The sequence below is a fragment of the Musca vetustissima genome, unplaced genomic scaffold (assembly GCF_032173495.1).
Source record: "Musca vetustissima isolate MV318-11 ecotype Yass unplaced genomic scaffold, APGP_CSIRO_Mvet_v1 utg15884, whole genome shotgun sequence".
Classification (NCBI taxonomy): domain Eukaryota; kingdom Metazoa; phylum Arthropoda; class Insecta; order Diptera; family Muscidae; genus Musca; species Musca vetustissima.
Genome location: NW_026887347.1, coordinates 64,102 through 116,998, shown reverse-complemented (window position 1 = coordinate 116,998; position 52,897 = coordinate 64,102). Strand labels below are relative to the sequence as shown.

Below are 52,897 nucleotides of genomic sequence, written 5' to 3'. Positions count from 1 at the left end.
GCAAAATTCTTCTTTAATAGCTTGCAGGTCTTTGCAAAATTCTTCTTTAAAAAATCCACGCCTAATAGCTTGCAGGTCTTTGCAAAATTCTTCTTTAAAAAATCCACGCCTAATAGCTTGCAGGTCTTTGCAAAATTCTTCTTTAAAAAATCCACGCCTAATAGCTTGCAGGTCTTGCAAAATTCTTCTTTAAAAAATCCACGCCTAATAGCTTGCAGGTCTTTGCAAAATTCTTCTTTAAAAAATCAACGCCTAATAGCTTGCAGGTCTTTGCAAAATTCTTCTTTAAAAAATCCAGGTCTTTGCAAAATTCTTCTTTAAAAAATCCACGCCTAATAGCTTGCAGGTCTTTGCAAAATTCTTCTTTAAAAAATCCACGCCTAATAGCTTGCAGGTCTTTGCAAAATTCTTCTTTAAAAAATCCACGCCTAATAGCTTGCAGGTCTTTGCAAAATTCTTCTTTAAAAAATCCACGCCTAATAGCTTGCAGGTCTTTGCAAAATTCTTCTTTAAAAAATCCACGCCTAATAGCTTGCAGGTCTTTGCAAAATTCTTCTTTAAAAAATCCACGCCTAATAGCTTGCAGGTCTTTGCAAAATTCTTCTTTAAAAAATCCACGCCTAATAGCTTGCTTGAAAAAGTTCTTCTTTAAAAAATCCACGCCTAATAGCCAGGTCTTTGCAAAATTCTTCTTTAAAAAATCCACGCCTAATAGCTTGCAGGTCTTTGCAAAATTCTTCTTTAAAAAATCCACGCCTAATAGCTTGCAGGTCTTTGCAAAATTCTTCTTTAAAAAACGCCTAATAGCTTGCACTTTGCAAAATTCTAATAGCTTGCAGGTCTTTGCAAAATGTTTCTTTAAAAAATCCACGCCTATTTGGTTGGTGCTTTGAAAAAATGTTTCTTTAAAAAATCCACGCCTAATAGCTTGCAGGTCTTTGCAAAATTCTTCTTTAAAAAATCCACGCCTAATAGCTTGCAGGTCTTTGCAAAATTCTTCTTTAAAAAATCCACGCCTAATAGCTTGCAGGTCTTTGCAAAATTCTTCTTTAAAAAATCCACGCCTAATAGCTTGCAGGTCTTTGCAAAATTCTTCTTTAAAAAATCCACGCCTAATAGCTTGCAGGTCTTTGCAAAATTCTTCTTTAAAAAATCCACGCCTAATAGCTTGCAGGTCTTTGCAAAATTCTTCTTTAAAAAATCCACGCCTAATAGCTTTCAGGTCTTTGCAAAATTCTTCTTTAAAAAATCCACGCCTAATAGCTTGCAGGTCTTAGCAAAATCCACGCCCATTGTTCAGGTTTTCTGGCTGTAAAAAATCCCCGTCATAATATTATGCTTATGGTTAAAAAATATAGAATTTCCGAATATAATCCGCCAACATTCTTTGATATTTTTTCTCAATTCACTTCCAAAAATAATAATTTCCACTATTTTTTATAATTGTCAATATCAAAATGATTTATTGTACATCATCACCAATGTGACACTTCAATTAATATGAGAAAAAAGAATGCGCTGTAAACGATTTTGCCACTTTAACAGCTGCCAACCTCCTGCAAAGCTGTAACAAAAACGACAACAATAAATTAACACTCTGTTCACAAACCGATTTCCAACTCCAAAACTTACTCGATTGATTCTCGCGATATTTCATACAATTGAAGACATTGAAGAGACAACGATTATCATATTTTGTACACGCTCCACTCTGAGGATCTCTAGCGTAAACGGGAGGTCCACCACCGGACGAACACAGAATGGCAACATTACTGTCACAATTTGGCGGCGGTTGGGCATACGCCAAGCCGGCAACCAAAACGATCAGCAAAATAGTTGTGAAACTGAATAATTGCATTTTCGAACTGCTATTGGAAACTGCATTGTGATGAGGTGTTATTTATCTATTCGATTTCTCACTCAGTCACTTTGACTTCCCCACAATTCTATTCGTTTTGTTTTGTTTTTGGGGGGAAATGATTGATGAACACCATCGTTGAGTGATTTCATAATAATAATTTACTTATCTAAAAATATGAATAATATTTTTGTTCTCTGAATAGAAAATATATTCAAGTGGGATTTTCTGAAGTGCTGGGTAGAGTTGTGCAATTAAACTGTTATTAAATCATGTATTTCAAACATTTTGGGAAAGTAATGGAAAATGGCGCCCAAGTAGGCAGAAATAAGCCTTACAATATTTGTGATATAAAATGCAATTAACATTTTGAGAATTATTTCAAAATAATTTTTTTTCAAGGATTTTTTGTACAAGTACAAAAATGGTGCTAATTTTGGTACTATTTGCATTTAGTTGAGTGTAGATGGAATTCTGAATATCAGAATTAGGACTACTATTGGAGTACAGGATTGATTTAGCTTTAAAAAATCGTACTTATGTGAAAGAAAAGTACTAAATGGTACCAAATTTGGTGTAAGTTGGATTTAGGTGAACAGATAAAGCTGGAGTCTTCATATTGTGAAAATTCGTTGTTATTGGTACGAAAAGTACTATATGGTACTAAATTTAGTGCAATTTGGATATTGCTTGAACGAATAGAGCTGAAAACCTGAAATTTGGAATTAAGATTACTGTTGAAGATTGAGCTGTAGAGACATTTTTGAAAATTCGTATTTATGTGTACAAAAATTGCTAAACGGCACTAGATTTGGTACAATTTGGATTTGGGTGATGGAGAGAGCTGGATACCTAAAATTTGGAATAATAGTTGCTGTTGGAATATAGAATTGAGATATGGAAGCATAGTACTTATGTGTACTAAATGGTACTATATTTGGTACAACTTCATTATGTATGAACGGATAGAGCTGGACTCCAGAATTTTGGATTTAAAATTACTGTTGGAGTGTAGGATTGACGTAGTTTAGGAACTTCTTAATTATAATTATAGAAACAGAAAGTACTAAATGGTAGCAAATAGTCAAAATTTTTTTCTTTTGAGTGAACGGATAGGGTTGAGATCTTGATATTTTAAATTTATATTAAGTTGGAGTGCAGGATTGAGATGTGTTGGTAGTTTTGAAAATTCGTCATTATGTGTACTAAATGGTTCACATAGAATTGAGTAAGCGGATAGAGATGGAAAACTTAAATTTGGAATGAAAATTACAGAATTTAGGTAGTATTGGAATTTTGTACTTATGGAAATGGTACTAAATATGGTATAATTCGTTTTGTGTGACCGGGAATCTTAAAATTTGGAATTAAAATTAAGGTTTATAATGTAGGATTGAGAAATGGAGGTAGTTTTGAAAATTCGTAATTATGTGCACTAAATGGTACTAAGTTTAGTACAATTTAGATTTGAGTGAATGGATAGAGATGGAAAACTTATATTTCAAAATATAATTACTGTTAGAGTACAGGATTCAGATCGTGTTGGAAATTTAAACTCATAAGTACGAAAAGTACTAAATGGTACTAAATATGGTACAATTTGGATCTATGTGAACGGATAAGGCTGGGATTCTGAAATTTATGATTAAAATTACTGTTGCAGTGTGGAATTGAGGAAGTTTGGAAACTTGTTCTTACGTCTCCAAAAATTTGGTACGATTTGTTTGTTAGTGAACGGATAGAACTGGAATTCTTATATTTGGACTTAAGGTTATTATTGGATTGCATGACTGAGGTAGTATTGGAAATTCGTACTTATGGGTACGAAAAACACAATTTGGTTTTTAGTGAAGACACAGAGCTGGAACTCTTAAATTTGGACTTAAGATTACTATTTGAAAGCAGGTTTGGTATATTAAGATAGGTTTGGAATATGGGTACGAAAATTACAGAATGTTACCAAACCTGGTACAACTTGGTTTTTAATGAACAGACACAGCTAGAATTTTAAAATTTTGACGATTGCCATTTGAAAGCAGGATTGAGGTAAATTTGGAAATTCGTACTTATGAGTACGAAAAGTACTAAATTTGGTACAATTTGGACTTTTGAAATTAGAGTGTAGGATTGGTGTAGTTTTAGGAATTCTTACCTATGAGTATGAAAATTACTAAATGGTAATGAAAATGTGTACTTAAAGTGCTAAACTGAAATAAACGTGAAACCTGTTAAAATATATAATTGGATTTCTGATATATTTTTAATCTGTGTAATAGAGAAAGAGATTTCGGAAATTTTTTTTTTTTTTTTGAATATTTTCCAATTTTCTTCATGATGTATAAAAACAATATTTACCCAACTGTAGGGCATTTAAGTGTCGGGTAATAGAATTATTAAAATAATAATAATTTTTTTTTTGCAGACAAATCAAAATCATTTAAACTAATGTCTTTTTTCATTGAGTCATTTTTCACAGGTATTCCATATCATGACTTGCATTGCAAAATATTATTACAGAATGTTAAATATTCGTTAAAAGTAGAATTTTCAAATTCACGCCATGACAACTCTGGCAAAAGTAAAATTTGCCAACGAGAAAAAAGTCCCTAATGATTTGGTTAAACACGCCAAACAAATTAACGTTTACCGATGCAAATTGTTAGAAGAAACAAATACTAATTGTTAAATCGCCGGCATTTTCGTATTTACAATAATTAATAGTTTTTTTTATTTTGTTACAAAAATATGAGATATTCTAAAAATTTATTTTTTAAAGGAATTATCAGAGAGGAATTAGAAAGAGTAAGGAAAGTAGTAAAGTCGGATGGGGTTGACTATATGATACACTTCACTCCTTTGGGCATATTCAACAGATGAATCCTAACAGACATCGCATTTTTGAAGGATCATTAAAATGAAATTCGACGCATAAACATGTAATTCTGCAACCTATACTAAATTTTTCATTTGGTCAGATATCGAGTTGCTTCTTGCAATGGGACAAAAATATCTAAATCAATTTACAGAAAATATCAATCGGACACTCGTTGATTATTTGGATAATTATCTGATAAACATGAAATCTAAACCGATTTCATCGAAACTTGTCATAGGTTAGGTTATTCTAATTTCAGTATGTTTTGTGTATATCGGCCACATTTTGAGTTCTTGGTGCATCATTTACATAAAATCGGGAGAAAATATATATGGTAGCTCTATTCAAATTTGGACCGATTTCAACAAAACTTTTCACATGCCAGGTTATATTACCTTCAGTAGGTTGTGCAAAATTGTGTGCCAATGGGCCTAACTTTTGGTCTATGGTGCAAAATTTACTTAAAATCGTACGAAACTATATATGGGAGCTATATCTAAATCGGAACCGATTCCTACAAAACTTGGCCAACGTTAGACAATACTAATTTCAGTACGTTGTGTGAAATTTGGTAGCAAACGGCGTAACTTTGGGACTTTTGTGCACCTTTTACTTAAAATCGGACGAAACTATATATAGGAGCTATATCTAAATCTGAACCGATTTCAACAAAACTTACCGCACGTTATGTTATAGTATCATCAGTACATTTTGCAAAATTTTGTGCCGATCGGAGGAGAATTTATATATAACTTCTAGGTTTTACTAACTTCAGTACGTTGTGCAAAATTTTATGTCAATTTTTTGTAAAGTAGAACGAAAATATATATGTAGAAGATATATCTAAATCTGAACAGATTTCAACGAGACTTGCAAGATATTAATTTATATTAACTACAGTTCATTGTACACGATTGTCTGGCAATCGGACAAGCATTGTGTCTTTAGTGCACAATTTACATAATCTCGGAAGAAAATATATATAGGAGCTATGTCTAAATCTGAACCGAAACTTAGCACACATCATTTTAGACTTAATTCAGTACGATATGTCAAATTTTGTACAAATCGAAAGCTATATGTCGACTTTGGTTCATCATTTAACTTAAATCGGACGAAAATATATGGGAGTTATATCTAAATCTGAACCGATTTTCAGGAAACATAACACACATCATTCTAGACGTACTTTAGTACGCTATGAAAAATTTCTTGCAAATCGAAAGATATATAGGCATATTGGTACACCATTTACGTCAAATAAGACGAAAATATATACGAGAGCTATACCTAAATCTGAACCGATTTTCACGAAACTTAATACGCATCATTCAAAATGTATTTCAGTACGCCATGCAAACTTTCATGCAAATCGAAAGATATATAGGGACTTTGGTACACCACTTACCTTAAATCGGGCTAAAATATATATGAGAACTATATCTAAATCTGAACCGAGCCAAATTTCATCCAATTCGAATCAAAAATGCGACCTGTACTTTGTTTACAATTTAACATGGATAGACAGACGGACGGACAGGCATAAATCGACTCAGAAAGTGATTCTATGCACATTCTCAAAAGGAACCATGGGTCTATCTCGTTTCCTTTTGCCTGTTACAAACATTTGCACAAAGACATAATACCCTGTACCACAGTGTTGTGAAGGGTATAAAAAATATATATTTTATATATATTTTATTCTTACCAAAAAATATCAACAAGGATCCACGTCAGTCATCTGTTAATTATAGCCCCCCCTGCCTCTTCAGCCTCTTTATAGATATTTTGATGCTCATAGGCGCATTTTCCAACCGAAGTGACTGTAATTTGGCATTCCGAGACTTTTGATTTCTTCACAGAACCTTTTATATTTTCAACTATTAAAAGAAGAAATAGCGCCATCTGGTAGTAATGTGTGTAAGCTTAACATAAGAGGTATGTGTCATTACTTTATGCAGTTATTAAAAAATTGCCTATAGATGGCTACACATTGTTTGGTTTATGAATTTTATATTATGTTCACATTACCCTGATTTAAGACCTCATAAAGTCAGATTTTACATTACTCGTAAAAATAAAAATAAAATTTAAATTTTAATTTTTTTTTATTTTAATTTTTGGAGTAGTAGATGTATAGTGGTTTTTGTGGTCATGGTCTTGTGGCTTGGCCATTCATGAAAAATATATAAATTGAAAATTCCGAAACAGTTAAGATTTGACATTTTTCAAAACATTATTCAAATTTAAATTTAGAAGAAAGGGCACACAGCATATTCCTTTTTTAAGAAATCACTGCCTTATAATACTTCTACAATTTCTGGTTTGGGTTCGGCAAGCTCCATTTGTATAAGTCCAAGCTAAGGAAAATATTTTTAATTTTTTATTTAAATTGATGACAAAAAATATTAAAACAAAAATACTCACGCTGACGACTCAAACATCTGTTCACTTCGTAGGTGCACAAATTTCCAAAGGTACAACGGGCAACAACAGTACCACCACGACCACGCAGAGTACCACATACGGGCTTATATTCACGTGTACAGACCCTATTACAAAGTTGAGCTTCAACATTGCCTAGAGCAATAAATAGGCCCATCATGGCTATCAGAATTGATGTTACCAATTTCATTATTATTATTTTTGTCTTAAGTCAACTTTCCGAGTTATACTGAAGTTGTAATGAGATTTTGTAAATTATTTATATAAAGCTACAACAATGGAGTGTCATCACAGAAATATCGAAATGAGGTTGTCATATTTTCCATAAAATCAGAAGAAAAGAACACTTGTGTAAATATTTTTATTTTCATATGCAGTTATTGATGTTTTTAAATGGCTAATAATGAGATTTAAATAATTATATAATTCTTTGTATTTGCAACAATATCAAGTATGTTAAGAAAACAAAGGATTTTGTTGAATTACTTGAATTGTTGTTAATTTCCTATGACTCAGGATGTTTTCAATATTATACCAAAAGTGCGTTTAGAATTACAAAATCACTTGATCTCAAATGTCAATTCCATAGCGTAAACGCTCTAAATAAATAAAGTAAATAAATTAAAACCCTTCAAAACTAATTTAAATCAGTGAGGAAAGTAGTAAAGTCGGACTGGGCCGGGACTGGGATAATACCCTTCATCACTTTGGGTATCTTCAACATATGTCTCCTAACAGACTCCGCCTTTTCGAAAGAACATTGGCAAAAAATTGAACGTACTTGAATGTAAGATCTGTATGCCATTCTGGGACCCATGATATATTTCATTTCATTGAACCAATTTTCACGGACGAAATATATATGAGAGCAATATCTAAATCTGGAACGATTTTCACGAAGCGTATCGCACATCATTCTACGCTATGCCAAATTTCGTGCAAATCGACTTCGTTGCACCATTTACATAAAATCGGACGAAAATATATATGGGAGCTATATCTAAATCTGAATCGATTTTCACGAAACTTTGCACACATCATTGTAGACTCAATGCAGTACACTATGTCAAATTTCGTGGATTTTGGTGTAGCATTTACATAAAATCGGTTGAAAATATATATGGGAGCTATATCTAAATCAGAACCGATTTCCACAAAACTTAGAACACATCATTTTAGATCTAATTGTGTACGCTGTGCCAAATTTCGTGCAAATCGAAAGATATATAGGGACATTTGTGCACCATTAACTTTAAATATATATGAGTGCTATATCTGAACCGATTTTGAATAAACTTTGCACACATCATTCTATACTGAATTCAGTACGCTTTGCCAAATTTCGCGCAAATCGAATGATATATAGGGACATTGGTGCACTATTTACATAAAATCGGACGAAAATACATATGGGAGCTATATCTAAATCTGAACCGATTTTCATTAAACTTTGCATACATCATTCTAGGCTCAATTCAGTACGCTCTGCCAAATTTCGTTCAAATCGAATTATATATAGGGACAATGGTGCACCATTTACATAAAATCGGACGAAAATATATATGGGAGCTATATCTAAATATGGACCGATTTTCACGGAACTTAGCACACATCATTCTAGACGTAATTCAGTACGCTGTGCCAAATTTCGTCAAATCGAAAGATATATAGGACCCTTGGTGCACAATTTACCTTAAATCGGACGAAACTATATATGGGAGCTATATCTAATTCTGAACCGATTTTTCCCAATTTCAATAGGGTTCGTCCTTGGGCCAAATAAGTTAAATATGCCAAATTTCATCCAATTCGGATCATAAATGCGACCTGTACTTTGTTTACAATTTAACATTGACAGACAGACGGACGGACATGCATAAATCGACTTAGAAAGTGATTCTATGCATATTCTCAAAAGGAAGCATGTGTCTATCTCGTTTCCTTTTGCCTGTTACAAACATATGCACAAAGACACAATACCCTGTACCACAGTGTGGTGAAGGGTATAAAAATATGGCCTTGTTTCTAAACTGCTATCCTAAACTCTATCCTTCTCCGAATTTTGAAATTGATGTCAGTAGTTTTATTTATGACGGTACCAAGGTATATAAAATATTTTACTGCCTCGAAGCTGTAGTTCTCAAGCTCCGCAGTTGGTCCGAGTCTACTGGACGTCTTGCACGTTGATACCATCAGCTTGGTCTTCTCGTCATTTACTGTAAGACCCACTTTTGCTGACTCCTTCTCAATTTGTTCAAAAAAAAACTGGTCACACGACAAACTGTCACCTTGTCGGAATCCTCATTCGGTATTGAAGGAGGTCCTTTCCGACTTTAACTGCTGACTTTGTGTCACTCAAAGTTATTCTGCGTAGCCTCAATAATTTTGCAGGGATGTCTAATGCAGGCATGGCTTTAAACACCTCTAAACGGATTGGGTTGTCAAATGGGGGTTTATAGTCGACGAATAGGTGAAATGTGTCGATGTGTTTTTCGTGGATCTTTTCCAGGATTTGGCACAGTGTGAAAATCTGGTATATGGTGAATATGCCAGGTCTGAAGCCGCATCGGTATTGTCCAATAATGTCACTGACCATTGGCTTTAGTCGTTCACACAGTACGCCGAATAGCACTTTATATGCGATGGGAAGGAGACTAATTCCTCTATAGTTGACACATATCGTGTTGTCTCCTTTTTTGAGGTTCCAATCATTGGGCATACATTCCTCTAGTCAAGTTGTACTGATCAGTTGATACATGCTCCTGATCAGCGTCTGAAATTTTTTATACAGACCTATATAATTGTGAAACATTTATCATTTTTGGAGAATCATATACCGTTTAAGGTTTGAATCATTCCAACATTTATTTGTGATTTTTTATTTCAATATAAATTCAACTCAGTTACATTGCTCTATTTTTTTTTTAAATCCCTAACCACCAAAGATATTTTTAATTGAAAATTTACTTGACGATTTAGCTGGGATGATTGGTTTAAAATTAACACAATCTGGGTTATCACGATCACAGCGACCAGGTCTACTCAGCCATTCTATAATAAAACCAAACACACAATAAATATTTATAAACAAAATATAAAACCCCCCTTTTTCCAATTACTCACTTTCATTGGCGGTGCATTCGCGGGCATTCAGCTGACACAGATTATCAAAAGTGCAAATAATAAATCCTTTACGACCGCCACGATGAAAATGGGCACACACCGGACTTATTGTTGCGGGACAATTTAGTTTACACGATTTAGCATCTACAATGGAGCTATAGATACTTGCTCCAATTAGAAAAGTGACAACGAGTGTTGTTGTTGACAAATGCATTTCACTGAGATGACTAAACAAACGTATCTCAATGTGATGGGCTTTTATGAAAAAAAGTAAATGCTATTTACGAGGGGAATTTTTGCAATAATATCTGTTAGGTTGCAATACATGTGAATAATGTCACGAAGAAAATAAAATCAACTATTGACTAATTCATTAGTCGTGCTGTTAATTGTATCAGTGCCTTAAAACAAATCCAAGTGACAAATTTGTTACCATTTTTAATATATTTCTAATTTTGAATTGTGGATCTAAATAAATATAGTATGGGAAAATCACAAGAAAAAACTTTTGAAATAAGTTTTGTATTTTGCCAAATGTTTAGAAGGCGTTGGAATTTGTTAATGAGACCTCGTTTTTTTTAATGAATCATAATTAAAAAATGCATGGGTAAGATAAGTGGCATCAAGATAAAGATGAAGATTGTTTTTATCTTGATAGTTGAATTATAGCAAAAAAAAGTCTGCAAGACCGTATGTGAAACCGTATGTGGGCATCTTCAAGGGAATGACCTGAAGAAGATGGTCTTTATAGGCAAGCTAGAGAACGGAGTATTTGCAGGCGATTATAGATTATAGACAAGATGAAGAAAGGAGTCTTTATAGATGATCTGAAGAAGGGAGACTTTATAGAAGAGCTGAAGAAGGGAGTCTAAGTTTTTGTAATCGAGCTGAAGAAGGGATTTTTTATAGACGAGCTGAAGATGGGAGTCTTTGTAGATAAACTGAAGAAGGGAGTCTTTATAGATGAAGATGAAGATTGGGAGTCTGTATAGACGAGCAGAAGAAGGGAGTCTTTATAGGCAAGCTGAAGAAGGGAGTCTGTTAGACGAGCTGAAGAAGGAAGATTGGGAGTCTGTCTGAAGATTGGGAGTCTGTATAGACGAGCAGAAGAAGGGAGTCTTTATAGGCAAGCTGAAGAAGGGAGTCTGTTAGACGAGCTGAAGAAGGAAGTCTTTATAGACGAGATGAAGAATGGAGTCTTTGTATGGGAGATGAAGAAGGTTGTTTAAATAGACGAGCTGAAGAAGGAAGTCTTTATTGACGAGCTGAAGAAGGGAATCTTTATACGCGAGCTGAAGCAGGCAGCCTTTATACGCGAGCTGAAGAAGGAAGTCTTTTTAGGCGAGCGGAAAAAGAGTCTATATAGATGAGTTGAAAAATGGATTCTTTGTTAAAAATATAAAGTAGGCAGTCTTTATATTTTTTTTAAAAAATCATCCTTCAAAAAAATTAATAAAAAATTTACACATCAGACGATTACGCACTGTATTATAGCTGTCATGAAACGAGACATGCATTTGGCTGCGGATTTATAAAAGACCTCGTCTCCAGATTCATTTTAGTAGATGAGCGAATTGCTATAATCCGTATAAAAGCGAAGTTCTTCACATCAGTCTTATTTGCGCCCATTCTCCGACGGAAGACAATGAGCAGACCAAAGACATATTTTACGAGCGTCTAGAAACAACATATGACTGTCCATGTCCATGGCATTAAAATTCTGCTAGAAGATGTTAATGAAAAAATTGAAAGCTAAAATATTTTTGGTCCCATCGTCGGAAAATTTAGCCTCCATGAAAAAACATCCGACAGCGGTATGAGGTAATTAGAAGATACAAGCATCTCGATATACACAAAGCCACATGGATACCTCCCGACCAAGCAGCGAGAAACCATCAAGCAACGAGAAACCAAATCGATCATGTTGTGATAGACGGAAGGTATTCGTCCAGTGTTTTAGACGTTCGATTGATCCGAGGTGCTAATATCGATTCGGACCACTACCTTGTAGCAGCCAAGGATTGCACTCGTCTTAATGTAGCAGCAAAGTGCGATCTAACTTAACACGGAAACTCGAAAAACTGAAAACATAACAGGTAGCAGAGCCCTACTCCGCTCATCTTACCCAACTGCTTGACGAAAGCACTTCTTATTCCGATATGAATGTAGAAGCAGAATGGTAATAATTGCCAATTGGGTACCACAAAGACCACTATCAAGAAACCCGTTGTACGATCTGGAGTGTCGTAATGCAAAGTATAGGGCAATCCTGCAGACAGTGGTAACTCGTAATGCGAGAGACAATAATCGGGGGAACAGGAGAGAGGAGAAACGTATTTTCAGAAAAGTGAAGAAAGAACAATAAAAACGTGAGCGGAGCAAATCGAGATGTTCAGGAGTCAGAATGAAGTCCGGAAATTTTACCAACGAGTAAAACACCAAACCGAAGGCATTGGTGCAGGCACACCAAGAAGAGATGAAGAAGGAAACCTGGTAACAGATACAGACAGCGTGTTGAGGATCTCCTTCCCTTTGCATATAAAGTGCTATCCAGGGTGCTGCATGAACGACTGAAGCCAATGTTCAATGACATTATTGGACCATACCAATACGTATTCAGGCCTGGCAGATCCACCATTATCCAGACTTTCAGACTGGCAGTAAATGGCGAGAAAACCGAGCTGATGGTATCAACGCCCAAGACGTCCAGTAGGCTCTGACCAACTTCGAGGTAGTCAACGATTTTATAGATTTTATACCGCCATAAATAAAACTCAGTTTTGAAATTCGGTGGGGTATAGTGTTCTCCAACAGATGCTACTTAGACCATAAGTAAGCAATTTTGAAACAAGACCAACTCCCGCCAGACCAAACTCACACTTTACAAAACGCTGATACTACCCGTGCTGTTGTATGAATCTAAAGCATGGGTATTTGCGCAAGCAGATGAGGCAGTTCTTAGAGTGTTTGAGAAAAAAAAATTATCCGAAAGATCTATGGTCTGATCCGTTGACGGTGAATATCACCGTCAAATGAACCATGACTTGCAACATCTTGGACATAGGCATTGTCAGATGTATCTAGATGCAGCGACTACGTTGGCCGTGAGAAGGTATTGGGATACCCCAGCACAGAGGACATATAAAAGAAAGCCAAATCATGGTTCACGCAAAAGGGCTCAGAACAAGTTTTTTTAAAGATCCAAAAAAAGGCGAGATCCAAAACAAGAATTTTTGTAAAAATATTTTTAAGAATCCAAAACAAGACTCGGATTTAAAAAAAATATTTTTAAGGATCCAAAATAAGTTATTAATCATTTAAGAATTTATTAATTATTTAAGAACATCCAAATTCATTTAACATAAAATGTTGACTTAATCTCTTTCTACATTACAACGGTCACAGATTACAGTATAAAAACAAACAAACAATACAACCCGCAGCATATTTCGGGGCATAATTATAGACGTAAGCGGCATTTGTGAACAACTGATGATGACGTCCAGCATCAACATCATTCGATGGTACAGGGATCCCAAACAAAAAAAAACAATTTGTTGTGTTTTCTTTTAAATTGTCCACTTATCCTGACATTTGCCGGGACATGCGCACACACGTTTGACGACAAACGACAACAATCTGACGGGGTATACGACGAGAAGTTTTTGCTCCGCACTTCTCACAATAAAATAGTCGATGAAAAAAGGAACAGATTTTCAGATTGTCGTAGTCCACAACACGTAATATTCATAATTTTTTGTTAAGAAAAATAAATCAATTTACAAATAATAATTTCATAAAATAAAAAAAAGAGATTTTCATAACGGTAATATTAAAGAGTAATAGAAAAAATATTCAAAAAGTTCGTAAAGAAAGTGCAAATAATAAAAGAAAAAATATTCAAGATTTTTAGTATACCCTGCTGCATTAGAGTGTGTGTGTTGGTGTGTGTCTCAGTATATTGTCTGTCCCTTTGCAGTTATCCTGAAAGCAACATTGATTACAAAACCAACAAAAAATATATATCTGAAGGAACATCAGCAAATTACGAGTGTTTCAATGTGTTCCAATTCCATTTAAAAAAAGTGAAGATGTAAGTTTAATGTTTATGTGTGTAATTATTAAAAAAATTGATTTCTTATTTTATTTCCAAAAAACAATATTTTTCGCAAATGCCTTTACAACATAAATTATGTATAACATTTTACACTACTTTTTTCCAATTTCCCTACACAACCTGTCTCCCTCCTCTTCACTCTCTCTCTCTCTCTCTCACGTCGTGTATACATAAAGTTGTCACAGCAGGCCAACTGACAAGGTAGTCATTGTCTACGAGAGCAAACCCCAACATAGAGAGGAGAAGAAGCATGATGATAGTTGTGTGTCTTCGGAAAAAAGTGTGGCAGGATTAAACGTCATTTGACTATTTATCGTATCGTTGTTTTATGTGTAGGTATTTTTTCGAAAAGTTTACACCAAAACGCACATACGTGCGCTCTCTCTCTCTCTCTTTCTCTCTATCAGTGAAAAGTGAAAGTGGAAAAAAGGGATATATGAAAACAAACTATTAAAACAAATGCTAATTTTGACATTTCATTACACACGCATTTCCGGTCCAACGTAATATTTTGTTGACTAGGTTAATATTTTGTGTGGTTTGGTGGTTTGACTAATAGTGTTGTCTGTGATAATATGAATCATTAAGTGTGTGACTTATTCGGAGACTTTAGGGTGGGAAGAAAAAATAGTTGAAAAACGTGCAAAATATCCTGATTTTAGTCAAAAATTAATTGTAAATTGACGTCCAAATCCATACTTGAAACGATGCACAATGAGAAATGAACAATTACAATGTTGGATCCGATACAGCAATTAAATTGTATTGATACATGTTTGGACGTCCTGAATTTTTTATGCAAGAAAAATATACAATGGCAAAAAATGCCTTTAATGATCAAATCTTTCTTATACATATATTTATTCTTTTACAAATCTAAAGCAATATGAGTATAATTGTTCTAAAGTAATACATATTAATTACTACCAATCCAGAACTATTATATACATACTATAATTAATGAAATCATAAACTGAGCCTCTGCGTAATGGCACTCACGAATCGTCGCAGCCAACTTCCTATAGATCCTTCAATAGAAGGATAGAATATCACCCAGCTTACGACGTTTTTCTTAGGCAGTATATTCCGTTCTCCAGGATCTTCAATCTGCGGCTTACTTTTCCAGTGAGGAAAATGTTCATTTGCTCCAGCGTTGCCAGTTTTTTCTAACTCAAATCCCCAAATGGAGATATTACGATAACCGTAGATTCTTAAAGTTCTGGAACGGACCAATTGTTAGCGAAAAAATCATGCTCAAATCCATATCCCAAGTTCGTTGATTGATCCCAAACTAAAATCTTATCCCCATTTCCAAATAAAAATCCCCAATTTTGTGTAAATCCTCTAAACTGGCAACACTGATTTGCTCGGACTTTGATAGATGAAATATTCCTTAATTCACTCCTCCATAGTACTTAGCTGTCTTGCCACATTTGTTCCATAATACGACCTTTAAAAAATGTGCTGTCTTCCAATTTGAAAGACCCTGTTTCGAAATGTTGTCTTCCAATTGATCTTTACATTAAATTCTTGGCCTATTCCTTCTGCGTGAACCATCAATTGACTCGCTTTTATATGCCTATTGAGCTATGGCATGTGTCGATGTGTTGGTACCCAAATGTTGCTTTTGCTGCTGTTTGTACGTCTGACTATGTCGATGACGAGTTATCCTGCATAGCCATATTAATTTTGCAGGAATGCCGAACGCAAATATGGCTTTAAACATCTGTAAATGGATAGGGTTGTCGAATGTGTCTTTATAGTCGACGAATAGGTGGAATGTGTCGATGTGTTGTTCATGGGTCTTTTCCAGGATTTGGCGCAGTGTAAAAATCTGTTCAATTGTAGATTTACCAGATCTGAAGCCGCATTGGTATGGTCCAATAATGCCATTGTAACCCATTGGCTTCTGCTGCTTTATTGTTCTACAGCCGATTAATTGCTATTCTGACCTCATATTGGCTACAGTCATCTATTATTGGTTCTGAGGTATCCTCTTCAACGCTACTATTTGATACCAGAAGTTTTTCAAAATGCTCCTTCCAGATCTTCAGCACGCTGTCTGTATCTGGCACCAGGTTTCCTTCTTCATCTCTACAGGAAAATGTGCCTGCACCAAAGCCTTCGGTTTGGTGTTTTACTCGTTGGTAAAATGTCCGGACTTCATTCTGATTCCTGTACATCTCGATTTGCTCACGCTCACGTTTTTCTTGTTCTTTCTTCTTTTTTCTGAAAATACGTTTTTCCTCTCTCCTTTTCTCCCGATCATTTTCCATCGTGTTGCTGCCGTCTGCAGTATTGCCCTATACGCTACGTTTTTCACATCAGTAGCATTACGACACTCCTGATCGTACCATGGGTTTCTTGATGGTGGTTATTGGTACCCAAATGTTGCTTTTGCTGCTGTTTGTAGGGAGTAGGCCTTGTGTATATCGAGATGCTCTTATAATCTTATACTGGTTACAAAAATGAATTGCCGGAATAGCAAAAATTCCCCAAGCCTATCGATTATGTCTTCAATCGTACAGGAATCTAATGTCGGGTATATTATAGCAATAACGACTAAACACATCTTCAAAAACTACTTAGAACACCGATATGTACGATATCCCAGATATAGGGATTTCACTTTAGTTGGGAAGAAGCCTACGAGAAATTGGTTATATAGGAACACCAATTCTGTCTCGTATGTCTTGGGATCATATACACTCGAACATTTCCCCCGACAATCTTTCCCACATCCGCTGATTGTCCGCTACTGCATATAAAATTCTCCAAGAATTCTTACTGGGCTTTCCAAAATTGGATGCAGGTGAAACATGATCTAATGTCGGTCATGACATAGCCTCCTTACCATCACAAGAGCCTGATAAATTTTTCGAATACAGAAGGTATTCTATCAGAAAATAATAGAAAACTGAAGAACGAGATATCGCCTATAATCTACTTTACTTGGAAAGTAAACTAAGAGAAATAGGCCACCTAAGGTGTTTGGTGCAGTATTTATATCTAACTTCTAGGTTATACTAATTTCAGTACGTTGTGCAAAATTTTCGGACGAAAATATATATTTAGAAGCTAAATCTGAACCAATTTCAACGAGACTTGCCGGAAATCAATTCATTGTACAAAATTGTGTGGCAATCGGACAAACTTAGGGTCTTTTGTGCACAATTTATACAAAATTGGAAGAAAATATATATAGGAGCTATATCTTAATCTGGACTGATTATCAGGAGACTTAACACACATCATGCAGATCGAAAGATATATAGGGACTTTGGTGCACCATTTACGTTAAATCGGACGAAAATATGTATGGGAGCTATATCTAAATCTGAACCGATTTTCACGAAATTTGATACACATCATTCTAGACCTAATTTATTACGCTATACCAAATTTCGTGCAAATCGAAAGATATATAGGGACTTTGGTGCACCATTTACCCTAAATCGGACGAAAATATATATGGAAGCTATATCTAAATCTGAGCCGATTTTCACGAAATTTAACACACATTATTATAGACTTAATTCAGTACGCTATGGCAAATTTCGTGCAAATCGAAGGATATATAGGGACTTTGGTGCACCATTTACATAAAATCGGACGAAATATATATGGGAGATATATCTAAATCTGAACCGATTTTTCCCAATTTCAAAAGGGGTTCTTCCTTGGGCCAAATAAGTGACCTGTGCCAATTTCCATCCAATTCGGATCATAAATGCGACCTGTACTTTAGAAAGTGATTCTATGCATATTCTAAAAAGGAACTATGTGTCAATCTCGTTTCATTTTGCCTGTTACAAACATATGCACAAAGACATAATACCATGACCACAGTGTGGTGAAGGGTATAAAAATGGGCCGATACCAAATATTTTTCGTAAGCTGTTTTCCTAACCAATCAGAACTCAAAATACTGAATTGCAACAAATTCGATTGAAAACGTCCCAAAATATCGAATAATTTGGGTGCTATACCTAACATGAGTAATAACAATTCATGGCACAATGAATAGGTAGTCTATTTAGCGCAGCTTATGTCTCGATTAAATGTCAAAGTGGGTAATTTCTACTTGAATTCGGTGTGCAGTGTTGCCAACCATTTGATATATTATAAGGAAAATTTTGACAGATAATCGAGACAAAAACAACGGGTTTTGTCTTGATACATCACTTTATTATTGCATCATGTAACAATTTATATGCAACATGTTAAAGCTATATATTCAATATTGCAAGCTATATCGTGATTTCAACAGACGGACTTCCATAAATCGACATATAATTTTATTATGATCAAGAATATATATACTTTGTAGGTTGTTTGGTGTATATTTCGAGGTGCTGCAAACGGAATGGCAACCTCCAACATCTTATGGTGGAGGTTGCAGCCGCCTGACGCTATAGCTCTATTCTGTTCAATAATAAACAAAACAAAGACTGCAAAGTAAACACAACACTGACACCTCAAAACATATGATTTGCGCGCTCTCGCTCTCTCTTCACCTATCTCAGCGACACGCAAAAACAAAGAGAAACAAGAAGTAACCGACAACTGATGTTGTTTTGTGCTAGTGTCGCTGCTGCGTTTAATCGGTACTCAGTGTATGGGCGATTTTTTTTTTGCCAGAGACGAATAATCAATATAACAACAAAGTTCAGTGGAGAAGAAATAAAAATAGTGCAAAAAATGTAATGTGATATCAAAACGAAGAAATATAAAATAAAACTAAATGTTTAATGAAAATATTTAAAGAAAATGTTAATACGTTATATAAATTTAAATTAATAAAGAGTAATTATTAAAAAATATACAAGAACCAAATGTTTTAGTGTGTGTCTGGTGCAAAAGAATGAAACAAACAACACCAACAAAACAAATACTATAACATCATAAAAAATATAATAATAATGGATATGGATTTATCGGTGGATACAACAGCAGCACTCTGTGAGTGAGAAAGGAATTTCGTATGGTTGTTTTTTTCGGCCACAAAAACAAGAAATGTAAGAACGAATTTGTTCGCTCTGTCCGGAAAGTGATGATTAATGTACACAACATGATAAACTTAATGCTTTTAAAATAAACATTTTATTCGTCATAATTGAATGGAGGAATGAATATATTTATCTACGACGGGTAATAAGAGTGTGCTGTGCTGCTATGTGCTGTGTTTTTTGCCTGCCTGCTCGCCTGCCCACCCCATAAACCACCTATCGACTACCTCTTTTTGTATCACCCACCATGCCCCGCATCGTAACTGACATAATTTATTGTATAGAAGAATTCTTTGGTATTTTTTGTTATCTTTTGTTGCTGTTGTTGTTTTTGTCATCGTTTGCGTTTTGCAGGTTCTTTTGATTTGTTGTTGTGTATGAAAAAAACTGTATGCGCTTTTCCAAAACCACCCATTCAACACCACCAACCCACAACCAAACCTCCCCCTCCCGAAACGCTTGTTCTCTTTCGCTGAGCCGTTCAACATTCTTTAACATAGCTAGCCAACCGACCGACCAAACAGCTGCCTTATGGCAGAAAATAAAATCAAAACAAATAACAAAACAAACTATGTCGCAAAAATTAGCAGATAAGTCGTCGGTACAATGGGGTTTTCGATATTCTCCACGACGAAGATGGAATTAAAGTATCCGCAATGTAAATATGGAACTTGGTATACTATTCTTTTTCAATCGGAAAGGAGTAGTTTTATTCACATTTTTGTAAATATACGTTTCCATGTCCAATAATATTCCAAAGTTGTTGTTATTGTAGCAACTGAAAACCCAAATGGGAAATTTTTATCAGTCATATTTTGTTTTCTCTGTTTTCAAATTCAAGAAGGTTGCAGCATACACTGTCTATATCGAGAGTGGTCCGCGAGACATGTGAGTGAGTTCATCTAGGCAGTTAAGAAGGTGCAAAGGTCATGGGAATTAGTTAAGTTTATGGTCCGGTGGCGATTTTTTCTGGCAAAACTACAGTTCCAATGAGAACCTTGAATTTTCTAATGCCTTTTTAAATTTACTAATGCAATAAGCACGTAACAATTTGAAGGGGTTGATTACAAAAATGTACGAATGGGCTTCTACAATTCCACTGGGGCCCCTTATGTAGCATTTCTCCTACAAGGGTGTCAGCGGAACTTTGAATACTAATATCTAAGAAACTATGGATTTCCACAAGAAAAAATAAAATATAGTTATAATCAGGTTCCTGAGAACTAATTACGATAAATTTTCAAAACGATCCGTGACTCCGCCTTAATTTAGACTTAACTTAAGCTCGGCCATGTATCATTCTGCCATCAACCAACCATCCGACAACATTTTGTGGCAAATGTGTGTTGGGTCAGTCGATAGTAAGCAATGAGGCGCCGGATTGTTTTGCGGATGTAAGCGAGTTGGCAGTAATGGCAGAGTATTCCAATCAGTCAGAATATCAACCTGAGAACTGCGACATGATGCCTCCTTCTGACACCAGTGGACCATTTTATAATGAGGCAAATGTCTCACTCGTACATTGGCATAAAAGGATGTTGTCGATTCAGTACCTAATTGGGCACGTACGGAAACACCAGAAGTAACCCCGGCTATTTACAAATACCCAACAACCACAGAAGCAGAATTATAACATCTGCAAACACTAATGGTACACGCTAACAATAATTGGGATGGAGCAACCGCGTCATTTAGTATTGAGTTCTAATTGACAGCACGATACAATTTACATATTTCTGGATGTTCTTTTGTCGCAACCGGGTTTCAACTTTTTTTAAACTGCATATGAGTCAGAAACGGTCTAATCAACATTCAATTTATTATTCGGAGCCATTGATTGTTGTATCAATTTTATACGTATACGATTCTCCTTGTTTGATTCTGCATTAAAATATCTTGTGGAGTATGTTGAGTAAATTTGGCATGGCAATCCATGCCCAATACGAATCGAGACGACTGCACAATTGTGAACATAATTGAGCCAAAACTACTCTGGGGCAGCTGACGTTCTTCACCTGCGATGGGTGGAGGGTGAGCTCTGAGGACGGCATTCAGACCTGCTCGATATGTTAATTGATCTAAAGGCTCATTTTTATAATTTTGGAGCTGGGGAATTTTTATCCACCATATGATGGTTAGGATGATTGTCCCTGAAGCACCCAAGTAGGAACTGAAACGTAAGGAAAGGATCTTCATCTCCTCATGAAGATGGTCAACTGGTGTTACTCTTACACTCACGATAGAACTCGATGTCATGATCGTACAATCATACGTAACGATCTCAATGCTATCACTCTGGAGGGCGTGGAATACCGGAAAAGTAGAGTTTAAAAAAGATCCGTAGATATCATTCCCTCCGGATGAAGTCCCTTATTCACTGTGAATTTCTTATTATGGAACTCCATGTAGGGCTGACGCCCGATATTTGATTATCCAAAGTTTTAAACTTGGTCGGATGGAAGTACTCTCTATGTCCGCAAATAGTGTGGAGTTGTTTGGTCCATTTGTTTGATGGAAACACTTTATTACATTTCCCAGGAAAGCTCTCTCTCACTCAGAGTACCGCATATGTTTACATACCGCACTGACTCTGCACACAACAGGTCAATAATGTGTCATTGCCAGATAACCTGGGTCTGTCGGTCTACGGCTTGAGAGTCTTGTTCGTGCTACTAACCTCATCAAGCCTCTAGTGTCTTTGCTAATGACGACATACTTTCTAGACTTTAAAAATCCTAATATTTATACCAAACTTATATCATGTTCGAAGATGGATGATATCGATCCACTCCCTCCGGTACCTCTCCCACAAATCGGTCAACATTTTGCTGAAAATAAATGTTTCTATATGATTTGAACCAAACTATGCACAATAGTGGACCGATGGGACCCATCGGTCCACTATTTCTGTGGTACCTCCCCCATACTCAGACATATATTTTTTATATAGAAGCCTCTTCTAGTACTTCTACACTTCTAGTACCCTCCGCATCTCATCCAATTTGAAAGACCATTTTCCGAGATGTTGTCTTTTACTTGATTTTCCATCGGATTCGTGGCCTTCTGAGTGAACCATCACTTGGCTCGCTTTTATATGCCTTATGCTGGGGAATCTTCATCCATTCTCACAATATGGCCTAGCCAACGTAGTCGCTGCAGCTCCATCCGTCTGACTATCTCGATGCCTGAGAATAGATTATATAGCTCATGGTTCATTCGACGGCGATATTCGCCATCGACGGCGGCGATATTCGCCTCATCTGTTTGCGTAAGTGCCCATGCTTCAGATCCATACAACAGCACGGGTAATATAAGTGTATTGTAGAGTGTTAGTTTGGTCTGGCGAGAGGTGGCCTTGTTTTTGATTAGCTTACTCAGACCATACTAGCATATGTTGGCCATCACTATTCTCCTCCGGATTTCACAGCTGATGTTATTAGTTTTGTTTATGGCTGAACCGAGGTATATAAACCCGTTCACTAATTCAAAGCTGTTGTTTTCAAGTTCCACAGTTGGTCCGAGTCTACTGGACGTCTTGCGCGTTGATACCAACAGCTTGGCCTTTTCGCCATTTACTGTCTGTCCCACTATGGCAGACTCCTTCTCAATTCGTTCAAAGGTGGCTGTTACCGCTCACATTATGTCGGTGTCGTCGTCGTCGTAGGCGAGTAACATATGCTGGTGTTGTTGTACAGAGTGCCATTTCTGTTCACATTTGCATCTCGTATGACCTTTTCCATCAGGATGTTGAACAGGTCACACGACAAACTGTCACCTTATCTGAATCCGTGTTCGGTATTGAAGGTCTCCGAGAGGTCCTTTCCTACTTTATCGCTGCCATTGTACCAGTTAAAATTATCCTGCATAGCCGGATTAATTTTATCTTCTTTAAACACCTCTCAACGGATAGGGCTGTCGAATGCGGCATTATAGTCGACGAATAGGTGGAATGTGTCGATGTGTTTTTCATGGGTTTTTTTTCAGGATCTGGCGCAAAGTGAAAATCTGGTCAATGGTGGATTTGCCAGCCTGAAGCCGCATTGGCATGATCCAGTAATGTCATTGACCATTGGCTTTAGTTGTTCAAACAGCACGCTGGATAGCACTTTATATGCGATGGGGAGAAGACTATATCGTCTTGTACGGGACACAGCATGCAGAGGTTCCAATCATTGGGCATGCATTCCTATAGCCAAATTGTACAAATGAGCTGGTGCATGCTCCTGACCAGCATCTGTCCACTGGCCTTGAATACATCGGCTGGTAATCCATCCATCCACCTGCTGCTTTATTATTCTTCAGCCGATTAATTGCTATTCTGACCTCATCTTGGCTAGCTGGTATACACTCTTCACAGAATAATTTGATGTGTGGTTACATACTTCCTGTATCAATTCATGACAGATAATGTTTATCAAAATATCATTTTTATTTTGATTCCAAAAAAGCCACACAAGTTGTCACATCCTTAGGATGAAATTTAATGCTTTTTTTACATTGATGTGCAACAGTGGCTGGTTGTTTTTGTCCTTCTTCTTAAACTTATCTTGTCGTGAGAAAAGGGGTTAGTTGGTTTTTTTGGTGTAATGTGATATGCTACTATAAAACAAAAAAACAGCGATGACAAACAAGAGGATATTTTGTGCTACTCTGATAGACATGCCATCAGTTATCGATTTAGTTGCGAGAATAACTTGTCAAATATAAGACGTATTGTTACGGGCATTCGGAAATCTATTAAAATTGTAAGAAACGAATTTATTTATTAAACAAAAAAATAAATAAATAAATAAATACCAGAGATTCCTTTTAGCTGGGAAATGTGTTTGTGTGTGTGTTCGCACGCAGCAAGTGGCCATAATAAAATATACTGCAGTTCCATAAAGTGCAATTATAGCACTACGACACCCATCATTTGAATACTAAATAGCAGAGCCTATAAGTAAAGTCTTTAGTTCCTTTTTTTTTTTTGTTTTCCTTAACGGGGGAAATAATGACGGTTGTGCGTCAGAGCCTGAGCACAATTATCGTCATAGTAGTCATCATCAGCAACAACATCGGTCGGTAGTCACATCATATTGTCTCCTTTTTGTGATTTGGTAAACAATTGAAGAACCAACAACAACAACAATTAAGCCATGGACTATTATTCTTCACTATATATTGTCGATATACAGTCACACGACATTAATAACAATAATAATAATAATAAACGTATGGTAGAGAGGAACAACGACGACGGCAACAAGAACATTCAACAATAGTTAATGCTGCATACACTTCTCTCGTACACGGGCCATATATATGTACTTACGTATCACATAAACACCCCAGAACTCAATTGCCCGTATACGCTGTTTTCCATTTCATTGCAATGCTAGTTGTGTGTGGTGCAAGCAAAGTGGGCGACATAGATTTGTGCAATTTTTGTCCTTTTGTTTTGCATATCGTCCGTCCGTTCGTCGGGTATCATCCATCCCATCACAATCATCATTACTTAGTGTGGTATGCCATATATATTGTCTCTAGGTTTCTCGCTCTCCTCAATAAGGCATCATGCGGCAGGAAGATAATTGGCACGTAATAGATCTTAAAATTACACCTTGATTTGTATTCTTCATAAAGTGACACGGTCACATTAGTCGTCATTAGTGGCCGACTGTTTAATGTAAAATCATAAATCCAAACAAAAGAGCATGTCGTCAGGAACAGGCAACTATACGATATAAATTATAATCGAATATAAATTGTCATCGATTGATTTTTTGCTGCCTGCTTCGAGACAGCGGGTTCGGCTTTCACCACACCCTCATCGCTCTAAGCAGGTTTCTCCATCGACACTACTACCGACGCGAACGAAGCAGAACTTTATGCAACTGACGACTGCGTGGGTCTCTTAGCAACAGGTTGTTGTTCCTCCGAGGACCTCTTTCTCTTCACAGCTGCGGACTGTGATCGAGATCCGGCTCCCGGTAGATATAGGCACAGCAGACGCAGGCACGTGCTTCGCGCTTGGTACCTTTGGAGCATTCACTAATAACTGCTTAGACGTCTCAGCCACCAGCTTCCTAGATGTGCTAGGACCACCAACAGTTTTCACCTTCTTTGAAGGGTCTACCGGGGTGGTACGAATACCACCTAGGTCTAGGAATCCTTTCAATCTAGAAGTCCCTCGCAATATCATTCGGATAGTTCCTGGAGAACTTCCGAATAAATTTGAGGTATAGCTCATTGATTATATAGTAATTCTGCATGGCTGGCTTGTGGGCCGAGTATCGTTATTTGAAAGGTCGATCATCTTTCATCACAATTCGATGGCATGTCGCTGTAGAAGGGCCATGAATATCCTTCAACTGCTGGAGTTTCTTACTACCTTGTTCCAGGGGGATCTGCCAGTATTCCTCCTTAAGGTACGCGTCGGGATCCGACTTGCTTTTAAATGCCGGAAATCCACACAGAGACTTCAGGATTCATTCTTTTTTGTGTTCGTGTGATGGTCGAACTGTTGTAGGGACTAGAGGGGATTTTTGATAAACACGCTGGACAATAGCTCATTGATTTTAGAGTCTATAATGGGCTGCATGGCTGGATTGCTGGCTGAAAGGTTGATCATCTGTTTCCATGAATATTCTTGAACGGCTGGAATTTCTTACTTCCTTCTTCCAGCGGCATCTGCCATGGATCCATCCTTGAGGTATGTGGTACTGACATACTTTCCCCACCGTAGCCGATTCGATTTGCTATTTAGGTGCCGGTAATGCCCACAGAGACACCAGAATCCGTTCCTTTTTCGCTGCCAGATTGATGAGCGAACTGTAAGAACTGAAAGATTGTTTGATAAACCCGTTGGGAAATAACTCATTGATTTTTGAGTTTATGTTCGCATCCGTATATACCAATTTGAAAGGCCGATCATCTGTCATCACAATACGACAACATGCCGCTGACGAAGGTCACTGAATATTCTTGAACTGATGAAGTTCTTTTCGGATTACATTTTGTTCTCTTATTGCGTCGTCGTGTGCACTTACCGGTAGAGTTCCCTCCGGTATAATTGACGCCTCCATCGTTCAGTGACATTGGAGTTGGGTAACCTCGCAGCTTGTACTGGTATACGTAAATAATCAGGAAGGAGGTGCACTCCGAAAGTGAAAGATAGAATAATAATGGTTTAGTGGTCTACGTTGAAGTAGGCCAAGTGATGGATCGTCCACAGAACTTCTGACCAAATGAAAAATATCCCTTGATTGACGAGACGGAAATTGGCACAAAATCTAATTAAAAATAGCACCCTTAACACTGGGATTTTAGGCGATCTCTTGGCCATAAATAATATAACGGTGGGAGTGTGAAGGGAACCGACGACTATCTTCTCGACTTCTCATCCGCCTATCTAACAACAATTTTTAAAAAGACTCACAAACACATATAAAATCCTCTTCTACTATTTAGGAAATAAAAAAAACCCTTCTGATAGCACCCAAGTATTCAATTCTCTTTTTGTTTCTTCTCTCTTTTCAGAATCATTCAAAACACATAACCTACAAAACTGATCACACAAATAATCGGCAAGTGAATCACAAGACGACAACCGCGCGCCACCTTAACTATCAAAATTCCTATTAATTTTTTCATTGTTGTTTTTTTCGTCTGGAATTGTGAAAATAAACATATTTCGTTTTGGGCGGCAAATTGTCTTTACCAAACGTAAAACTGGGAAAAATTATGAACTTGTGTTCATCGGTGGGTGCAACAGCATCATCGACATCGTTAGCATCGGACGATTTACAACAAGAGACAACAACTGCCTGTGCGGGCGGTGGTGGTGGCGGCGGTAGTAGTAGTGGTACAACAGTAAATTCCTGTACTGGTGGAGGCGGTGGTGGTGGTGCTGTAACACTAACAACTAATTGTTTTGGCAATCTAAGTGCACCCACATTACTAGGATCATCATCAGTGGCGGGGTCGTCATCATCATCATCCACACATCATAATCAGCAGCATCATCATCAGGGAAGCAGTAGTTCAAATAACAACGAAATGCCACCAGAGACCAGACCCAAAATGGTGACTGTAAAGCACCCCGAATCAAATAAACCCAAGCCGACAATGAAAAAACCCAAACCCATACAGGCGGATCAGGATGTATTAAAGGCACTGCAGAGGTGTCGAGATGAAGGTAAGGTCATCCATCAATAGAATAGTTTATTTGATATTAATTAAATTGTTATTTTTTCATTGCCAGGAATTAAACGCTTGGATTTAAGTAAATCCTCAATAACTGTCATACCGCCCAGCGTCAAAGATTGTGTCCACCTAACGGAATTGTATTTGTATAGCAACAAAATCGGTCAATTGCCCCAAGAAATTGGACATTTGGTGAATTTGAAAACGTTGGCTTTAAATGAAAACTCACTGACTTCGCTGCCGGATTCACTGCAGCATTGCAAACAATTAAAGGTGCTCGATTTGAGACACAATAAACTGGCCGAAATACCAGCCGTTATATATAAACTACGTTCTCTCACCACGCTGTATTTGCGTTTCAATCGCATCACCACGGTGGCCAATGATCTGCGCAATCTGACCAACCTAACCATGTTGAGTTTGCGAGAGAATAAAATACGGGTGCTGGGCGATTGTATAGGAGCTTTGGTCAATTTGACCACCCTAGATGTTAGTCACAATCATTTGGAACATTTGCCCGAGGACATTGGAAACTGTGTTAATTTGAGTGCTTTGGATTTGCAGCACAATGAACTGCTGGACATACCCGAAAGTATTGGAAATTTAAAAAATCTCGTGCGACTGGGTTTGCGATATAATCGCCTGAGTTGCATACCCAACTCGCTGAAGAACTGTAAATGCATGGATGAATTCAATGTGGAGGGTAACAGTATTACACAACTGCCTGATGGTCTGCTGGCGTCACTGAGTGCTCTGACTACCATCACCTTATCGCGTAACGCTTTCAGTAGCTATCCCACAGGTGGGCCGGCGCAATTCACAAACGTGTATAGTATTAATTTGGAACACAATCGCATTGACAAAATACCCTATGGTATATTCTCACGGGCCAAGGGTCTCACCAAATTGAATATGAAAGAGAATGTCCTGACCGCATTGCCATTAGATGTGGGCACCTGGGTCAACATGGTGGAGCTCAATCTGGCCACAAATGCTCTGCAAAAGCTGCCCGACGACATTATGAATTTACAAAATCTCGAAATTCTAATACTATCCAATAATATGCTCAAAAAGATACCCAATACGATTGGACAATTGCGTAAGCTGCGCATACTCGACCTCGAGGAGAATCGTATCGAAGTGCTGCCCAATGAAATTGGCCTACTGCATGAACTGCAAAAACTCATTCTCCAAACCAATCAAATATCTATGCTGCCGCGTAGCATTGGCCATCTGACAAATCTAACACACTTATCTGTAAGTGAAAATAATTTACAATTCTTACCCGAAGAAATTGGTTCCTTGGAGAATTTGGAAAATCTCTATATCAATCAGAATCCTTGTTTGGAGAAACTGCCCTATGAACTGGCGCTGTGTACAAATTTAAAATATCTCAACATTGACAAGTGTCCATTGAGTACCATACCGCCAGAGATACAGGCGGGTGGTCCCTCCTTGGTATTACAATGGCTAAAAATGCATTCTCCATATCGGCAAATGTGAGTGGATGGAGTATTGCGTACATATTACGTAGGCAATCCATATTACTACCACCATCATCATCAGCAACAACAACCAACAACATCAGAACAACAACAACAGCAGCAACAGCAGGATCATTCTCATCACGAAGAGGAAAACTAACAAAGAACGAAATTGAAATGTGTAATAACCTGAAAGGTTAATAGCTTGACATGGCGGGCATAGTACAATACACCGCCAATGATGATGAGTAGAGAAAAATGTAAAACAAACAAAAAAATCATATCGTAGAAATATATACTCTATTATATATAAACTTTTCTCAATAACATCAACAACAACACTATAAAAAACCGACCTCTGCTGCTGCCGCCGCTGCCTATTTCAATCTACTTTTCCCTTTGTTTTGTTTTAAAACAACTATCGCAGAAAACGAAAGATTTTTTAAAATCAAATTACTAATTCCATTCACAAATGACTCTCCATCTACTACTACTAATAATAATGAATGAATAAACCGCCAATGGATTTTTTTCTATTGCAACTACACAACAACAGCGAACAGCGAAAGAAGGTATTACCAGATTATTTTTACATACTATACAAATTCATTAACTCAAAAGCTATCGAAAATCGGAGATGATGAGCCAAACAGGAGTACAACTATTTTGTATGCTTCCAAACAAATTGGGCGAGCATGTGATTGTTTTTGTAGGAGAATCATACGATTTTGGCAGTCAGCAGTTTTTTGTTTCTTCAAAGTCACTATTTTATAGGTAAGTGTTAAGAACTTATATATGTATTTCTGATTAATTATTATTATTTAATTAATATGAAAGGACTTGACAATACTTTTCTAAAACTATAGCTCTAATAATGATATAAAACTATTGTTAGATTTAAGATTTTGGAGTAGTAGTAGAGTATAGAGATTTCTGGAACCGATCTTGACCTTGTGGCTAGGTTCCCATTCGTAAAAATTACTTGAATTGAATTTAAAAAATGACCCATTCTTTCAGTGGGTTGTATCCGTGATTATAATACATTTCAGAATTGTTTCGGCGAGACAGAGATAGAGATCATGGTGGGAGTCTCGCATTCATCATCCAGCGAGATGTAAGATATACCCTGACTTCGCCTCCATCTCTTTCCAAGTCTGATCCTTTCCTGGAGGTTTTGAGCATTTCAGTTCATTCCGACTATTCTGAAATTGTGTCCACCTAACGGAATTGTATTTGTATAGCAAATTGAAATTGTCAATTTATATATTCCGCCCGTCAACAGCATTGGGGCCAGATATCATCCACCTGCTGCAGAGAGATAATAAAATTGTTCTTGGCGATTTCAACGCTCATCATGAGATATGGTATACTCAACTTCCTAACGATCCTTGCGGTATTCTTATTGCAAACCAGATAGACGAGTCCGATTTCGATTCCATCAATGAGGAAGTCACGGCCAGGTGTTTGAGCTCTCCGGATATTTCCATCGTCAGTCCATCGCTCCTTCCGTATACTTCCAAACCAAGGTAGCTTTAAATTCAGACCATATTCCCATCCTGGTCACGGGCCCGATTCCCATCCAGCGATTTGTGGGGCCCGATCAGCGTACTTTCATAAATTATAATAAAGCCAACTGGCACGGCTTCACAAAATTCATTGAGGAATCCTAAAGTTCTATGAGCCACCCGTATGTGCCAGAAAGGGTGAGAAGATTTTCCGAGAAACAATTCTAAAAGCGGCTAAACGCTTCATTCCGGCGGGCAGAATTCCTCCAATGAGTCCAAATTATCCATCCAGGGCATCCAGATTGGCACAGCAACGCGACCAACTCCGTGCCGAAACCCCTCGCCTGCGTAGGCGAGTAACATATGCTGTTTGGTGTACAGTTTGCTATTTTTGTTCACATTTGCATCTGGTATGAACCTGTAAAACAGGTCACACGACAAACTGTCACCTTGTCTGAACTCTCGTTCGGTATTAAAGGGCTCCGAGAGGTCCTTTCCGATTTTAACTGCTGACTTTGTGCCAGTTACAGCTATTCTGCATAGCCGTTTTAATTTTGCAGAAATGCCGACCGCTGACATTGCTTTAAACACCTCTGAACGGATAGGGCTGACGAATGACTTTATAGTCGACGAATATGTGGAATGTTTCGATGTGTTTTTCGTAGGTCTTTTCCAGCGATGGGAAGGAGACTAATTCCCCTATAGTTGGTACATATCGTCTTGTTTTCATTTTTGTGCACGCGACATAGAATTCTGAGGTTCCAATCATTGGGCATGCATCCTTCTAGCTAAATTGTACTAATGAGCTGGTGCATGCTCCTGACCAACATCTGACCACCGGTCTTGAATAGTTCAAAAAAGCTATTTTCGGTCCCAAACTATTACTATATAACAACCATGGTACAATAATACAAGGTAGGGCAGCTTGAGGTGAATAGCAAAAAAGCAACTATGCACGTGTGGCTTCTTTTGCAAAAATAAAATAAATATACGCAACAAGTGTTTGTGTTTATTTGACATTTTTTCAATACAAAACTAAAAACGCGAAAAAGGTGAAAGGTTATGATTTCTTCCCAAAATCCAGTAGGGAATACCATCAAATGTTTGTTTCATCCATAACAAAGTAATTACTTCCAGACGAACATATTAGAAACATAATTTTCATTTCAATTAAATTTGAATATATGTATTTCAATTTATTTTAAATTTATTTGACATATTATTGAAAACAATACACACACAACATATGTATTTTGATTTGATGGAACAAGCCACCTTGAGAAAAAAATTGTAATCAGTTGGTAGCTGTGCCCTACCTTGTAATAACTATACCATGATAACAACCTTGTTCTTAGTATAATACTATCTTATTTTTTATAAATTTAGATTTGGTTTTTAAAATAAATGTTATTTTTTTGTTTTATTTCAGTAAATTGATTTTGACACACACTTATGCTGGTACTGTTGCCGAGAACGTGTTTTCCACAATTTACTACAAAAAACTAATGGTCAAGATAGCGCAACACTCCGAAAGATCTACATTCAATGTGTCGTTGCATTTGCAACAACAATAATAGTTACAAAAACAAAAATATATATATTTTTCTCTGATTTATATCTAGTCATATGTCACATGAAAACGAGATTATTATTTTGTGTTAAAAACAACAAACAAAACAAAAAACTAAATACAAACATATATTTTTTAGACTTTAATATTATTTATCTCTAATCATATATTTTCATATTAAAAAAAGGAAAGAGAAAAACAAAACAAAAAACATTTAAAGCTTTAATAATCATAACATTAAAAAAATTCTGATTTAAGTTTTCGTTTCTATATAATATTTTTTTGTACACATATACATACATACATTTTTAGTTTAACTGGAAAATATTTATATTTTATAGAACAAAAAAATCGCGCCAAGGAATTGTTAAAAAACAAAATTATAACATTTAATATACACATAACATATATATATATATTTGTAAGATCAACAGCAGCAAAAACAAAAAATAAATAAGAAATTAATAATAATTTAATGTAGTCATATATAAAACAAAAACAACTTGTTAGTTATATTTGTATGTAAAAAAAACAATTAATATATACTACACAGAGATACAAAAAAACACACAAATCAGATTCATAGGGTTATATATTTTTTTATAATTTAATTAAAATATAAAACAACAACTAAAAAAACTGTAGAAATCTTAGAGAAATTGTGGTATCATAATTTTTTGCGTTTCCATACAAACACATACACTCAGACATTATATTAATAATACCAAGAACAACAACAACAATGTAGGTGTTTATATATTATATGTGTTTATATAAAACAATTTGAAAAAAAGCAAAAAATCATCATAACAAACGTTTCAAAATCAATTTAAAACTAAAAATTATATGAAAACACACGAACCACTTTTTTATGTTTCTCACAAGCAATGATGAGATTTCAATATTTGTTTTGTATGAGTTATCGATCAAATCAATCATCGCCAAAAAAAAGTAAACAAAAACAAAATTTTTTCAGCAGATATGTGATTCGATTCAATATAAATCGTGGTGATTTGTCATAAAACGAAAACGAATGTTTTTGTTGTATTTTTAATTTTTTTTTCACGTAGACGACAGCAGTCAACCCCACTACTTTTGCCTGTATGACTCACCTTTGCTGGCATCATTGCCTGGCTTCGGTAGCCGGACCACCCTACCCATTTTCCAGCCATCGGGAACTATAAGGGTGGCTATCGACAAGTTAAGGACTTTATTAAGGTACTCTACTCTTGGCTCATCAATCAGCTTCAACATCACCTTGGATGATTTCGCGTCTTGATGACACTTGCAACATCCTCCAATGTAAATTTTGTTGGTTACTCCTCCACTTGAAGAGAGCGTATACGGCTCACACTCCGGATGCTCTATAAACTGCCGGTTGAAATAACACGCGTACTTCTTCGGATCTGTCACCTCAGCGCCGTTAAATTAGACAGACTTCCGATCATCCTTTCTTCCAGGGTTCGAGAGCGACTTAACCGTTGCACACCATTTACTTACTCCGGTACTGATGTTGCAACACTTCAGATGTTCTAGCCACTTTTTCCGCTAGTGCTCGCTGACTAACATGTTCACCTCCAACGTCAGTTCTCTGACTCTGGGATTAGTACGACGAAGCTCATCACGCTCATTCGCTGATCCTGCTGCATCTGCTGGGAATTTTGGTCTTAGTTCGGGTATACGACCCGCAGGTATTTAGCGGGCGGCTGCAGCAGTAATGATGTCCCGGAAATTCCTTTCTGCCACCCGAGCATCAGAAGGATCGGACAGTTTTCTGAAGCGACGATTGGGTGAAATTCCTGAACTCCAAGCCAATTGGCTTCCCCATGATTAATAAAAGTACGGCGTTCAGAAGTTATGAAGTCGGGTGGTCTGTTGATGGATATGATAATAGGGAGGTGATCTGACCCCAATGATATGACGGGTTGCCAAGCCACGTCATTCGTCAGACCTGGAGACACGATGGAAATGTCCGGTGAACTTTGGCAGTCTCTCCTTATCCTGGTGGGCAAAACGTTGAGCTATCAATTTACTCGGCTAGCGCCATGCCCCTCTGGTTATTACCTAGAACGGAATGCCATAACTCATGATCCGCATTGAAATTCCCTAGTACCAGACGGTTATTGCCTTCCAAAAGATGGCTAACATCAGGCAAATAACGCGGGGCACAACTATTTAACGGCGGAATGTGAACGATAAGCACCTCTACCTCAGCTGTACCACACTTGACCGCTACCCCATACATTCCATGTATGGGTCACTAGAGTCTAGCTCAAGCGAGATAGATCTGTACTTCACAGAATGGTGCAATAGGATCTTGTACGATCCTTTCTAATTACGTTGTATCCATCGCAACTCTGAAGACTGCAGGTGTTGTTCAGCTTCGTTTCCTGGATCTCAGTGACCATAATACTTCTTCGACTCATAGAATCCACTACCTCGTTGATTTTCCTTCGAAGTCCATGCAGTTGAATTGGAGAAAAGATACGTTATCAGGAGTTGCGATTGCGCAGAATGCTGCCGCGGAGAAGCTCCTAAGTTTGAAAAATTCAACATGTACTTGCTGCGTTGACAGCCCTTGCTCGGAAGTTGATTTCTCCGAGTCAATCATATAACCGGCCGTCGTGGGATTGAATCATGCAGTCCGATCTCACTTTTGTCGCCAGTAGCTAAGACAATTGAGGCTCTACTACTTCCTAGCATTCGTGAATGCTATTCTGTGAATGCGGAAGGACTCAACCAGAACAGGCCGTGTAACAAAGGCATTTGATACCCTTAGTCACCCCAAACTGTTCGAGAATGTCGATAGAACAACCCTCCAGCCAAGTTTAAAAAGTTGGATTTTACCCCAAAGTTCTAGGGGTCACATTCGATAGTCTTTATAAGTCGTCCGCGCATACCACAGCTATTTTCGAAAAGAACAGGAGCAGAAACAAGGTTCTCAAGCCGTTAGTCGGCAGCACTTGGGGACCTGACAAAGAAACGACATACACAACAATAGGCCGGTCCGCTAACGTCAGTGCAACACAGTAGAAAAGTGTTCAATCCTGCCAGAATGCCGCCTATTAAAAATCAAAATTTTAATACAACAATTTATGGTTTTGAGACCACCCAATATTATTGGTTAAGGTAGTCGAAGTCGAGGCAGGGCGGTGCGGGGAGGTATACCATTTTGGGACAAGGACGCCTAATACTCTAGCGTTAGAAACGTCACTTTAGGGAGAACGTAATTTAATACCTAGAGGTTGGTTATCGGCACTCGGTCATTTCGCCCGAAGATACGCGATTTAGTTTGCAGCAAACCAATGATTTTTATACCCTCCTCCATAAGGTGAAGTGTATATTAAACTTGTCATTCCCTTTGCAACACTTCGAAATCTCACTACCTAAAGTTATTAATATTGACCCAAGTTGCAGGGTAGCCCCCATATAACGGTACCCTTAACAATCGGTACTTTGGGGATTTGTGTTCTCATTAGGTTTTAAATCTCTCTACCAAAAATTATTTATATTGACCCAAGTTTCAGGGTAGCACCCCATATAACGGTACACCAAATAATCGGTATTTTTAACACGTTTTCCAATCGAATTGACTGTAATTTGGTATTTTGGGTTCTCATTAGTTGTCAAATCTCTCTACCAACAATTTTTAATATTGATCTAAGTTTCAGGGTAGCCCTCATATAATGGTGTTTTAGGGATTTTAAAAACATTTTTCAACCGAATCGGTATTTTGTATTCCCATTAGGTGTCTCAAATCTCACTACCAAAAATTATTAATATTGACCCATGTTTCCATGCTGATGCAGTAGCTGCAGCGCTGAACGGATACAGATTGAACACCGTCCTCGGAGCTCAACAAACAAAAAATTCCCTGTTTTGCATACAGATGTTCGGTTTTAAGGCCCTAAAACAATGGGCAAATGTTTCAGGTTTTAAATTGTTAGGATCTACCATAAAAATAATAAAATAACTATTTTTTTATTTAATAAAATTTCTTCAATATTAATTTTATGTGGAACTGAAACTTAGGTATCGTTTTATGACAAATCACAATGACTTTGTATCCACCAACATACAATTTTTATGATTTAGTTTGTCTTTCATAATTATATATATTTTTTCAATAATTTCAATACCAATGTGTAAATTAGGTATCATCATCATCAACCTATCTAATGTTATTGTACAAATAAAAACAAAGAAAATAATTATTATATGTTCAAATCAAACAATAACATTTAGATATATAAGTTTAAATTTTGATGAACAACAAATAACTATCTATCTCTGATCTAAAGAAACGAATTAAATTTTAAGTTTTTTATTGCTTTCTTTTTAGTTTTGTATTTTTTAATGGACTTCTACTACGACGACAAGGAAATTGTAATAATTTTTTGATACTGATGATGACTTTAACATTAGAACTTTTAAGCTATTAAAAAAATATATCAAAACACAATGTTTAGGAAACAAACTATTACTGAAAAATCAACGAATGCTGCTTTAATTTAAAAAAGAAAAAACTCTTTTTTTTATAATTTAACAAAAAATGTTTTCTATGTTTCTTTTTTTCAAAAAAAAAAAAAAAAAATGCACATACATACATAAATTTTTATGATTAGTTATTTATTTTCCATTGATGTTAAAAAATAAAAAACTAACTTCCAATAACAAAAAAGTACACAATCTCTGTTTGGTACAAACAATGCAACAAAAACAAAACAAATGAAACAATAATAAATTAAAACAATTTAATTTAACAACAAACACTCACAAAATACAACAACAAGTATGTACTGTAAACCACCCATTTTTTTAGAATCGTAACAGAAGAACAAAACAAAACAAAAATTTACAAAATCATCTTAATTTAATGAAACAAATATCATTAATATATAATTAAAGAATGAACTAAGAAAAACAACAACCCAAAAAACCCTTAAATATCTCTATATATAAATATATATATTAAAGAATGCCATATTGAAATGTAAAAAAAAACAAAAACAATATATATGTAATTAAATTTGAAACTAAGTATGACAAAAAACACGCACACTTTGTAATAAAGAGATGAAAAAAATTAACTTGTATACATATAATAATATATAATATATACTTATATATATAAATATATATATATTTTTGTAAGTTAAAAATATTGTTTATCAAAAAATGTGTTTTGTATTATATATTTAGTAAGAGACATACATACATACAACATATATGTTAAAAAAAACAAGAAATTACAAAATCATATATACACCACCATATACATATTTTGAAAACAAAGAAGAAGAAAAAATGAAACTAAATAACACAATTACAACTCTTTATAACAAAAAAAAAATGGTTCCTTTAATAATGAAACAAATGCGTATTACACACATACATACATTTTCACAAACATATTTTTCTTTTCCAAAAAATATAATTTAACAAATTGGCTGAATAGCGGATTCGGTTCACTGGTTCGAGTAGTATTGGTAGGAAGACTTTTTTTGCCCCCAAAATTTTATAACAAAAATTGACATCGATATAAAATGTCTCCTCTTCAGTTCGCATAGGATCGCTATTTTACATGAAATCCTAAAATTTCTTTTCGGTAGCAAAGTTTACAAGGTGTGATAAAAAAGTATGGAGGGTATATTAATTTTGTCATTCCGTTTGTAACTCATCGAAATATTCATTTCTGTTGTAATCACGCTATCTTCTGAAGGAATTGAGATACGTACTTTACTTAGCTGGCTTGTGAGAGAATTTTCGTTCCATAAACCGAGCTTTGCGCAGTTTTTCCAGTTTGAAAGATCATATTCGGCAATGTTGCATCTACATCTATTCTCACAACATGACCTAGCCAACGTAGTCGCTGCAGCTCAATACGTCTAACAATGCCGATGTCCGAGAATAGTTGGTACACGCAGATCGGCCCATAGATCTTTCGGAGAATTTTTCTCTCAAACATCACACACCAGCAGCACGGGTTGCATCAGCGTCTTGCAGTGTCAGTTTGGTGGCTTTGTTTTTAAATTGCTTACATAGACCATAGTAGCATATGTTGGTCCGAATTTCAAAACTGTCATTCGTTTTGTTTATGGCGGTACCAAATTATATAAAATCTTTGACTACATCGAATCTGTAGTTATCAAGTTCCACAGTTGGTCCGAGTCTAGTGGACATCTTGCGCGTTGATACCATCAGCTTGGTCTTCTCGATATTTACTGCCAGTCCCACTTTGGCAGACTCCATCTCAATTTGTTCTATGTTGGCTGTTACAGCTTGCAATGTTCGAAACATTATATCGATGTCACGACGTAGGCGAGTAACATATGCTGTTTGGTGTACAGTGTGCCATTTCTGTTCACATTTGCATCTCGTATAACCTTTTCCAGCAGGATATTAAACAGGCCACACGAGTTTCCATGTTGTGTTAGATCGCACCTTTGCTGCTACATTAAGACATGTGCGATCCTTGGCTGCCACAAGGTAATGGTCCGAATCGATATTCGCTCCTCGTATCGATCGAACGTCTAAAACATTGGGCGAATGCCTTCCGTCAATCACAACATGATCAATTTGATATATCGAGATGTATGAATCTGGTGCTGCTAACTACCACCTCATGCCGTTATCGAATGTTTCTTCATGAAGGCTGAATTTTTCCGACGGTGGGACCAAAAATATTTTCTCCTTCCGATTTTTACATTAAAAAAATCTCGTAGAAGAATTTTAATGTCATGGCCAGGGCAACGGTCATATGCTGTTTCTAGGCGCTCCTAAAATATGTCTTTGGTCTACTCATCTTTGTCTTCTTTCGGAGCATGGGCGCAAATGAGACTGATTTTGAAGAACTTTGCTTTTATACGGATTATAGTAATTCGCTCATCTATTGGAGTGAATCTCCTGTTAACCATAAATCCGTAGCCAAATTCATGGCTCGTTTCATGACAGCTATAATTCAGAGCGTAATCATCTGATTTACTTACGGCCCTATTTTCCATAATAATAATTTCTTCTTTTTTAAAAAAAATTATTTGTTTTTCAAACAAAACTACAAATTTCCAACCACAACAACTATGAAAACTGGTCGACCGAGAAGAAATCCCAGCTTCAGTCATCACATTTCTATCCTCTCTTACTATAACTGTTATATACTGTTATTTAAAAAAAAAGAAAACCAAAATCCATAAAAGAGATGCAAGTCAAATACTGTATACATAATAATATGTATGTGTATGATGAAGAAGAAAAATGTAAATTATTTCTTAAAATATTTCTTCGATTATTATTTATTGTTTTATTTTTTTTTTAGGAAAAAAAAACAAATCCTATGAAAAATAAATTATTTTCTAAATAATAAGAAAATACAATCTCTTTATCTAAACAAAGAAAAAATAAATCCAAATAAAAATGATAAGAATAAAATAATACAATTATTCATAAATGTATTTAAAAACAAAAAAATACTATTTGAAAAAAAAAACAAAGAAAACAATTGCAAATACCTAAAAAAATAAACTAAACAATGTAATAAAAAAGTTATATATAACAAAAACAATAATGAAACAAATTAAAAACATAAATGTTAACATAAAAAAAACCCGAAAGGCAACCAAAATTTTTGGGTGAAAAAAAATTAAATGTAACTAAAATGCGATAAAGAACAACAACACTGATGAACAAAAAAAATCAGTTAAGAGTAACAAATGATGAAATTAAATAAATAAAATAAAACAATAAATGTCTATAACTAAATGGAAATGAAAAATTTTGTGTTGGCTTTTTATTTTAATTTTACATAGGTGACGAAAGCGGTTATCATACTATGGTTTGTACACAATATAAAGAAGGTCAAGGTCATTAACATAGGAAAGAAGGTGTCCAACGATTTCCTTTAAAGATTTGTAGACTAGCGGTCAATAACGTTCGGTTGAAAATAAAATCGTCGGACTCTGTATGAGTGATGAGCTGATTTTAACTTTTCTCTGGACTGATTTCAAAGGGTAGGGGTTGATAGATACGAAGGAACGGCTTTGGTTGACTTTGACATGGCAAAGACCAGGCACTGACCACCCAGCGGTCTCACCTGGGGTAGCTACTTTCATCAAACGTTGAAATGTGCCGCGAGTACAACCCTAAGAACTATAAAAAATGGGTTGAGGTATCGGGTTAGTTGCCCACACTTAATACTATGAAAAAGCAACGAATAAGAAATCCAAATCCGAATAAGAAAACGACCCCCGCAATCGTATATAAGACCACGATTTGCGACTCTGCACTTGGAATGTGTGCACGTTGTACAGAACAGACGCTTTGGCGGATGTACTCAAGAAGTGCAAAGCCGATATTAATGCCTTACAGGAAATGCGATGGAAAGGAACAGGCGTAGAAAAATCAGATTACGCCCTGTATGATAGCTACCATGAAACGAGACATGAATTTGGCTGCGGATTTATGGTTAACAGGAAAAAACCTCGTCTTCAGATTCACTGCAGTAGATGAGGGAATTGCTATAATCCGTATAAAAGCGAAGTTCTTCTACATCAGTCTCATTTGCGCCCATGCTCCGACGGAAGACAACGACGAACAGACCAAAGACATTTTTTACGAGCGCCTAGAAACTGCATATGACCCGCTTCCCTGGTCATGACATTAAAATTCTGGTAGGAGATATTAATGCAAAAATTGGAAGGGAATTTTTTTTTTTTAGTCCTACCTCCATGAAGAAACATCTGACAACGGCTTGGCGGCAAAAAACATGGTAGTTAGCAACACCAGCTTCAAGCATCTCGACATACACAAGGCCACCTGGATCTCCTGATGTCCAAGGTTCGCACCCGTCTTAATGTAGCCGTAAAAGTGCGATCTAATGTAACACAGAAACCCGATGTCGAAAAGCTGCAAACACAACAGGTAGTAGAGGCCTACTCCGCCCAACTTAACCACCTGCTTGACGAAAGCTGCAAAAGCAGCACTTGGGTACCAAAAACCTCCATCGAGAAACCTATGGTACTATCAGGAGTGTCGCAATGCTACAAAAGTGAAAAACGCAGCGTATATGGCAACCCGCAAACATTAGCAACACGCGAGAGAGAATTATCGAAAGAAAACGAGAGAGGAGAAACGTGTGTTCAGAAAAAAGAAGAAAGAACAAGAAAAGCGTGAGCAAATCGAGATGTTCTGTAGCCAGAACGAAGTTCGGAAATTTTACCAACGAGTAAAACACCAAACCGAAGGATTTGGTGCAGGCACATCCTGATGTAGAGATGAAGATGAAAACCTGATGACACCTGATGGTATTAAACAGTAACGGTGAAGAAGAACAAATTAGAGAATAAAAGATGACGGTATATATTGTATACCACATAGCCTCGATGAGGTCGGAATAGAAATAAATTGGCTGAAGAATAATGAAGCAGCAGGTCCGATGGATTACCTGCCGAAATATTCAAGACCGGTCTTCTGTTACCCCAGCACCAACTGATTAGTACAATTTGGCTAGATGAATGCATGCCCAATGATTGTGACCTCAGCATCATGTGACACGTACAAAAAAGGGGACAAGACGGTATGTGTCAACTATAGAGGAATTAGTCTCCTTCCCATCGCATATAAAGTGTTATCCAATGACGACTGAAGTGCTATCAAACGACTGACATAATTGGACCATAGCAATGCTGCTTCAGGCCTGGCAAATCCATCATTGACCAGATTTTCAATCTGGGCCAGATCCTGGCCCATGAAAAACACATCGACACATTCCACATGTTCGTCGACTATAATGCCGCATTCGACAGCCCAATCCGCTTAGAGGTATTTAAAGTCATGTCTGCGTTCGGCATTCTGGGAAAAATTAATACTGCGTTATCTGAACAGAAATGACACTCTGTACACCAAACAGCATATGTTACTCGCCTACGCCGACGACATCGATATAATGGGTCGAATATTGCGGACGGTAACAGCCACCTTTGAACGAATTTAGAAGGATTCTGCCTAAGTAGGACAGACAGTAAAATGCGAGAAGACCAAGCTGATGGTATCAGTACGCAAGACGTTCAGTATACTCGGACTAACTGTGGAACTTGAAAACTGCATGTTCGAGGTAGTGAACGATTTTATATACCTCGGTACTACCCGCGCTGTTGTATGGATCAAAAGCGTGGATACTTGCACAGGCAGATGATAATGAGTTCTTGGAGTGTTTGAAAGAAAAAATTATCCGGAAGATCTATGGGCCGATCTGCGTTGACGATATTCTCGGACATCGACACACTCAGACGTATCGAGCTGCAGCGAGTACGTTGGCTAGGTCATGTTGTGAAAATGGTTGAGGAGGCCACAGCTCAAAAGGCATATAAAAGCGAACCAGCTGATGGTTCACGCAGAAGGGGAAGGCCAAGAATAAGATGAAAAGACCAAGTGGAAGACAACATTGCCGAATATGGTCTTTCAAATTGGAAAAACTGCGCAAAAGACCGACGCGCCTGGAAAATGTTTTTAAAATCGGCTTATGGAACGAAAGTTATGTCACAAGCCAGCTAAGTAAGTAAGTGTCTGCAAAAGGATAAAACAATAAATTCGGAGTATTATTGCACCGTTTTGGATCAAAGAAATGTACAAATTCGAGAAAAACGTCCTGGCTTACAACACAAAAAATATTTTTTCATCAAGACAACGCACCAGCGCACAAGAGTGTTTTAACAATGGCTAAAATCAACGAATTAAAGTACGAGTTGCTTGACCACCCACCTTTTTGTCCTGATTTAGCTCCCAGTGACTTTTATTTTTCCAAAATTCCTCCCTGGCCAGTGTTTTACCTCAAATGAAGATGCAATTACAGTTGTAAACCACTATTTTGAAGACCTTGAGGAAAACTATTTTAATCAAGGGATATAATTGCTAGAAAAGCGTTGGACTAAGTGTATCGAAGTTTCAGGATATTATATTGAAAAATAAAAAAATATTTTTGAAAAACTAACTATTCTCTTTTATGGATAAGCCATTTTGCACGAAGATCTACACCTACAGCCATATAAAGTCGACGTCTTGCAAAAACTCAAACCAGCTGACCCTATTGACCCTCATGCTGGCGTAAAGGAAAAGGTAGGTCGTCCGGTCGAACTTAACGACCATTTGTGTTTTTGTTGAATATAATTGTAATACATTTTATATATATACATATGTATGTAATTTTTCTAATAAATAAAATTGAACTGCTAATAAATATCGCCTGCTATAAACTGTTTAAGGCAATAATAAAAAATACTGACACTTGTATTGACACGTAACATTTAGTTACATGTATTGTCCACACATTGCTGTTATTCTTGTTATCGTTGTTTGAAAACAAAGAACTGGAAAAAATACAAATAAATAATAAAAAAGGGAACCAAACAACAGAGAGCAACCAAATGTTTTTATACCCTACACAATTATGTTGTCAGGGTAGTATAGCTTTGTACAGCCCCAAGAGTTTGTAACGATGCGAAATATTGGTGCTAGAGCCACCTTTAAGTATGTCTCGACTAGCTTAGTCGATCTAGACATGTGTATCCGCCCGCCCGTCTGTCCAATCGTCACGAACTTTTGCATGTAGGATGGATTCTGGACAACGAAGACCCCTATTGTTTTTGGAAATGGCGAAATGGACCAACAACTTTATTTTTGTCTGTCTTCTGGTCGTTCTAAAGGCTACAATTATGACCCGAACATCACGAGATTTTGCATGGAGAAGGGGATCAGGCCAAAGAATTAGCGCGCCTGTAAATAATATAATAAAGATAGGCCAATATTTAGCCGGTCAAATGGAACCTGCCTTTTGTGTGAAAAATGATAAAATTTATATTCTGGGGCGTATATATTTACTCCTGTAGGCCATTTATCCAGAGATGTTGACAGTAATCCAAGAAGAGTGGTTAACCTTTGAATTGACACCATTTATATTGTTGTATGTACTCGGATGTGGGAGTTATACGTAAATATTTAACCCTTTGTGGCCCAATGTTGCCCACAGGCAACAAAATGTTTTAGAGCTTATATTTAATATGTAGCCAGTAGATATATATATTTTTTGGATTTTATATGTCAAGACCTGATTGTGGACAACACATATCAAAAGAAAAATCAAAAAATTCCAAATTTTGGTATAGTTATGAGCTTTTCAATATAGAGAAGAGGGCAAATTTATGTACAGTAATAATTTGTGTATACAGTCCAAATTATTTAAATCGCGTCGGATTTAAATTGTACGAATTCTGCCATCAGAATTATTTTTAATTCTTGTAAAAATTAATATAGAGAATAATTTAAAATTAATTTTCCGTCGATGTTGCTTTTCGTGTTCTTGATATTGGACTTTAATTTTTCCGTAAGAATGTACTGTATCTCCGGAATGCAAGGATGTAGCGATGTCAACTTTTGTGCATATTCTATTTAGGATAGCTGCATTAAATCTGTGAACAGAAATTTGTTCTAAGAATGCGGAAAAAATTCGGGGATCAAAGGGTAAATGGTGTCTATGTGTTATGATATTGTTTAGTTGATATTGTTTTGTTTAGTTGTTTACTGGTTCCCCACTAGAGGGCGGAAATGTCACGCTGATAGCTTTGAAATTTTACATAGAAGTTTTAGTTATTGCCAAGGACAACGCCAATAATTTTCGGTAATGTTGAGATGATATTTAAGAGAACCGAAAACTTTTTTTTGTCAGATTTTCTACTCGCTCTAGAGGTCATTATTATAGGCAGAACATCACCTATTCTACACGGTGAATGGGATCTGACCAAATACTTAGAACGGGAGGGTCAAAACTACCTAAAACAAGATTTGGACAAGATTTGATGGCGGGCATGATAACTCCTCACTGGAACATCGGAATTCGAAAATTCCAACGGTGTTAGAAAGAGTACATGTCTGGCTCTCGTATGACCTAGGATTATTGACTTCGCTCTAAAATTAACAAAATGGCGGACCTTTGAAAAAATATTTTTGGAAAATCGCCGATTTTTGACCAAAAACAAACATAAAAAATAAGGAAGATCTTCACCGATTGGCTTTATCCTAGTTCATACGATAGCTATACACTCACAGAGAAACGTGTAAAAATTTGGAAACGAGTAAAAATTCGCAAAACCTATGTTTAGAGAAAAACGAGTTTAAAGTTTGAGAAGTCCTTCAGCCGTCACTTGATGTTGACACAATAAATCGACTATATCTTCAAGAGTTATTGAGATTTTCACTTGAAAAAAAATGTTGACCCCCAGAATGGGGGAGGGTGTTCTCCATTAAGTGGAAGCTGTGCGAACCAGTTTTTTTATGTTCTCTATCGATTTGTGAATAAGCCACTCATTTTAAGGTCTTCGTGTCCAAGTAAAACTAGAAGCCTACAAAATGGGGACTATGTCTCTTATGCATCATTTTTTTTTTCAATCTTAACTGCATCTACATTAAAATTATGCTGACATTTTGAAGCTCGGTTTTGAGTATTTTTTGAATTTTACTTCTAGCTTTAATACGCAAACAGGAATTTCTAAAAATCTATAAGATTATTGAAGTCGCAAATCTGAGTAATACTCATCCAAAGGTGAACATTTTGTGCGATCAAGTTTCTAAAAAAAAAAAAACTATTTTTCGGGCCAAATTTTTAGATCTGTCAACTGAATGATATGGGTACCCGCGATCAGTAAGGTTTTTTAAAATAAAATCTTCTTCGCGATAATAAATCCACTAGAAGGGCGGGAACTGGCCTTCCAAAAATACGAATGTTGGCAAAAAAAAATGTTTTTGAAAATATCGCGGATTAAAGTGCATTTTCTGTGGATCATTTCCGTTTCAATAAATGACCTGATATCCATTTTGAACTTTTGCGAAAAGAGAACTTTATTAGTTATAGTTTATACACACACTTCATTCTAGATTTAATTCAGTACGCTATGCCAAATTTCGTGCAAATCGAAGGATATATGCGACCTATACTTTGCTCACAAAAATACATGGACGGACATGCATAAATCTGTGGTTTGCAGAGGTTTACAGAATAAAACACGGGTTTCATTATTCGATTTCTATAGGGTATACGATCTTCATCAAAGAGTTGACTATCTTTGAGGAGGAGATTTAAAAAGTAGGTTTCAAAAAATATTACGATTTGCAAAGATTTGATCTATATCTTGATATTGCAATAAATATATTTCAAAATGTTGACACTTTGTGAGAATGATACCAGAAGGTATGGACCAATCAAGCTTGATCTTTGACAGACGGACGGAAATTCGTAAATCTATTCCAAATTGTCTGAAACGGAATTGGTGTAAAGAAACCATGGGTTCTAAAACCAATATTTCGATGAGGCACATTTTTAAAATAAAAACAGTTTTTTTTTTTTGCTCTGCAATGATAATCCAAAATATTAAAATTACACCCAATTTGGATCCAAAAGGATGTAATATAGGTTCATAAGTAAAACCAAATCATTAATGTCTTAATTACTTTGCATATGCTTATTCAAATTTACATTTAATCTAATGTAGAAAAACACAACTTTTTATTACAGATCATAGAACTTTGTTCCATTTTTTAGTAACTGAAATTAATTATAATAATTGACATAATAGTCTTATCATTAGTTTTGTCTTTATTCCTTTGTTTTGATGCATCTCAAAACATACATACATACATATCTACACTTATTTGCATTATATCAGTTACAAATATTATTTGTAAAAAACCATATAAATATAGGTTTCTTTCTTTACAGCAAAGAATATATTCAGGACAGTTGGGAAAGCAACACAACACCCAACACTCAGGAGAACGGCGGCATTTCATTCAAAATGAATAACAAATGGCTAAGTATTGCCATTTTTATGGCATTATATATTAACCTTTCCCGGGGTTATTCAGCATTGGAGGATGCTCGTATTATTGCCGAATATAAGAAGAGCATCCAATCGAAACCTGACGAATTAAATCATGCTGAAATTGCTCGTAAATTGGTTCATCAAACAGATTGGGCTGCGGTTGGTACAATATCACAAAAACCAGCAATAAAAGATTATCCCATGGTTAATATCATCTCGATAAATGATAACGATGGGCAGCAAAAGTCAACGGGACGCATACAATTTCTATTAACTGATTTGGATTTTACTGGTGCGGATAGGAAAGTGAATAATAGGACAACATTCCTATTTACCGATGAACAAAGACTACATTGTTCACAAGCTATACCATCAACTGATCCTATGGAGCCGAAATGTGCCCGGGCAGTGATAAGTGGACAAATTAAAAAGGTATAGCAATACCACATAAACATAAAAGTATATATATTATTCATAATTGTTTTTCTTTCTTTTTTTCAGTTGGATAAAGATAGCCCAGACTATAGCCCAGCTGAGGCATCTTTTATAAAACGTCATCCAGCTGCTGAAAATTGGATAAAAAGTAAGCATTTTTTGAGATTTTATATATTTTTTTTTTTATATATTCGATTAGATTTTCAAACATTTTTTTTTTATTCCTAAAATGTTACAGGGCACAATTTCTATTTATGTGAATTGGAAATTGAAAATATTTACGTATTGGATAGCTATGGTGGTCCTCAGAATATCAAAGCCGATGATTATTACAATATTAAATTGGAATAATCACACACCAACAAAAAAGAATATATAAATAATATGCATTTTTACAATATGAATTTAAATTTGCGATTTTTTATCAAAAACAAGTCATCACTTTTTATAAATTTGAAAATAACAATAATAAACAAAATATTTACATCTCGAAGTAGAATTATACAAAAAATAATAAATACTGTTTAATTTGATTTACCATTTCGTAAAAAAAATCTACAAGAGGTAGGAGTGTCCTTTTATACATTTATAAATCGAAACGAATTTATTTCTCAAAGAAACCTCAAATGAAACCAATATTTCGTTGAGGCACTTTTTTGCCGTTCTAAGATCACGAAATATGAAAAATTAATATTTTTACTGATACCTTCCATATACCAAAATTGGCATCGATGTACCTGCCCCACCATAAGATGGAGTGTATATTAAATTTGTCATTCCGTTTGCGATATATTCACCGAAGACACCATAAAATATAAATATTTTTAATAAAAATAATATTCTATGTCGATCTAGGCATGTTCGTTTGTTGAAATCACGATAGAGATAACAATATTTAAGATAAAAATTTGACCAGTAAGGAAAGTAGTAAAGTCGGGTTGGGCCGACTATATGATACCCTTCATCACTTTGGGTATATTCTACATACATATGTATCCTAAAAGACGTCGCCTTTTGAAGAAGAAACTTTGACATAAAATTGAACGAACTTAAATATGTGATCTTTGTCTATATGTAAACCGATTAACATCAATCCCTGCACATGCCATTTTGCAAGCTATGCTAAATTTTGTAAATCGATTTAAAGCAAACTTGACACATGGTATTTATTATTCTTCACTGTATAAAATGTAATATCAATCAGGCACCCATTGATTATTTGATGTACAATAAATATGAATAGGTCGAAATTACATATGGAAGCTATCCTACATCTAAATCTGAACTGATTTCAAGGAATCTATGCAGAGATTAAGTTATATTAATTTCAGTATGTTGTATCAATGGGTCTGTAGTGAACCATTTACTTCAAATCGGACGAAAATATATATAGGAGCTATATGTAAATCTGAACCGATTTCAAGAAAACTTGACACACTAAAGAATATACTAACTTCAGTACATTGTGCAATTGTGTGCCAGTCGGCAAAAAATGTTGGGTCTTTAGTGCACAATTTACATTAAATCGGGCGAGAATATATATGGAGCTACATCATTCTGTACTGAATTCAGTTCGTTATGCAAAATTTCGTGCAAATCGAAGTATATAAACTGACTTTGGTGCACCATTTACCTTAAATCGGACGAAAATATATATGGGAGCTATATCTTTATCTGAACCGATTTTCATGAAACTTAACACACATCATTCTGGGCCTAATTCAGTAGCATATGCCAAATTTCGTGCAAATTGAAACATATATAGGGACTTTGGTGCACCACTTACATAAAATCGGACGAAACTATATACGGGACTATATCTAAATCTGATCCGATTTTCAAATCGGATCGACCTGTACTTTGTTCACAATTTTACATCTACAGACGGACGGACATGTATAAATCGACTCAGAAATTGATTCTATGCATATTCTCAAAAGGAACCATGGGTCTATCTCTTTTCCTTTTGCCTGTTACAAACATACGTACAAAGACATATTACCCTGTACCACAGTGTGGTGAAGGGTATAATAATGGACTTCTTTTTCCCCAACCTAATATATTAAGGGGACCCCAACTTAATATATTAAGGGTGTCAAAATTTCAAGTGAAAATCTCAAGAATTCTCTTGACGGCAAGAGTGATTCTCAAACTTTAAACGCATTTTTCTTAAAGCATGTTTTTACGAATGGCGGGAACGATAACTCAAAAACTAATTATCCAATCGATTCCAAATTTTTACACGTTTCTCTGTGAGTGTATAGCTATCGTATGAACTAGGATAAAGCCAATCGGTGAAGATCTTCTTTATTTTTTAACCTGGTATGTGGTCAAAAATATTTTTCAAAGGTCCGCCGTCAATAATACTAGTTCATACAAGAGACGTGTACTCTTTATGACACCGTTGGAATTTTCGGATTCCGACTTTAATTACAAAAAACAACAACAAAACAATAAATTTTTTTTTTTGTAAATTATTTTTCTTCTCTTTTAAATCTTCAAATATATGTGCAAAGTTACAAACCTTAACAAGCATAGGTATTAATTTGCCAGCTCATTGAAAATCTTCAAAAATTAAAATAAAGAATTGGGGGGGGGGGGGGGGGGGGTTGTTTCTCTTAAAATAAAAATATTCTGTCATACAAGTAATTTTTTCAAATAAATAACATGCAACTACTAATAAATATCACATGCTATAAATATCGTTCAGGCAATGTAAAAAAAAGTACCCGCACAATAGTAACATTTGGTACAAAATTTTTGTTTACACATTTTTGTTCGTATGCTTTGTTTTGATATTGTGTGCTTCTACTTGTTATCGTTGTATGAAAACAAAGAACTGGAAAAATACAAATAAATAATAAAAATATGGAACCAGACAACAGAGAGCAACTAAATGTGTTTTTGTTTTCAATTAGTTTCTCTTTATTCACTGCTGTTCGTAGTCTTTTGGCGAATATTGACATTTTTGCAATACTCGAAGTCAGTCACAATACGGAAACGACAGTGAACGGTAAGAAAGTACCGCAGCTTAAAAGGGCACAAAGATCGCGCACAAAAAATTTTGGAGATTTTGCCAAAGTATTAATAATTATTGTAAGGAAACAAATAATAAATGTTCGGTAAAAATAAAAACAATGCAAAAAGAATATTTAAATTATATTCTTTGTTCGGTTGAACTCCTTTGTTCGTGGGTTTAATTTTTCTTGAACTTTTGCGTATTTGCCAAAAAGACATACATACATATATACATATGTGTCTCCAAATGGAGAAGTTTCAATGATAACAGCTGACTGTAATGTGGAAAAAAGGGGTAACAAAAACAAATCCAACATTGATTTCATTATCATGTTTGATAAGCAATCAAGCTGACTGGGCAGACTATGTAGAAAGTAAAATTAAAAATAAGTAAAAAAACCGCCGTTAGTCAATGATCGAAAATAGACATAGAAATAAAATTGTTTTGGTTGTAATGTTTAGAAAATAATAGATGCATAATATTCTTAAAAAAATATAATTAAAGTAAATAAATGGGAGGAATATGGCCTATACCAATTTCAAGGCCCGATCTCAAATTGTATTGAAATTTTGAACATAAGAAATGTGGGTATCACTATGTAGTGCATGAAGTCCGTTTAAAAAGTGCCGAAGACCGTCCTCCCGCCAGCAAATAACATTTTATTTAAAATGTAATATTCTGTCGTGTTGTCGATTTTGACATCTGTCCATATGAGAAAGTCTACGTAAGCGTTCCAGCGTAAGCGTTGAAGCCCATATTTAAAAAGAATTGGACAACCCGAACTTTGAATACCCTCCACCATAGGTATACTGACAGATACTTAAAATGAAAATATAGGAAACATACAAAAAAGTGTACCAATGCCGATAATTCTACAAACCGGTTTATGTAAACCATTGCGAACACCAAATACAAATTTCAGCAACTTTTAATGAAAACCCCAATGCGTAGACTAATACTAATAACGCATGGTAGAATATACATTCGTCAAACTACCTCAATTTCGATTACATAGTGTAGGAATTAGCGAATATTTGGGGTTATAGTTATATGTGGGCTATACCTAATTAATGACCGACAAATGTCAATTTCGAACTCAATTGTGTCTCAATTCTTTCCTTCAGGAGGTATCATTATATGAGGGGAGATGCCTAAATGCTGGCCGATATATTTCATTATCGTCAGGTTCGAGTTTTTTATCACGATTTCCGTAGAAAGCGGAATGATTACAACCGATGGCTAAATCGTCTTAGAATTCCATAATTTGTAGGGCAAAACTGGCAATTTATACATGTTATACATGTTAAGTTTGAAATAAATAAAAAAAAAAATCGAGTAACGACTATCCCCTATACTATGGTAGAATACGCCTATATGGGGACAACCCCTACACACGGAACTAATCAGATAACTATTTTAATATAAGAAGTTATATGGGAACTACCACTAAATATTAATAATTTTTGGAAGGAAGATTTGTTACCGTATGCGACTACAAAATTCCAAATTACAGCGACTTCGGTTGAAAAACGCGCTCAAGAACCCCAAAAATACCGAAAATTGGGATGCCCTTATATGGGGGCTATGCCTAAACGTGGACCGATATAGTCCATCTTCGAACTTGACCTGCCTGCAGTCAAAAGACGACTCTATGCAAAATGTAGTTGATCTATCTCAATTCCTTCAGAATATAGCGTGATTACAACTGACGGACGGACATGGCTAGATCTTATCAAGAACTTTATATGGTCGAAAGTGAATATTTCGATGAGTTACAAACGAAATGACAAAATTAATATAGCCTCCTCACTAGGTGTAGGGTATAAAAAACAGTAAGGAATGGGAGCTATATCTTAATCTGAACCGATTTTAAAGAAACTTAACACACATCGTTCTAGACTCAATTCAGTACGCTATGCCAAATTTCGTGCAAATCTAAATATATATAGGGACTTTGGTTCACCATTTACAATAAATCGAACGAAAATATATGTGGAAGCCACATCCAAATCCGAACCGATTTTCACGAAACTTAACACACCATTTTGGATTTAATTCAGTATGCCATGCCAAATTTCGTGCAAATCGAAAGATGTATAGGGCCTTTGGTACACCATTTATATAAAATCGGAGAAAAATATATATATATGGGAGCGATATCTAAATCTGAACCGATTTTCACGAAACTTAACACAAATCGTTCTATACTCAATTCAGTTCGCCATGCCAAATTTCGTGCAAATCGAAAGATATAAAGGGACTTTGGTACACCATTTACAAAAAAAAAACGGACGAACATATATATGGGAGCTATATCTAAATCTTAACCGATTTTCACGAAACTTAACACACATCATTCTATACTCAATTCATTTGCCTTGCCAAATTTCGTGTAAATCGAAAGAT

The 52,897-nt window shown here is 35.9% G+C and overlaps 2 protein-coding genes across 2 annotated transcripts; both read left to right on the top strand.

Moving 5' to 3' along the window:
* The first annotated feature begins 27,058 nt into the window (after positions 1-27,058).
* Positions 27,059-29,173, top strand: LOC133334911 (leucine-rich repeat protein soc-2 homolog). Its single transcript, XM_061543226.1, has 3 exons — positions 27,059-27,249; positions 27,304-27,606; positions 27,673-29,173. Exons 1-3 carry the CDS (start codon positions 27,153-27,155, stop codon positions 29,115-29,117), a joined length of 1,845 nt encoding a protein of 614 aa, XP_061399210.1. The 5' UTR covers positions 27,059-27,152; the 3' UTR covers positions 29,118-29,173.
* Positions 29,174-30,177: 1,004 nt separating this feature from the next.
* LOC133334915 (protein CREG1-like) lies at positions 30,178-47,823 on the top strand. The gene is made up of 4 exons (XM_061543229.1): positions 30,178-30,212; positions 46,935-47,469; positions 47,539-47,620; positions 47,711-47,823. Exons 1-4 carry the CDS (start codon positions 30,178-30,180, stop codon positions 47,821-47,823), a joined length of 765 nt encoding a protein of 254 aa, XP_061399213.1.
* The last annotated feature ends 5,074 nt before the right edge of the window (positions 47,824-52,897 follow it).

What these genes read in the sequence shown, in the direction of transcription:
- LOC133334911 (XM_061543226.1), top strand. Translation starts at nt 27,153, where the DNA reads ATGAACTTGTGTTCATCGGTGGGTGCAACAGCATCATCGACATCGTTA. An exon ending in AACTGCCTGTGCGGGCGGTG is followed by an intron (nt 27,250 to 27,303) that starts GTGGTGGCGGCG and finishes GTACTGGTGGAG; the next exon opens with GCGGTGGTGGTGGTGCTGTA. An exon ending in GCAGAGGTGTCGAGATGAAG is followed by an intron (nt 27,607 to 27,672) that starts GTAAGGTCATCC and finishes TTTCATTGCCAG; the next exon opens with GAATTAAACGCTTGGATTTA.
- LOC133334915 (XM_061543229.1), top strand. Translation starts at nt 30,178, where the DNA reads ATGGTGGGAGTCTCGCATTCATCATCCAGCGAGAT. An exon ending in TAAGTGGACAAATTAAAAAG is followed by an intron (nt 47,470 to 47,538) that starts GTATAGCAATAC and finishes TCTTTTTTTCAG; the next exon opens with TTGGATAAAGATAGCCCAGA. An exon ending in TGCTGAAAATTGGATAAAAA is followed by an intron (nt 47,621 to 47,710) that starts GTAAGCATTTTT and finishes AAAATGTTACAG; the next exon opens with GGCACAATTTCTATTTATGT.